This window comes from Vigna unguiculata, chromosome 5, assembly GCF_037176805.1.
Source record: "Vigna unguiculata cultivar grain cowpea cultivar isolate G323 ecotype 2 chromosome 5, ASM3717680v1, whole genome shotgun sequence".
In the NCBI taxonomy this organism is placed as follows: Eukaryota; Viridiplantae; Streptophyta; class Magnoliopsida; order Fabales; family Fabaceae; genus Vigna; species Vigna unguiculata.
This window is the reverse complement of record NC_140796.1, coordinates 21,717,633-21,778,670: the sequence shown is the minus strand read 5'-3', so window position 1 is coordinate 21,778,670 and position 61,038 is coordinate 21,717,633. Positions and strand designations below refer to the sequence as shown.

Sequence of the window (61,038 nt, the reverse complement as noted above, 5' to 3'; positions counted from 1 at the left end):
TACTTTGTTTGTTTAAGGTACATTCCATCAGCATCTCTGTGTACTTCAATTCCCAAGAAGTAGTGTAGAAGGCCAAGGTCTTTGAGAGAGAAAGCAATGTTTAATTGAGTAATGAAAGTCTTTAAAGGCTCATTGTTGCTCCCTGTAATTATTATGTCATCAACATATATGAGGAGTATGATATGATCATTTTCTCTAAGAACAAACAATGACGAATCACTCTTGGTGTTTTAAAAGCTCCATCTCAATAAAGTGTCTTTCAACTTATCATACCAAGCCCTTAGGGCTTGCTTTAGTCCGTAAATTGCCTTGTTTAATTTGCATATGTGGCCAGGCTTGATTGAATCTGTATATCCTTCAGGTTGATGCACGAACACATTTTCTTTAAGATTGCCATTCAAGAATGACTTATTTATGTCTAATTGCCAAACCTCCCAATTCAAAATGTATTGTAATAGAAATGACAATTCTTATCGTGTTGGACTTGACCATATAGTCGAGCCCCGCAGTTTTTTGAAAATCTTTGGCAACCAATCTTGTTTTCCTTTGCTCAATTGAGCCATCTGCCTTGTATTTAGTTTTAAAGACCCACTTGGAGTCTATGATGTTATTCTACCCCTAAAATGGTACCAAAGTCCAAGTATGATTAGCTGCTAGAGCTTTAAATTATGCATCCATGGTTGCTTTCCATTTTGGACTGAGTAGAGCTTTATTAACATTTTTTATTTCTTTGTCTTTTGTGTTTGTTTGTGACAACCCTATATAAGGCAGTTTTGGATTGTAGATCCTTGTCTTGCTTCTGGTTTGCATCCAGTACATGTTGTCCTCTTGAATCTGTTGGTTATTTTCTTTTAGTGTGTCATTTACCTGTGAGGTTGCCTCATCTGCATGAATAGAGATATCATTGAATGTTGGTTGATCATCATTGACAGCTAAGTCATCGAGAGTTGGTTATTCTTCATTGGAAACTAAGTCACCTTCTTAATGATTCACCTCCCTGTGAGTTGATTCAACTGTATGGCTTGCAGTGGTACCTGCAGGACAAGAAGGAAGAACAATATGGATTATTCTAGTTAGTGTTTTTAATGAATTTCTTGTGTCAAGAAAGCCATCATGAAAAGGAAAATGATTCTCATTAAAGACCACATGTCTTGAGATGAAAATTTTGCCATGAGAGTTGAGGCACTTATAACCCTTGTGAGATTTGTTGTATCCCAAGAGTACACATTGTGTAGTGTGGAATTGAAGTTTGTGTTGATTGTATGGTTTAAGGCAAGGATAGCAGGCACAACCAAATGGCTTTAGAGGATCATAGTCAGGTTTCTTTCCAAATAACAATGAAAATGGACTTTCATTTGGGTTAACTGACGAAGGAAATCTATTGATGAGATAAACTAAAGTAGAGAAAGCTTCCCACCAGTGGTGTAAAGGTATTTTAGCATGTGCCAAAAGTGTGAGCCCTAGTTCAGTCACATGTTTGTCTTTTCTTTCAACTCTACCATTTTGTTGAAAGGTATACGAGCAAGACATTCAAAATTGAATTCCCGATTCAATGACTATTTTCTGGACAGGTTTAAACTCTCATCCACCGTCACATTGAAAAGCTTTTATCTTCTTGTTAAATTGGTTTTCCACCAGGCTTTTGGATTCACTGAATGCATATATTGTAACATCCATATTTTAATAAACTGTATTATTTATTTAAAAAAAACAACTTAGAAAATATTTTATTTTTACTAATTTTTCGTATTTTATTATAATGTAGTTTAAACATTAAAAATATATTTCATCATGATGTAGTTTTTACTTATTGAAAATAACAATAAGAAGAAAACAAAACTAATAAAATATGTATATATATTAAAAAAATATTAGGTAAAAATATATTATTTAAAATATTATTAAATAGGTGCCTGTAATAAAAAAAATTTCTAAAGAGATAAGAAGATAAGGAGAGAAGATAAGAAGAAGAAAAAAAAGAAAAGAAAATGAAAAAAAAAGGAGAAGATAAGATGAAAAGATAAACATTATCTCTTCATTAATGTAAGTAATGATGATTTAAAAAAAAGCACATGCTTAGTGTAAGGCCCACTTATATTATATGCCTTATTTTAAAGGGGTTGCCCTAAATCAGTTGGGCTAGGACTGGTCCATAGGGAACCAAAGACCCTAATATGCCCTAACGCACTCATTCTTCTCACTTTCAAAAAAATAGTCTCCCATTTTCCTTAGAGTTGTAGTCGTTTCTTTGCTAGGGTTAGGTACCACCTTGGTCAAGCAAGCTCAACCTCATTTTCTTGCTCCACGTAAGTTACTCTTCAGCTCATGCTTCTCCCCTCTAAGCATGTTTTCGTATTTTTAGTAGGGTTTCGTAGTAAGCTCATTTTTTTTAAATTTGTTCCACTATTCTTCCAGTTTCTAAGCCTGTTCCTCAAGCTGTTGCGCTCAACAGTTGGTGTCAAAGTCCTTGCTAGCTTATTTCTAGGTAAGGGAAGCTAGGGTTCAGTATTTTATTTGACTTCTCTGGTGTTTTCATTCTGTTTCTTGGTTTGAGATAATTGGTTGTTGTTATCGTTGCTTGAGAATGGTTAAAAATGATAATTTGGTGGAGATGGCTATCTGTGCATGCGAGAACAGTGGATAACTCTAATAATCTCGCCTAGGCGAGCCAGTCTCGCCCAAGCGAGAGTATCAAAGGCTGCTCCCTAAAATTTGTGCAAACTGTCGCTCAGGCGACGTGCCCCTATTCTAAACAAGAGTCCATCTCACTCAGGCGAGGAGGTCTCGCCTAAGCGAGAGGACACGAAGGCCACTGTTCCCTCTTTTCGAGCTCTCGCCTAGGCGAAGGGAGCTCCCCTGAGCGAGGAAACCTCTCGCTTGGGCGAGACTCTTCATCCTAAGCGATAACTAGGCGAGAATGTGTGTTTGTTCTGTTTCTTCTCTGAACTTGGGTGTTTGGCACATGCTTGATTGAATTTGTATGTTATAGTATGATATCGGTGAATATGCATGAGTAAAGAAGGTTTATGGGTGGTAAATGGTGAGTTTGGCATGATCTTGATATGGGATATACATGAATGGTTAGATATATATATATATATATATATATATATATATATATATATATATATGTGTGTGTGTGTGTGTGTGTGTTTGTGCGTGTGTGTGTGTGTGGTCATAAATTTGGTATGATCAATAATGTACATTGATGGTTGGGATCATGGTTTTGTTTTGGTTAGGACGTAATTCCACGATAGTTTCGTAGTGGTGCCTCATTGGTTAGGGTGTAATTCCATAAGCCTCTAGGTGAGATCTCATGGTAGTGCCTCAGTTGGTTGAGACGTAATTACATGACCCATGTTAGTGGGAGTTCATGGTGGTGCCCCATCTATATAATTTAGTAAGGATTCAAGGTAAGGATTGCATCCTGACGCTCTAAAGAGTCAGTTAGTCTCACGTAGAGCGTACTGACTCGACTGGTGAGAGTAACAGGAGGCCTGGAACTCATTAAGGGTTAACCTTGTGTGTGAAAGTTGAGACATTAGAACAATTAGCTCGGTAGAGCAGTATAAGCCATCACAAGTGCAAGCATCGGCTGAATCCAACTAATTATATGTATCCAGATGAGTCGTGTTTGAGTCTTAGTGTATTATGTGCAAGTCATAACATGATTAGTTGATATATATATATATACACACACACACACACACATTTGTTATATGAAAGTGTAGGACTCCTTTATGTTGGTATCGAAGTCCTTTCTAGCTTATTTCCAGGTAAGGGAAGCTAGAGTTCAGTGTTTTATTCGACTTCTCAGGTGTTTTGATTCTGTTTCTTAGTTTGAGAAAATTGGTTGTTGTTATCGTTGCTTGAGAATGGTTAAAAATGCTAATTTGGTGGAGATGGCTATCTGTGCACGCGAGAACAGTGGAGAACTCTAATAATCTCGCCTAGGCGAGCCAGTCTCGCCAAGCGAGAGTACCAAAGGCTGCTCCTTAAAATCTGTGCAAACTATCGCTCAGGCGACGTGCCCCTATTCTGAACGAAAGTCCATCTTGCTCAGGCGAGGAGGTCTCGCCTAAGCGAAAGGACACGAAGGCCATTGTTCCCTCTTTTCGAGCTCTCGCCTAGGCGAAGGGAGCTCGTCTGAGCGAGGGAAACCTCTCGCTTGAGCGAGATTCTTCAGCCTAAGCGAGAATTGGGCGAGAATGTGCATTTGATATATAGTTGGATATGGAGATATGTTATTGGTTGTATCCTCCCAAGGAAAATCTTATTGTAAAAAAAAAAGTAATTCCATGTTTTCATCAAATAATAATTATTCAATATAGTAGTTGAGGCATCACATATATTGTTTCTGATTTTTGTTTTTAAGAAAAAATCCAAGTGAACCTATTGTAATCATCAATGAAAAGAACATAATATTTAAAATTAGAGGAGATAAAATTGGGGCAGGTCCACATACATCACTCTGAATCAATTCTAAAGGTTCCATACCATGAGTGGAAGAGGATTTAAATGGTAACAAGTGAAGTATTACAGATTGACAAGCTTCACAAAATGAAAATTTATCACGCGATGATGTCTTGACTTTGTAATTCTTCAGCACCTTTTCTAACACTTTATTGTTGGGTTGTCTAAGCTTTCTATGCCAATTCTCCTTTAGCGACATGTAGACAAATGGATCTTTATTGACTTGAGAGTTGACACTTGAAGTTGGTATAATCCATCTCTAAGTTTCCCTCTTAGTAGTATTTTCCCTGTCAATTTGTCCCACATAACAGTAGTTTGCATCAAATTCAACAAGGGAATTATTATCAGCAGTTAGCTTAGATACACTAAACAATTTTTTTGTTATTTCTGGAAAACATATAGAACATTATGCAAGTTGAGGTTATTCAATTTAGTTGTGCCCGAGGCCAATATTTTCAATCTTTCACCATTTCTAACTGTAACATCCCTAATGAATATTACTTGATTTATATTAAATAAATATATAAGGAAAACAAGCGTCTCAAACTTATTAAAACTCATACTCGGAAACTACATAAGTTTAAGATTAAATGCGAAATTTTTTTAAAAGTAATTAAAATCCCAAGTCTTTACAAGTTCCAATAACACTTTGGAAGTACTAATAAAATCCTAGCTCTATCCCAACTAGCCCTCATTCCGTCGCATGTGCACCCTCGGCATCACCTGTAACATCATCTGCTCCCGTGTAACGAATTACACGATCATCGCCATACACAAACAGAAAGGGTGAGCTCAAAAGAATATAAAACATATATTACATACATAATATAAAACATAAACACCCAATTATATACTCAGCATTTCACCCTATTCACATCCTTAGTGCCCCACAACTCTTAAACCTTCAATTTACTCAACAAAGTTAGCCATTGACTCATGATTCATGATGCTCACACGAACCTGCCCGCTCGTGGTCCTACCTCTACGAACCTCTCCACTCGTAGTCCTACTCCATCGACCTGCCCGCCCGTAGTCCAACACATGTGATCCACCAGCTACGTACCTCCCGCACGCAACATCTCTCAACTATGAGCACGGAACATACGAACCTACCTCGTTCATATCCCCACAAGAGAGTAATTGAGTATGAACCTCCCCGCTCATACCATCACATGTTAAACACCATCCATGAACCTACCCGCTCATGGCGAGTTAAGCGATAACCTCTCGCCTAGGCGAGATACTTTATCGCCCAAAACCTTGATCCCCTCGCCTGTGCGAGACATCCCAAACATAGTCTCACCTCTTCGTTTTCTCGCTTAGGCGAGAAAGTCTCGCCTGAGCGAAATAACAGGTCGCCCAAAACCCTGGCATTCCGCCTAAGCGAGTAGCTCGTGCAGAACACAATCCTGACTCTGTAACTCTCGCCTAGGCGAGCCTGGCTCGCCTGAGCGAGACTATCAGTTTGCCTCACTGTTTCACGCACCCAAAAAACGCACACCATGCCAAAACTCCATACAAACATGGTAACCACTCCCTTTCATCATTCCAATATTACAAAACCTATTTCAGACCCCAACATTTGGCTCCCAAACAATGCAATTACCCATAAAAATCATACAGTACCAAAAACTCCAATATTCTCATATATTGACACAAAGGTTTAGTCACATACCACAAACAATCACACATCACAATTCACAGCATATTAGCACGAAAATATAGTGGTAAAGTTACATAATTCATCGCCAATTACAGATTACACTAGAATCTCTAACAATTCATGAAAGGTATGCAAAAGAGCTCTCCTAGTGGTCGCCTCCTTTTATCTGTGTATGATTTTTGTCTGCTCTGAGTAGCCCTCATTCTCTCTTGAATTGTCTTAACTTTCTCAAAAGTCTGTTATAGAAATTCTGGACCCAATACCAGGGATTCACCATCCTGGTTCCAACATAGTGATGTCCTGCATCGTCGCCCATACAAGGCCTCATATGGTGCCATACCTATACTGGAGTGGTAGCTGTTATTGTGTGTGAACTCTACCAACGAAAGCACTTCACTCCAGCCCCCCATATGATCCAGCACACAAGCTCTCAATAAATCCTCCAACGACTGGATCGTCCGCTCTGACTGTCCACCAGTCTGTGGATGGTATGTAGAACTCATCCTCAATTGGGTCCCCAACGCTGCCTGCAAAGATTGCCAAAAGCGAGATGTGAATCTCGGATCTCTGTCTGAAACCATGTTAGCTGGCACACCATGCAACCGGACCACTTCTCGAACATACAACTCTGTCAGCTTATCCAAGGACCACTTCTGATTAATGGCGAGGAAATGGGCACACTTCGTCAACCTGTCTATTATTACCCAGATTGAGTCATACCCTTTCGCAGATCTCGGTAAATGAGTCACGAAATCCATGGCAATATTGTCTCACTTCCACTGCGGAATATCTAACGGTTCTAGTGTACCCCCCAGTCGCTGGTGTTCAATCTTGGGTTTCTGACATACCATACATGATGCCACGAAATCGACCACATCGATTTTCATCCCATTCCACCAAAAGGATTGCTTCAAGTCCTGATACATCTTAGTCATACCTGGGTGTATGCTAAGACGGCTTTTATGTCCTTCTTCCATAATTTGTTTCCTCAGCCTCCATTTTCCAGGTACATAAATTCTGTCACGAAATCTCAGGATACCATTTGATCCCATCCTGTATTCCTTCCCTTTCTCAGTCCCTATCCAACTCACGAACTGTTGCAGCTCGACATCATTCTTTTGTTGTTCGCGTATAGTCTCCAATACATCACTGGTTAGTGTCAGAACACTGCACCTGATGGAATCTTCACTCAACTGCATACCCAGGTTCATATCCCTGAGCTTCTCAATCAATTCTAGCTCTTTCACCATCATTGTCAAGATATGCCTCCTTTTCCGACTCAAGGCGTCCACAACCACATTTGCTTTATCAGGGTGATAAAGCAACTCAAAATCGTAGTCCTTGAGGTACTCCATCCATCGTCGTTGCCTCATATTCAGCTCCTTCTGATCTTACATGTATTTCACGCTTTTATGATCACTAAAAACCTGGAACTAGGAGCCATACAAGTAGTGTCTCCATGTCTTAAGAGCAAACACTACAGCGGCCAACTCCAAATTGTGGGTAAGATAGTTCTTCTCATGCACCTTTAATTGCCTAGAGGCATAGGCCACTGACCTCTTATCTTTCATCAATACACAACCCAGACCCCGATAAGATGCATCGCAGTATACTTCAAACTTTTTATTGGTATCTGGTATGGCAAGTACTAGGGCTGTGGTCAACCTCCTTTTCATCTCTTTGAAGCACTCTTCGCATTTATCAGTCCAAGAAAAGGGTTGGTCTTTTCTAGTGAGCTGAGTTAATGGACTCACCATCTTAGAAAACCCCTCCAAAAATCTCCTGTAATACCCAGCCAGCCCCAAGAAGCTTCTGACTTCTGTTGTGGTCTGAGGTCTCTCCCACTTCAACACAGCCTCAATCTTGCTCAGGTGTACTACAATACCCTGTGAAGAGATAATGTGCCCCAAAAACTGTACCTCTTCTAACCAGAATTCACATTTGGACAGTTTGTCATAGAGTTGATGACCTCTCAGCACTTCTAGTACAATTCTCAAGTGACCTGCATGCTCCTCCTTGGTCTGAGAGTAGATGAGGATGTCATCTATAAACACAACCACAAATTTATCCAGATAGGGGCGAAAAATTTGATTCATATAATCCATAAAGATAGCTAGGGCATTAGTCACTCCGAAGGGCATCACAACATATTCATAATGCCCATACCTCAACCGAAAAGCTATCTTCTGAACATCTTGTAGCTTGACCAAAATCTGATGATATCCAGACCTTATGTCGATCTTAGAGAACACACCTGCCCCTCTCAGCTGATCGAGCAAGTCATCGATCCTCTGCAATAGATACTTGTTCTTTATTGTTAGTTTGTTCAACTGTCGGTAATCCACACAAAGCCGAGAACTTTCATCCTTCTTCTTCACTACTGGAGCTCCCCATGGTGATGCACTTGGTCGAATGAATTTCTTCTCTAGCAAATCCTCGATTTGCTTTTTCAACTCTACTAATTCTGCCGGTGTCATTCTGTATGGAGCTGCTGACACTGGACCCGCTCCAGGGATTAGATCAATTGAGAAGTTTATATCCCTACTGGGTGGCAACTCAGGTATCTCGTCTGGAAATACGTTGGCATATTCATCTACCACTAGTATTCGACTAATCTGCTTTTTAGTGCTTATCTTCTTCTCTTGGGCCACTAACACAAAACAAGTAGATCCTTGCTTCATCTCTTTTTCGGCCTCGTGTGAGGTCACCAATTCTAACCCCTCAGTTTCTGGAAATACAATTATGTGCCGTCCACAGTCAATCACCACGTGGTTATTAGATAGTCAGTCCATTCCCAGTATAACTTCTAATCCCTTCAAGGGCAAGCAAACGAGGTTCACCTTGAAGCGTCTATCCTCTACCTCCATCAAACATCCAACATAGGCTGAATTAGTTGAAACTTGTCCAAACGTTGGTGTCAAAACTATCAACTCGCATCCCAGATCACGAGTAGACAGTCCCAGTCTCTTCACACAATCATGAGATATAAAGGAGTGCGAAGCAAATGAATCAAAAAGCACCAAAACACTGTTATCAAATAACAACCAGTAGTCCAAGATAAGATTACCTGACCGGGAGGCCTTAGTGGTGGTCATGGCAGAAACCCGACCTACTGCTCTCGGCCTATCAGACGAAGGTGGCTGAGACTGTGCTCCTGGTGTGGTCTTCTTATTAGGACATTTGTTGGAAAAATGTCTTGGATGGTCACAAGCATAGCACTTGCGAGTGCTCATGCTACTGCCCCCACTACTAGCTGGTCTAGTGCAGTCTCTCCTAAGGTGCTCTCTTCCACATTTATAACACCTTAGTTTCTGTGAGGATGTTGCTGGTCTACTGTAGGGCTTCTTCTGTTGTCTGCCCTCAGTGTTGCTCATTTGTGTGCGGCTGACGCGATTGGGCCCCATCTTTAGTTGTTCCATACTTTTGGCCTACTCGACCAAAACCGGAAACTCACATACCCTCAGTGGTACAATAAAACGCCTCAGTTCATGTTTGAGACCACCTTCAAACTTCCTGCAGTGCCATTCTTCAGTCACTGCCTGTGAGTAGAACCTTGAGAGATACTCAAACCCCTCTACATAGGCCTGCACCGATAAGTCCCCCTGCTGTAAGGTGAGGAACTCGGCCTCGCGCTCATGTTTGGCGCTATCTGGGAAGTATTTCTCCAGGAATCTCATCTTAAAGTTGGTCCAAGTCACCTCCTCCTCCCTGTTCAGCATCTGTTGTTGCATCCCTATCCACCAATACTCCGCCTCAATCACCAACATAAAGGTGGCGAAGGTGAGCTTTTGTGCCTCCGTACACTCTATCACCCGGAAGATCTTCTCACACTCCCGTAACCACGCGTCCGCCTCATCTGGGGTGGCTTTCCCAGTGAATTTCGCCGAACTTGTGACGCATGAAGTTCTCCATAGTCACAAGTCTAACCAGTGGAACCATCGCCCTAGGCTGAGCTGCTACTGGTTGCATTGCGTCCACCATCCTATGGATCACATTAGCTATCTCATCAGTCCCTGCGGTATTCCTACGTCTCCAGTTTGCCATTGCTTGTGCACGCCACATTGTTCAGCTGTTAACATTAAATAGCTAGAAAAATTCAATTACAAGTAATAAATTGCTAAAATAATTCAATACATACAATCAAATTCACAAACAAGAAGTGGTCAACTCACTCCCCATTTTCCCCCAGACAAATCAAAACGTTGCTCTGACACCAAATGTAACATCCCTAATGAATATTACTTGATTTATATTAAATAAATATATAAGGAAAACAAGCGTCTCAAACTTATTAAAACACATACTCGGAAACTACATAAGTTTAAGATTAAATGCGAAAAAATTTTAAAAGTAATTAAAATCCCAAGTCTTTACAAGTTCCAATAACACTTTGGAAGCACTAATAAAATCCTAGCTCTATCCCAGCTAGCCCTCACTCCGTCGCATGTGCACCCTCGGCATCACTTGTAACATCATATGCTCTCGTGTAACGAATTACAAAATCATCGCCATACACAAACAGAAAGGGTGAGCTCAAAAGAATATAAAACATATATTACATACATAATATAAAACATAAACACCCAATTATATACTCAACATTTAACCCTATTCAAATCCTTAGTGCCCCACAACTCTTAAACCTCCAATTTACTCAGCAAAGTTAGCCATGGACTCAGGATTCATGATGCTCACACGAACCTGCCCGCTCGTGGTCCTGCCTCCACGAACCTCCTCGCTCGTAGTCCTACTCTACGGACCTGCCCGCCCGTAGTCCAACACATATGATCCACCGACTACGTACCTCCCCGCACACAACATCTCTTAACTATGAGCACGTAACATACGAACCTACCTCGCTCGTATCCCCATAGGAGAGGAATTGAGTATGAACCTCTCCGCTCATACCATCACATGTTAAACACCATCCATGAACCTACCCACTCATGTAACAACATCTCTTGATCCACGTTTCAGTAGTGAGTACAAACAACACACCCAAACTGCACTAAACACACTTGGGCTAGGAGCCTTAACTTAAGCGACAAGGCTTGTCTCGCTTAGGCTAAGCTTCCTCGCCTAAGCGAGCTAAACTGGTTTACCTGCGAGGGCTCGCTTAAGCGAGTCTCTCCTCGCCTGGGCGAGCTCACACTTCGCCCAACCCTCAAACTCTCGCCCAGGCGGCGAGTTAAGCAAGACGCAAAATTTCACGAGAGGTCTCGCTTAAGCGATAACCTATCGCCTAGGCGAGCTACTTTGTCGCTCAAAACCTTGATCCCCTCACCTGTGCGAGACATCCCAAACACAGTCTCACCTCTTCGTTTTCTCGTTGAGGCGAGAAAGTCTCGCCTGAGCGAAACAACAGGTCGTCCAAAACCTTGGCATTTCGCCTAAGCGAGTAGCTCGTGCAAAAACACAATCCTGACTCTACAACTCACGCCTAGGCGAGCCTGGCTCGCTTGAGCGAGTCTATCAGATTATCTCACTGTTTCACGCACCCAAAACACGCACATCATGCCAAAACTCCATACAAACATGGTAACAACTCCCTTTCATCATTCCAATATTACAAACCTATTTCAGACCTTAACATTTGGCTCCCAAACAATGCAATTACCCATAAAAATCATACAGTACCAAAAACTCCAGTATTCTCATATATTCATACAAAGGTTTAGTCACATACCACAAACAATCACACATCACAATTCACAGCATATTAGCACGAAAATAGTGTGGTAAAGTTACATAATTCATTGCCAATTACAAATTACACTAGAATCTCTAACAATTCATCAAAGGTATGCAAAAGAGCTCCCCTAACCCTTCCTCCCCTTTTGCTGTCTCTTCTACTAGGTTTCCTCCACCCTTCCACATTCATACCATAATCCACTATTTAGTAGCAAAAAGAGAGTTGAAGTTAGGTTACTGGGATTCGAACCCATACCCTCACAATACAAGGTCAAACCACAACCAACAAACCAATTAACACTTTGTGATAACGAACACAAATATAGTATTACATTATCACCTACCTGGCCCTCACATATTATATATAAAAAAATAATAAAGCAAACATCACATAATTGGCATAGATAGGACTCGAATCCAAGTCCTCTAACACAATCAAAGTACTCGCAACCATTTGAGCTAGTACTTTTTCACATTAAAGCACTCCACATTAAATGCCTTAAAGGCATCCATTACCCGTATTTATTAAATAATTATTTAATTAATTATCTAATTTTCTCGGGTCTTACACTAACTAAGAGAGAAGAAGTCCTACCACTACAAAAAAATTATCATTTAGTGAAGGTTTATTTGTGGAGGTTATAAAAACCATCTCCGAATTAATATTATTTAAGATAGTTCCTTTGAATCGTCTAAACACTAAAATGATCAAGACTTTTAACTGTTTTCATAAGAGGTTTATAACCTCCGTAATTTGAATATTATTTTGAATATGCAGGTTTAGATCCCTTTGGTGGTCTACGGTCAAATGGTATCCAAGAGCTGGTTGTCTTCTTATGGTATTTTAAATCCCTTTGGTGTAGCATTCTTCAAAATGAACCCAAAGTGACTGACCCTTGTTTAAACTTATACGTTGTTTGGAAATTGTTATGATGTTATCTATCTTACTAGTTTATGAACACACATTACTAATTGAGTTTATTTGAACAATGCATCGTGAAGGACGTTCAAGGCCCAACTCAAGCCAGATCCAGGAAACGTTGCTTTATACCTGGGTAAGTACAACCTTCTTTATATTCCAGTGCGTTTTATATGAGTGGAATTGAGGCAAATTGAAAGAGTTTGCTATGATTATGAGTGGAAAATAAACTTGTCTTTTGGAAGTGGCATGCATATATTAAAATAGTTTATTAACTTGTAATAGGATTGATGCAAGTTTGATAAAATAGTTTATTAACTTTATATATAGGAATATACACATGAAAAGTACACACGCGAGCACTGCCTATATGATTAGACATTGTTCTTCATGGCATTATTATTAGTATTGTTGATTTTGGTGGCTGAGTGCTTTATTTATACTTTGAACGGTATGTATTATTTCCAACAGACTATTTAATTACTCTTAGCGCCATTGGGAAATCAGCCATCAATTTTATTAACACATGAATAATAATCTCTATCTTTAACTTGTGTATTATGTTTTAATCTTATGTTTAACCATTCTTCTATCTAATTATATAATATTGTTATCAATAAGACTTTTTTTTCGGCTTTAAGTTTTGTAGCTTCTACATTATAAGGTATTACAAGGGGAGAATTTCATTGACAAGTCCTCTTCATTTCATTGACACACCGAATAACCTTGACCATATAATTGTCTACTTCCGCAATTGTTCTCAGCATGCAAACTTTGAGATTTTGGCTGTCTAGAAGGTATTCTTAAATCCTATTCATTCACTAATATTTTTTTCTCTCTCTTTGTTACCATAATACTAATTATATCTATTTGCAACAACCTTTTCTCTTCTTTTAATATCTTTTATCAGTGGAGATTTTATGAGATTATGCAAGACTCATTGTGCAATTCTTTTCATGACTACATTTGAATGATTATGCTGGAAGTGAGGGAATTCCATACATTTATGCCATCACCACAAAGACTTGCATCATTTGCTGCTTGCTAGGTACAATGCATATGTATTTGATTATTTTTGAAGAGGAAAGTGTAATCTCCTTGTTCTTGTAGACAAGGAAATTTAAGCAGCTGTTGGAGAGCAGTCTAGGGTGGGAGTTTCAACTTGGCAGTGCTGTTGATGGGATATATTTTGAGGAAAATGATGAGGTCATTATATGAATCTATCTCAGTTACTTTGCTTTGTGTTGTGTATGATGCTTTTTTCTGTGTAATGTTTATTTGTTCATGGATCTTACTGGTTCACTTTGCAGTATGCTCCTGTAGTTGAGATGTTGGATGATGAAGCTCTAGTAGGTTAAAAATATGGATTATGTCATCACTTGGCTATAACATTATGTACAATATTTCAAATTTGAATTGAGTTAAAAATCAAATGTTGGATCTAAAGTAGAAATTCAGTAACTTTTCTCTTTGGTGTGGTAGAATTTCAGTAACTTGATGGAGGTTGATGTTTATTATTCACAAAGCTACTGAAATTTGGTATTTTTCTAGCTTTCATAGATTAGGGCATGCATAGGAAATTTGTGACTTTTTTAGGAGCTGGTAAGTGGAGTATTGGCCTTTGAAATTGGGACAATGAGATAATCAGAAGCAGATAAATTATACTCCATATATGACTTGAAAAGAAGAAAGAACCACTATTTTATATTGAATTCTTTGTTCTTTTCTAGTTTTTTTTCTATCTCTCTTCTTTCTTATCCATACACTCCAAACATTTGGTATATTTTTATTTCATTATTTTTGCTGAACTGTATTAAAAGGTTATATAGTGGACATTTGCGTCATTTATTATTTATTTAGCATGAGGCAAACTTTAAATTATTAATAATTAACTTGATGACAAAATTGCTTTTAAGAGAATAAAAAAGGGCTTTTGTTCTCATTTTTAACATCTACATGACAACTAAGGGTGCCAACTTGTTATGTTTTAATGTTTTTGATTAAATATAAGAAGACTAGCACATTTTAGAGAGAAATGGATCAAGAAGTAGTGAGAAGTTGGCAATATATGAGATGGAACGCATTCAAAGACTGGCACATTTTAGAGAGTTCGATGATTATAATAAGATTTGTCTCTTAAATATTCTTTTTCAACATTATGTATTTTTTATATTTATATTGTAATTTTCAATGAATGTACTTTATCTTAAATGATAATGAAATTAATTTTGGTTAATTTTTGTGTAATTTATAAATTTTTTTATTTTTATTTATTTTTTATTATAAAAAATAATTAAATTAAGAAATTATAAATGCAAGTGGATAATTATAAAATAGTTGCAAATAAAGGAGGTTTCAAACCTCCACAAAATAATAGTCACCAATAGAAGAGGTTAAAACCCTCCACAAAACAACTTCTGCAATATAACTTGGATACCAAGGGTTAACAAAAACCTCCACAAATAGGTTGTGGCAACTCTAACTGTAGAGGTTTAGAAAACCCCCACAAATTGATTTGCGGAGGGTAAAAGTCCTCGCAAATTGAAATAAAAACCTCCACTAATTATCAATTTTTTTGTAGTGTACCATTGTTTTCATTGAGATCTTTAAGTTTCTCATTTTGATGGGTCACATGATTGTTAGCTCCACTATCAAGGTACCATTCATAGGGGGAAGCTATGAAAGCACTATGATTTTCTCTCTTGTTATTTTCAGCATTATGATTTGAACCTGTGTATGACTTATCATAGCGATAAAAACAATTCACTGCTATGTGTTCGATCTTGTTACATACATGACATATTGGTTTAGATTTACCTCTTCCTTTACCTCCTTTAAAGTTAAAGCCCCTCCAATTACCTTGTGTCCCAGATTGTTTGCTTTTGAAATTAGTTTTGGTTGCAAGGTTTGCTGCAGTATTCATTAAAAGATTATTGAAATTGTTCAACTGTTTTATTCTGCTTTCAAAAGCCAATAGTTGGGCTTGTAGATCAACCCAACTAAGTTTGATTTGATCAGATAATTTGACCACCACCGGATTGTAATCAACATCCAGTCCATTCAGCGTTTGAATCATCAAATCTAAGATGAAGATTGGTGATCCTGCCAGCTTTAATGTATCAGCAAATTTCTTCATTTTGAGAAGATATTGATCCATCTTCATTTCTCCTTTGTGAGTGTTGTGAAATTCTGATTTGAGGTAGATTGTGCTTGATTTTGTGTGTGCACCTGCTAGGCTTTGGGCTTCATCCCAAAGTTCCTTAGAGGTTTCACAATGCAGCAACTATGTTACAATATCAATGGCCATTGAATTTCTTAGCCACCCTAGGAGACCTTGATCTTGTGCAATCCACTCTTCATGGTTATGATTGGTTTTTTTAGTTTTGTCCCTTGCAATGACAAACGGTTTTGGACATTCTTTTATTTCTAGTATGTAGCCATCTAGTTTGCAACCTCTTATCAATGGAAGAACTAGGGACTTCCATAAGAGATAATTATCTTTGTCCAACTTGACAGAAACAGTTATAGGTAGGTCATTTTTGTGATTTGTGTTGGCTGCGAAAGACATGATTGGATCGAGAGCCTTCAAGTTTAAGAGTTCTGATACCAAGAAAGATAAAATGGAGAAATGTTGTAGTTGTTGTGTTTATATAAACACAATATAGTACAATCATAATCTTTATAATAAAGCCATCATTGAATACAATAAATAGGAAATAATTGATAATGATGACTGCACACATGAGAAATAATACACAGGTATAATATCAGGGATATTGGGATAATATTATTGACATAATATCTCTGGTATTGATTCTAATAATTAAGAATCGTAACTTTCTCTAACTATTATCGCTTAAGTTAGAAATTATCGCTTAAGTTAAAACTTGAACAGAGAGGAAAATGGAATTTTGTTATTCTTGCTAAAGATAGATTTTTCTCGTTTGGGCGAGACTTATCTCTCTTAAGCTAGAAATTCCCGCTTAAGCTAGAATAACAGATTTTTACATACTCTCAACATGCAACACCAAAAATCCCCAAACTAAGAACAACCAAACCACTTCAATTCAATACACCTATAGAGCCAACACATTATGATGCAATCAAATACGAGAATAAACAATTTATTTCGAAATCTAAAAAAAAAGGACATAGCTTCTTACCTCGAATTGATACTAAACTAGATGAGGAGAAAGTCCTAAGTGGAAGGAGCACCACAACCTAAGAAACAGAAACATAAGAGCACTAGGAGAGGTAATGAGACTCTACTCACACCCAAAATGAAACCCAGACCCCGAAACTGGAAACAAAAGAAAGGAGACGAGGGTTTGGAGTTTTTCGACTTACACATAGTGGGAAGACGTTCGATCAATTCTGAGGAGGACTCTACAACAACTTTAAACCCAACCTCTAATTCAAGAAGAGAGAAACAATAAGTTGTTATGGGATGAGAAAAACAGATAGAAAGGGTAGAATAATGGCTGAGAAGTAGAGAAAAATTGAGAGGAAAAGGATGGTAAGGAAGTTGAAGGGTTTGGGAGAAGGTGCTGGCTTTTGCCCTTTTCTTTTAACTAAGCACACATATAGTAAAAGAAATAGGTTTTACAAGTATTATTTTTTTATGATAGTAAAAAATAGTAAAATTAATAATAATAATATTTTATTATTATAATTATAAAATTAATAGTCATTATAATTATTATTGTACGTAACTTTTTAAGTAAAAAATTATTAAGTTTTAAAAAATGGTCTAATTGAGAAAATCTATTAAATTAAAAAAAAAGTAAGGGTAAAATTGATAAAATAATGATTTTAATTTAGAAAACTTTTATTTAAAAGGTAAAACTGGAAAGAAAACGTGGATACCAAAAGAGATATCCTTTTATATACAGGTATATAAAGAATATAGTGAATATCGTGGCAGTAATATTTTTCAAAAATTGTTTTGCACATAAAGAATATAGTGAATATCGTGGCAGTAATATTTTTCAAAAATTGTTTTGCACATTCTTTATTTTACTAATATCAAATAATTATGCATGTTTAAAAAGTTAGATATAGTAGGTCTTGTATTACTCAAAAGAAGTTTAGTTTGATGTTACTACACGAAATTGTGATTCTAAAATGATTTGAATAATCAATTGAACAATCTTCCATTCAAGGATGTGTTCGTTCCATATTGTTACACTTATCTTTGAGCGGAAGTATTCTCAACAACAAGTACTCTTTTCGTACCATTGCTTATCTTAACATGTTTACCTGGACCCTTTGTCAGACTTTTGATATACAAGGACCATATTGTACTCATATATGTCAGACACAAAGAATTATCATCGACTTTGATACCACTAATGTGTTTTTCGAGATGGCTACTTGTTGGGAATTCAAGTGTGAGTGTAAATCCCACATTGTGTAAAAATGAGAAAGTTGAGCATCGTATAAGGATGAAGACCCATAAACTCATTCTCTTAAGGTTTTGAGTTGGAAGTGGTGTTAATCCTTTATATTGGTTGGACTCAGGTTTCATTGGTATTGTCTCCCCCAATGAATTCTCCCATCGCAATAGACCCATTAGTGGCATTAAAGCTTTTTGGTTTGAAGCTATATTTACTTGCTTAAGAGATTGAGGCAAATACAAAAATGGTTTCTTTGAAATGTATAAATTATTATTTATGGAATGGCATTACGAAAGACTCTTTATTTTTTAAGAAATTGCATCTTCCCGTCTTTGCTATACAAAAGTTGTATTTTATGTTTAAAGAAGAATGGGAATTCGAACACCAATAGGTATGTGGTTTTATTCAATAATATGTAGGAGACAATGTTTATAATCACATTGTTAATGAAACACATGTTAGAACTCTGTGGGAGAAGATTGAGTTTTTGTATGCTTCTAAGTTAGGCAATAATAAATTATATTTGTTGAATTGTTTGATGAATTTGAGGTACAAGGAGAGTTTTTTCCATTTTAGACCCTTTAAATAAATTTCAAGAGCTCTTAGATCAACTATTAGGAATGGATATCAATTTTGATGATGAAGTTTTGGAACTATGGTTACTGAATACTCTAATAGAGTATTGGAAGATATTTCAAATTTCAATTAAAAAATCAACCCATAATGACATTGTTTCTTTCTAGATGGTAAAGAGCGATGCTCTTAATGAAGAGATGAGAAATAAGACACATGGTTGTTCATCTCAGTGTGAGGTGCTTGTCACAAAAAGTAAAGGAGTCAGAAAAAGGAACTAAAGGGTAGTAGAGAGAAAAGTAGGAGAAAGTCTAAGTTAAGATATAAGAATGTGGAGTTTCATTATTGTAATAAAATAGGTCACAATAAAAAAAATATTGTTTAAAAGGGAAAAGGTGAACAAAGACAAAAAAGGTAAACAAAAAAAGAATGATGATGATGATTGTGTTACTACTAATGTTAGATGAGGTACTATTGTTCTTTTTGTGACTATGAATCTAATGAGAGCATGTAGATTATTGATGATGATTTTACATTATACGTTACACCGAAGAATGAGTTCTTCACACCTTACATTTATGGTAATTTTAGAACACTAAAGATGAGTAATAATGGTTTGTTAAAGGTTAGGTTATTAATGTAGGTGATTTTTGCTTAAAAAATAATTGATCTAATTGATCTAAATCTAATTGATCTAGTTAAAATAGATTTAAATTATTAATTCAATCTATTTTATTAAATCGGGATTGGATTGGATTTTAAAAAGTACAATCCATAGCCACCCTTATTAGTAAAATATATAGAGATCGATATCTAGTTTATTTTGAGTTGCAAAATTTTATAGTACTAAAATTAAAACCCTAAATTGTCCCACCATTATTTATTTGGTACTTCCTAGAACTGTATATCTAATTTTTGTATGCTTTTTTTTTTTTTCAAAAGTATATGCTATATTAGAATTGGTAAAAAGAAAATTAACAAAAAAAAATTATAAATGCTACTGGACCTATGAGTAAATGGGTTTCTAATCATAACCAACAATTGTAAATCCAATTCTTTACATAATACAAATAAAATGTAGTAGAAGCAAAAATAAAAAGTATCCAACCAAATACATAATAATTTAATGAGTCCCGGTACTTGGAAGGAACATTCCAACAAAATGTATACCATCTTACTAACAAATAATAGAATAGAAGTCCGTAGTCAATTTATTTTGAGAGGAGCAAAATTTCATAATACTAAAATTAAAACCTTAAATTGTGCCACCATTATTTGGTTCTTCCCAGAATTATATATCTAATTTTTTATGAATATTTTTAAAAAAACATATACTACTTTACAGTGAAAACATTTTCCTAACCCAATTCGTACAAAAAATTCTTTAAATAACAATTGATTTTAGAAAAAAAATAATTAATCATTATAATCACTAATTTATATATTAATTTATAAATTAAATATTACTAATTTATGAATAAAATATTATAATTAATGTTAAAGTAAATTTTAAATTAGTTATTAACATTCAGATTTTTTATTATCAGAAAAATTAGTGTTTAAACATTAGTAACTAATTTTACTAATTAAAATCTAATTCACAAATTAATTATAATTTTTAATTCATAATAATAATTATTCTATGAAACCTGAAATTTATAAATTATTATTTAGATTAGTTACTATATAATTTATCCTTTGTCTTCAAAATTTGATGCTATTTAAGGATATTTTTATCTTTAAAATTTATTGTTATTTAAAAATTTTATTGTAACGAACTTATCCGAATTAAAAATCAAAGTTGGTTAATTGTATAAATAAATCATTAAAGATATTTGAAACGCGAAAAAAATTACATGACAAATTTAATTTAATGAATTTTGTTTGAATCGGGTTAATGGGCAGGGTTAATTAAATACATGTTTCATCTCTAATAATGATTACATGTATTTATTAAAACAAATTAATGTATTTATTAATTGTTAAATGTCCTTATTACAGGAAAAAAATTAATGTTAATATTCAATTATTCTTCAAGTAACCCCTGCAAATCTTAAGTTTACAAAACAAAAAGTCAAGACTAAGAGACTTTTGTATTAATTTTATGATGTTTTTATTATATTATAAAAAAAATAGTAATATTTATTATACTGACTATTTACTAATACAAATGTATTGTAAATACTAAAATATGTTATGGGAAAAGTAGTACTCATATTAAATGTTTCTAACTAAAATTTTCGTATCATTTCTACTAATGTATATAAGCCTTTCCATAATATAAAATCTAAAACAAATTTGTATTTTTATATCAAATTCTTACAAAAAACTTATATGTCAGGACAAATAATTTTCAAGAATTTATTTATATAAAAATATTAATTAGTCATTTTAAATCGGTTAACACATTCATTTTCCATATTTACTTTTTTTTTTTAAATATACGTACCGAACAAGTCATTTTAAATTTGAAGATTAAAAATAAATTTATCTCGAATTTATAAAATTAAAAATACTTGAATAAGTTTTAATGAATATATTTTTAATGAATATATTTACTTCTTTCCGTTTTTTTTATAATCATATCTATTTTAAATATTTTTATCTTTTGTTCAGAAACTTACATAGACACGTCACAAACGGCGTGAGTGCTTATATTACGACAATACCCTCGTAAACTTCCCCATATTACGCTACAACCATTTTGGTTGAAGAAAAATACAAATCATTTCTCTTCCCCTCCTTGGCTTTCAATCCAGAGAAAGAGCGAAAACAGCTATGCACAAAGCTGTAAGAGGGAGAGAGCACAACACTTACATATTCAAACTCTAGGTTTTGTTCCTCTCGATAGGGTCTCGAAGTAGATAGATAGCACGGAGAAAAACTTTTTATTTTTTATTTATTTTTTCTTTTGTTTTTTCATGTTCACTAGGTGGGGTTTGAATTAGGGTTTTGAGGGATTGATTATTCTCAAATTGAAGTTAGTGATTTTGTTTAGGGGTCAGTGGGACACCTTGTGGATTATGTTTTTGTGACAAATGAATTTGAAATTTTGTGATGTGAGTGAAGTGGGTGGTTTCTAGGGTTTGTGTCTCTGGTTTCAATGGGGAGTATGAGTGACTCAGACCGAAAACGACGTCACTTTAGCTCCTTGTCCCCAACACCTGCAGCTGCTACTGCCAAGAAACTACCCTTCTTGCCCGTTTCTGAAGATAAAAAGGTGCCACTTTTTTTTTTTTTTTCCGGTGATTTATTTATTTTTTCCTTAATATCGGAAGCTTGTGTTTCAAATATACAATTTCTCATCCGAAACATGTCATTGGTTTTGAGTGGATAGGATTTTGTTCCTTTTTATTAACTCAAATAGTGTTTAGTCTACTCTCATGCTTTGGTTGAAAGTACATGACATGCATATGTTTGTACCGGAAGTGAAGGCTTGCTTTGAACTAGTCTAAACCTTGATTTAATGGAAAACAATGCTTTCTTTTGATCTATTTAGCTTACCCACCTAGTGAGGCACGGCTTAGTTGCCGTCGTTGTTGATCTGAACCTGGACATTTAAGCAAATGCCCTGTGTAATTTCTGCATTACTCTTATATTATATCAATATATTTTACTAATTTGTGTAATTTATGTAATCGATGATATTGTTGTGTTGTTAGAGTAATGGTTATAACTTTATGCAATGCGTTTTTAACTTTTATTTTGCTAAATTGTTTTTTTGTTTTATAATATATCAGGCTTTGAACACCTGCAAATGTATTGTTCTGACAAGTTTCAATATATGTTTCTGGCTTTGGATTCTTTGGATATAATTAATATGTTTTTATGGTTGCATTTTGCTTTGCTCATAACAATCCCTTTTCAAACTTTGAACTGGGGGGATGAAAATTATGTTGTTGTGTGGGAGGTGATGATTTATCCTGTTACTCTTTATTTGGGAGGTAATACGTATACTGGTTTAACGCTGCAAGTTCTTTTACTAAATTGGTTTGATTCTTTAATTAGCCATGCACAGGCAGGCAATTAAGGAAGATAATTTTATGCCTATGCTGGAAAATGGTGATTTAGTTTCATTTCTTAAAAAATTAATGCTTATACAATGACCGTAGATTCCATATACTCATTGGACATTGTTACCCTATTTCACCATATGGGACTTTAGTTTAATGGCGGTATAAGTCATGTATCTAGTACATAATATGCATTTTGTTTACTGATAATACACCAGAAAAACTGAGCTAATAAACTGTATCACGTTTATTCTCTTATGTTTCAGCTTGACATTGTTGTACTTCAGTATCAAAATCAAAAGCTTACACAAAAATTAGAAACTCAGAAGTTAGAGTATGTAGCTCTTGACAATAGGTTTGCTCAACTGAAGGAGAGGCAAAAGTCATATGATCCCACTTTATCACTGGTCAAGAAATCTTGGGAGCAGGTAATTGGCTCCCATTTCTTTTAGCTCATAATGTTACTCTTATATTACATGATTACTTAATTATTTATCTTCTGTAGATGGTCAATGATTTGGAGTTGTGTTCTGAACATGTGAGAGAGTCAAGTGGCAAATCAAATTATAGATTTGTATCAATCATGGAAGGTGAGATCATTTGCCCATGGCTATTACTTTTTGTGTCTTGTTGGAAGACTGATTTAACTCTTTGTTTAATTGCATGTACTGACAGTAATATAATTCGTTTTGTTCAAATAACATCTGATCCATAATTTTCTTCTTGGCGGAAAGGATTGGAAACTTACTCCCAAAGTTTCAGTTTATATAATTTAAGGAAGATTTATTGCTATCTAGTTCTTCCTATGTATATTCTATACATGTTAAATGAACTGTTAATGAAAGACCAGATCATTCTACAGAAACCAATACTTTCTCTGTGGGGTATATATACAAACTTTTAATGTAATCTTTTTTGTGATTTTTACTTTTGGTCTTTCATAAGTGTGCTATAAAAATAATACTTTCCTTGCCACATTGATATAAATTTATGGCAGAAGGCTTAAAAAAGTTAATTTTTTTGGAGTTTTTCTTTGTTCAAATGGGCAATGTGCATCTCATGCGTTGTCGCACAACAGAGTATATATAAAGGGGAATTGAATGGTTTGTGTTATGTAATTTGTGATTGTGAAACGGTATTTATAGTCTTTGTTAGAGTTCTAGATCTAACAAACTGACAGCTGTTTTGCAACAAATTCAACATCTGTCATTACACTAACGAGTAGCTCTTAGCCACTCAGGTGTATTCTATTTACAACAGAACGTATATGTCATATACACTTTCATGTATTCATTGCTTTTCAGTTAAACATAGAAATCTACTAGAGTGATCAATTGTAGGCTTACCTTCCCAAAAAACCAAGTAAATTATCACTAGGTGTCTCCATGGTTTCTTTCCTTGATGTACTTGAATTAGAGCTCTGGACCTAACAAACTGACAGCTGTTGCAACAAACATAACAGGTGTTGCAACAAACATAACAGCTATAGTAACACTAACTAAGGAGTTGCTTAGAGCTACTCAGAGGTCTATTCTACTTACAATAGAGCCTGTACATCATATACACTAGCATGTATGCATTACTTTTGTGTTAAAGATAGAAATCAACTAGAGTGATCATTTATAGGCTAACCAACTGTTTAAATTGTCACTGGTTGTGTCTGTAGTCCGCGGTCCTTTATTATGGTACTGTACCTCTATCAGAATTCATGTACCTTTTTTCTTCTAATGTTTTAATTGCATTTCTTTTTGAGTTCATTCTATTTTTTAGATTATTTAAACACAATTAAAATAAATAAAATTTGAAAATTACAGAATGAATTTTTAATCTTGCATTCGTTACAGATTTTTCAAGATTAGACTAATGTGATGGAAAACTGGAAAAATATCTTTTCAGATCTGATGATAAAAGTAGAAGCAAAAAAATATTAATTTATGTGAAGAAAGCTTTCTTCAGTTTTATATGATTTTTGACATTGTTAATAATTTCTAATGTTTAAACTTTTTAGTGCTAATATTTTTGATAAAATAAAATAAAAGGTATTATTAAAATGTGATTTTATTTCAGATTAGGTGAAAAATTGAATAAGATGTTGTCATTTTAGATTTTGTTATAAGGATAGGTAAATGTTACATTACAGTTTCTTTTACCATGTTGTAGAAATTTGTTAATTAAAAAATGGTATAAATATATGTTGATTTGAAGGATCATAAGAGGATCGGAAGGAGGGATAAAAGATCATAACTTGAGGATTGTAACTTGACTAGTAAGAGTTATGCTTATAGGAAAATCGATATTTAGGCGTGTACTTAAGTTAGAAATTACATAGACAAGAAATATAATTAATAATAAATCATAAATCATAAATATTGAGAAGGAATATATTTTACTATGAGAGGGAATAATATATTGTTTTATTTTACTATAATAATAAAATAAGAAGTATCTATGAGAGGGAAATCTTTGAGTGGCCAAAGCAAAACGAAGACAGATTGATGCATCCACCTACAAGGTCCATCACAGATGCACCCCCAATAGTTGGTCACTGTCTGTGAGATAGATTGACAATAGTGAAGGAAGGCGGTGTTAGCAATGGGGATGCAAGAGTTGGAGATGGTTGCAGAAAGTATGTTGATGGTGATGCAAGTGGTGACAACAACAATAAAAGTGTTGTGATAATGGGTTAGTTGTGATGGACAACAGCAATGGTGGGCAATGATGATGATGATGATGATGGGAATGTTGATGATGAATGCAGTCAATCAAAAATAGTCATGGGGGATGTTGTTTGGTTCTTACCAACCCTAGGGTAAAACGGTCCTTATAAACCTGATTTAAAAGGCCCAACTACATGAGTTGGGTAATTTGAATTAGGTAAGCCTGCACAAATGATTTCAGAATTGATGCAATGTACACTTCTCTTATTTCAAGAGCAAAAATTACAATCCCGAACTCTGCCACCTGTTTTTTCTCGCTTGGGTTTCCTGTACTTGCAAGATTGTGTGAGTTTGCAAGCATACTCATGATTTTGATGACATTGTCTGAAACTATGAATATTGAGACAGAATTTGTCTTCATATGTCTTTTTGGTTTCCATGAAAAATATTAAAATTATTTATATGGAGTCTTCGTCTTGGTTTGATACTAAATTACTATTTGTCAGATGTAATGACTGAAAGAAAAAAATTTAGCAGTATTAATTAGTAAATCATTTTCTGAGCCAAAAATATATTTTACTCCCAGATTTAATATTTTATATTCAATAATGGTGTACATTTATCAAATGACTAATTTTGTTAAAACATTCCCAAAAGTGAAATAATTAAAATTTAATATCTAAACCTTTTAGGACAATATCCATTATAACAATCTTCTATAAATATTTTTATAGACATGTCATAAATTTAAGTAGTTTTTACAACTTTATAAATTTAGATGGGCATGCTTAGTAATATAATGGAATATCAATTCTTTTGGGAGGAATGCTGTGGGGGTCCTTTGGTTGCAGTATTAAATCGTAAAATAACATTCCATTTCTTCTGGCCAAACAAAGACTTAGTATGATGTGCTTCCATATATATCTGTTTATGTCAATAGATTTTTACCATTTGTTGGCGTTTCCTGTCTTTGAAACCAACTATGTTCTTGGTGATCCTGACTAACAGAAGAAGGGTGGGAGCCCGGGGTAAGTGAGGGTTGCAAACCAACTGCCAGGTTGAAAAGAAAGTTGTGTTCTTTATTTAAAGTACACTGCGTTGTTTATACAGCCTATTCTTTCCATTGTGTTGACTTTTCTATTAAATGTTAAGAATGACTTGTTATTCGTTGTGTATGATGTCCTTCTTTCTAGCTTATATTCTTTCTAGGTTTGGGAAATTAGTGTGTTTGTGTGTATAATTGTTTGCCATTGACATACTACCAACTTTTAGTGTTGAAATTAGAGACAAAATTCTGTATTCTATAATGCACTACAGATTAGATACTTGAGTGGGATAAGGGTCTTGTTGCTATTGTATTTGAAATTTTAATATGCTGCATATTTTTTAATATATGGAGTACTTGGAACTATTGGTCTGGAATGATATTTGGTTATCCTTCTTCTGGTTTTTATATTTTTGTCTTTTAACTGTGCAATAATATGTCTATTTTTCTTCAAGACTACCTTGAAGTTTGAATTATTTTCAATGTATGGTGTTGGTGCTACCCCTGTTTCTGGGGATTGGATAACCTATCTTTAAATTGCTTTATTTTTTTTTTTTGATATTATGTCAAACTTTATTAGTCTGAACTTTGGGAAAGTGTGTTTACTAATGAGGATCCTTTGATATGTTTGCCAGATGGTGGTCCATCTACTGTTCAGGATGTGTTTCTTAGCCGTCTAATGCAAACTGGTGCAACTGAATGTGCAACTGCATATAACTTTGCAAACCAGACTGAAGAACATCAAGAAATTATTACTGAAAAAGCTAAAAGTATTTTAAAAAATATGGCAACAGCTGTTAATAATGTTTGGGTTCTGACGGATGGATTGCATACTGCATTACTGAAAAAGCTTCCTGTGGATGGTAAGATGCGAGTGCTTGTTGTATATGATTGTTTGATTTTAGGGTTATTCTTCCAGAGCAGTCTCTGTCTTTTTGGTTACACTGCTTGTTTATAGTTTTTTGTAGGCAGAAATCATCCTCTGATCTAAATGTGAAAGTTAAAAACTTGAGATTGGAATTCAGCGAACTTCATTCAAAGCACAAGTCTTTATCAAGTGAATTCCAAATTCAGCGAGATATTGATGCAAAAAATAAAGCTGAACTTGAAAGATTGAAAGGTAAATTGTCTTTACTGTGTTTTTTTGCATTGTGTCCCCACTGAACTATGGAGTCTTGAAGTGGTTTGTATAACTGCGAAAATTATGTTGAAATCATATAAATTTCGGTGCTTTTAAAGTATAGAGAAGCCCATGTTTTTCTTTTCCCCTGTTATTTAATTAACAGAAAATTGAGTACGGATGAGATATTATTTAAATTAAAAAAAAATTTAAAAATAATAGAAATGGAATAGAGCTTTAAACTCTGAATAACATGTCTGACTGCCTCTCTTTAACATCGGAAAATCAGTGTTATCTAGATCATAAAGTCAGAAATTGCACTATGTTATGCCTTTTAGAAAACTGCCTGTGCTGGATCACAACTGGAATCTCGATTTTTTGGGATAAAATGTGTGCCAAGTAAGACTTCTGGGTCATGGGATCTGTGTATTTGTCCAGTCCTGCTCTGGTCATTTACGTGGTTCACAGGTTGTGTTCTGGTTGTTTCAGTATTCATAGCATTTTTAGTTGTCTAGTTGCGCCATTTCTCGCCTTCTAATCAAAATGGGATAAGAGAGTCATTGCAATTCTTTTGTCAGTGTTAAGTTTTTATTTTTCCTGATCAGAATGATTGTTGGGTAATACTTGAGTTATTATTTTGTCTCAATTTCAGGGCTGGGTATGTTGTCCTCTAGTTTAATGAAGAAAACTAGAAAGAAATCTATCAGAAATGTAATGTCTGTATCAATTGTTGAGTGGTTTTTTTTTTTGTCACTTCTGTTTCTTGCTTTTCCAAGAAATAATATTCCCTCCAATTAAGAAAAAAATCTGATTGTGGAACTTCGAACATCTCAATATCTAGATATTTGGGTCCTTCCTTTATCTTCATGTAGTAGTTTTTATCTTGGAGTCTTTTTGATGTATCTGAACGACAACATTCCAGTTATCACTGTGAGGAGCTTGTCTAAATTGACTAACCACACCAATTGCAAAAGTTAGAGCTGGACGAGTAATAGTGAAATAAATAAGTTTTTCCACAAGTCTCCTATCTCTCTTTGTATATGAGAAGAGCTCACTTTATTCTGCCATTCATTTTTGATTTAGATTCATAGGATTATCCATAGCTCTACAATCAATCATTCCTATTTATTTCAACATATCTAATGCATATTTCCTGTCCAAAATCACAATACCTTCTTTTTGATTGAGCCACTTCAATGCCTAGGAAGTACTTGAGACACCCATGATCTTTGGTTTGAAAGTGTTTGCACAAATGTTGCTTTAGCTAAGCAATTTTTTGTAGCATTGTTCCTTGTAGTAACTATATCATCAACAAGCACAATTGGGTAAACACATTTTCCAAGGGTTGCATGACAATAAAAGACTGAATGGTATGCTTGACTACGTTTCCTCACAAAAGTTTGAACAACGATTAAACATTCCAAACTGAGCATGTGGATATTGCTTGAGACCATAGAAAGCTTGTCTCAATTTACAAACCAACAGAGACTCCTTTTGAGCAACAAAACCAAGAGGTTGTTGAATGTAGATGTCCTTCGAATCACCATTATGGTAAACACTCTTAATTTCCAATTAAGGAAGTGGCCAATGGTGAAGAGGTGCCATAACAAGGCGATCAACCTCACAATTTGGCGATACTTTAATGGTTTACTTCCATCTACAATCAACTATCTTCTGCTTGGGTGGTAGAGGACCCAAGTCCCGTTTGTAATTATGTTTGGCTGCACTATAACAAACATGGCTTGTCACCATCCAAGATGATCAAGTGCTTTAGTTGTATCTTTTGTAATGGTAATAGAATACAACAAAGGAAATAAATGAGAAGTAGGAATGGGATAATGGTGATAACTTTGAAAAGTGTAAATAGGATGAGGATTATAGGTAGAACGGGTACTTTTCAAAGAGTAATGGGCCAACTGGAACCTTTATTATTAGTAGTCATGAGCAAGGAAAAGTAATTGTTAAACCAGGTGAATGGTTTAGACTTCATGAGCAGAGTCGATTCTTGAAGACAGGGGAAGAAAGATGTTTTTTCAAAAAAAGGTGATGCTTGTAGATGCATAATACCTTTTTGTATTAGGATAATAGGAACAATACCCTTTTGAGGCTAAAATGTTCTAGGAAGACACATGTGATGGTTCGTGCCCAGAGTTTGTCTACAGTTGGAGACATGTCATGTACAAAACACAACCAAAAGACATAGGGAGTAACATGAAATAGAGGTTCATTTGAAGATATGGCAGAATGAGGAAATTTGTTATAAAAGGACGAAGAAGGTGTTCTATTATTAAGAAAACAAGCTGTGAAACTAACATCACCTTAGGGATGATCGGTATACTAAGGCCAAGTAGTAAGGTGCATGCATTATCACACATTTATCTATTTTGTTTTTGTACTATACCGTTCTGCCGAGGTGTATGAGCACAAGTGAATTGGTGTAAAATTCCATGTGAGCTCAAAATAGCAGAAAAAGTTAGAACAAAAATAATTCTTCGGTATTATCACTTTTGAAGATTTTCATAACTTGTCCAAATTATTTTTGATTTCATTCAAGAAAGATGTAAAGATAGACAAAAGTTTTGAACAATCTTTTTCTCTACTATACAATTGTGTTGAAGTGTACGAGGACAAGTGACTTTGTTGTAAAATTCCATTGAGCTCAAAATAGCGTAAAAATTCAAACGAAAAATATTCTTTGGCATTATCACTTTTTAAAATATTCATCACTTGTCCAAATTGAGTTTTGATTTCATTAAAAGAAGATGTAAAGATAGACAAGTTTTGAACAATCATTTATTATATAAACATTAGTGATGAAGGTAAAAACATCTCTAAACCCTAAAGATGTAACACTACTTGTCCCCAAATATCAAAGTGAATGATAGAAGAAACAAATTTACATCTTGATTCATTTGTTTTTTACTCACTTTAGGACTTAAGTTTACTAAGTTGGAGAATCATTTTTTTTAATTTTGACAAATGTGTATGACCGAGATGATCATGCAAAAGCATAGGAGAAGGAGAGGCTAGGTAAGACACAAATGGCTTGGCTTGATCCCAAAATAGTACAACCCTCTGCATTCATGTCCTATGCCAATTAGTTGACCGATACCATACTTGTATATAACAACTAACTTGGCATCAAAAGTTATAAAACAATTTAGTGAGTTAGTTATTTGACATAAAGAGATAAAGGTTAAAGGGGCATGCAAGAACAAATTGAGCAAATTTGAAGTTTAATGAAGGAGAAAGGGTAACTTAACTTGCTCTTTGAGAAGCAACTTTGGATTTGTTGACTAATGTTAGGACGTAAGGAAATTTAGGAGAATAATTGGAAGAGGACAAAGAGGTTTTACCAAAAATATGATTAGAAGCACTTGAGTCAATTATCCATAGACTTTGACTTCATGTGGATTGTGAGATGCATGATCAAGCAAACTAGATCTTGGAAGATTGTAGTTGACTATTGGATTTTAACATTAAATATTTATAGTATTATATACTTTGGATTCAATTGTTTTGGATTTGGAGATGTTTGCTGTATTGTTAGAAAAGCCATTCAAAGAGTAACAATTTTCTTGAGTGTGACCCATTGGTATCAAGGATGTCCTCAACCACTACAACGTCCTCTATTGCCATGACCACCTCTTCCACAAGTAGATACCATGACACAGGCTTTAATAAATTCATGAAGATTTGTACCTGTAAGAGTTTAAACACAATGGAGTAATGCTATTGGACCTTGTCACAGGTGCCATGAATGAAGAGCAAAAGAAGAATAATTCGACTGGTTATGTGCCAGGGGAAACTGTTATGCAAGTGGTACACATGGCTAATGGGAAGGAAAACAGAGTGGTTCACAAAAGTGAGAGAAAAAGGCAACGATGTCAACACTCAACATATATGTGGGGGAATTTAAGTAATTATAAATAGGAAAATCATATCAGGGAGTGGGTCTGGAATTTGTGCGTGGTTTTCTTCTCCCTCAGGCCCATCTAAGACTTTTTCTGTTCTTCCTGGTAATTTTTTTCCAGCTTTTCTTGTTTTTGTTTCCACTATTGCTTCTTTGTGGTCTTCCTCATTCTAAGTAGATTCAGTAACATAATACGATACGTGAATTTCTTCATTCATCGAAGGTTGTTTTCATTTATGTTTGAAAATCTGGTAACATTACATTGGATCTTTCATTTGCACCGTGTCCAAGAACACCTGTGTAAAAGAGTTTGATACTAATGTTAATGAAATCATGGAGCTACTGGATAGACATGATTAGGAATATTCCACTCGATTTGAGTTAAAGATATGACCAATTCTCACTCAGTTGGTGGACAAAACTCAACTATGACTATGAACAAATCTCAATGTGTTCCATTTCGTGTACAAAACATCAAGCTAAATTTCCCCAAATTTGATGGTACAAATGTTCTTTGAGGAATATGTAAGGGATAAAGAATTCTGAGTATTTTTGTACCCTCGATGTTCAATGGTTAACAATTGTAGTAGTTCATATGGAAAAGGATGGCTATTAGATTGTTTTATCAGTGGGTTGTAAACAAATATTTTTGGTGTGATATTATGGCTCAGACTCCCAATACTCTTCTTAAGGCTTTGTCATTGGTAAAGGTATATGCGAAAAAATATAATAGCACCAAGCATTACTCCACCTATTCCAAAAGCCTTTCGAAACCTCAAACACAATCTAAAAAACCACTTCCACTATGCCTACCCCAAACCAAAAACCATGTACTAAACCTTTCAAACCAAACAATGTCAAAACAATCAACGTTGCTGAAATGGAATTACATCAATAGAAGATGATATAAACCATTCTAACATGAACATTGTTTAAGATAGAAATTAGAAGGACATTTCATTCCTTACAAAATTGAATATGTGGATTTTTTCTTTTTATGGAATTTGGAACTAAATAAAAATTTATGGTATAAATTTTATAAAATTAAATATGTTGGTGATAGAATTGAATTGCTATATGTAGAAATGATAGAGATTTGTTTCACTGAAGTGCTGCAACCCTAACCTAGATCCAAGAAGAAACCCATTTGGCCATGCGTGATTATCATTGGTGCAAATTGACCCCCCTTTTCAGCTGCAAACCCCTTGTTATAAGCTCTTCCAGGCCTTTTGAGCATTATCATCATGGAGTCATAAAAGGTTATCAGTATGTGATGTATGTTATGGTTAAATGTGAAGCCCAAAGACCACGTAGCAGTTCAGGTGGGGTTGAGTTGGATAACAACTGATTTAAGTTATAAGTTGTTTAACTAGACATTATTCACTTTACTATTTTATTACAACTAATGGTATAAAAAAATCATGATTTGAGTTGTGCATACTGTTAAATTATGTTGTTCTCTATATATTTCAGGTGTTTTGTACTTATTGTCATGTAAAGTTATATTTGATGTTGGCTCTACACAATTAATATAATGTATTGTTTTGATATGTGCACTCATGTACTTTAATTTAACCATATCTCTAGTTGTTGTAAGATCTATGCACCCAAGGGGATGTCAAGGACTAGTCATCTTGAGTGTAGGACTATATATTTGTTGGGAACCTATTAGTCGGTAACATGATAGGTTCAACAAACCTTGTTAGGATATGTTTTGATAATCTTATGAATTTGTGTGTAACTTAACCTTACAAAAATAGTTTGGAAGATGGGATTTGTATTCTCTTATGTACTATTATATAATCATAACTTTAGTTGATGTGAGATCTCCAATGTTTGCAACTGATGGAGATGTATATAATTTTGCTGTATTGAACAGGACTTGAACTCTTAACATTTATATTCTATTGTTTTGTCTTGAAAAGATTGAGGAAAAGAGAAAACAAATCTGCTTCTACTAGTCACCTATTTTATGCTTTGAAGGAAAGCGATATAAAATTTATTTCTTCTACTGTTATTGATTTACTCAGGGGAACTAGCTAGCGCTGTTGCAGAGTTAGAAGAAAGCAATCACAAACTTGCAACGCTTAAGGCTGAGAGAGATGCTGCAAAAGGGGCAGTTCTCCCAGTCTTAAATGTTGGAAGTACACACATTCCTAGTGATAAGATCAGAGATAAGCAAAAGGATTTGCAAGATATGGAATCTACTTTGAAGGAGCTATTGGTATAGTTCTTAAATTCTTTGATTTAGTTTCTGAATTTGTAGGATATTGTACCTTAATTGTTGAGTTTCTCAGGACCGAAGTTCTACTCGATTAATTGAACTGAAAAGTCTTCATGAGGAAAGAATAAGAATATTACAGCAGTTGTGTGATCTACAGGTTTGTTTCCCTTCGTGTGCTCCGTACTCCAGTATTTTAACTAGTATTTGTATCATAAAATGTGTGTATGTGCATTTTCTTTTTCTTTTTACTGGTATAACTTTTGGTGCTGAATGTTTGGATCAGAACACTTTGAAGAATTTCAAGTGTATTACTTCATCCCATGCTTACCAATTGGTTAGAGATCAGATAGAAAAGTCAAAATCAGATGTTCTGGAGTATCAGGCCTTATATGAGAAACTACAGGTTGTAACTGGTCGGTAGTTTCAGTTGTGCATTTTGATTCTTGCCCTTTTTGCTAGAATAAAATACTGATTATGAGGCTCTCCTTCCAAACCAATTTTTTGTTATTTTTTTGTAGGTTGAGAAGGATAATCTTACTTGGAGGGAGCGGGAGTGGTACATTAAAAATGATTTAGCAGATATTTTTCAAAGATCTGTTGCAGTTTCAGATTTTAGAGTTGCTCATCTACACTCTGAGATACAGAAAAAGATAGAGGAAGGAAATATGATTGAAAATAAGCTGAAAGAACAAGCAAGAGAACCAGGTTTGGATCCACCTTCCCTTTGTTGTTTAAGGTGTGCTATCTTGTTACTCTTTGGTTTTATAATTTGTGATGCCTTTGGTTTGACTTCAGGAAGGAAACAGATTATTGCTGAATTCAAATCTCTGGTTTCTTCATTTCCTGAGGAAATGGGGTCTATGCAAAGCCAACTAAGAAAATATAAAGAATCAGCTTCAGATATCCATTCATTGCGTGCAGATGTGCAGTCTGTTTCTAGTATTCTTGACAGGAAGGTTAGTATTTGTTTACTCGCACTGCACATTTTGGTAGGCACAAATTCATGGGTGCTGAACATTTGTTTTTAAATGACAGGTAAAAGAATGTGATGCATTTTCTGTTAGGGCTGCCAGTCAACTTGCTGAGATAAAGAGGCTGCATGGTGTGGTATGTTGTATTTGACTCAAAAAAAGTCATGCTGCATCAGTGTGCTTATTTGTGGTTGACGCTATATGTTGTATCAAAAACATTATTTGGTATTCTCTTTGTATTATTGAGATTTGATTTACAGGATAATATATAAGGATTATTAATTTAATTAATTTGTAAGATGTATTTCAATTGTCACTTCTGACTTAAGAAGAATGCATTTAATGAAATTGTTGCATGCCAAGTCTTATAAATGTTATGCAGGGAGATAGAGTTGATTTCCTAATTCTCCATTTTCTTTTATTTTAGAAACTTTGCTTTGCTTTTTGATGCAGTTTCAAGCTTTGAGAGAAAGCGAACAGGATTTGAAGTTGATGTTAGAAATGTTTAGACGCGAGTCCATTGATTCAAGGTTCAAGTTTCAATCAGGATTTTGAATTCATTTGATGTTCTGGTTTACATATTTTTCTTTCTGAAAAGGTTTTTACATTTGAAGGAACTTTCTGGACAAATGTTTATGAACAAATGAATTGTGGAAGCAAGTTACAATTTCTTTTTATTGTACATTGGAAAAAAATGTTAGCAGTATAGGTCTTAACAGTCCTGAATAGCAGTGCGGACTTGATGCTCATGAAACTGCTCCATTATTGTGAAATTTAGGAACAAAAGAATTGTGGAAAAAGATGAAATTTCTTTTTATTGGACTCTAGAAGAAAAGTTAGTGGCATAGTTTTATCAACGCCTGGTAGCAGAATAGGACATGATGACCATGAAACTGCTATAGTGGAATGACCATCATTCTGAAATTTTTAATACACATGTTAAAACTATGGTAGAGAGAATTTAGTCAGTGAAATAATGAGAGAATATGAATGTTCTATGTATTCATTTGAGCTGACACAAGATGTATTTTATAAGGAAAGTGGATAACTGATCCATGTTACAGTTGCACCAAACTAATGAATTTTAATTGTCACTACCAACTACTGCTATCACTGCAAGCTTAGTGTAACGACGCCCCTTTACATTCTAAGTAGTACAGACAATTTATATACACTAACATCCCCCCGTCAAGCTCAGGAATCAGAAAGAAACCTGATTTCCGGAAATAATTTTTGGTCCATCAGGAGGACACCAGGCTCTATAGATACCATGTTGAAATAAATGGTAGATGTCAAATGATGGAATCCTTGTGTGACAAGCACAAAATGGAACATACTATAAATAGAATGTAACTTGCTTTACATAGAGATGGGCATAGGCCCATATAATTATATCTAACAACCACTAACTCAATGCCTGTTGCTTTAAACATATATAGTGTTCCTTCACGTTCCTTGTGTCCATCCCTTTTATGAACGTAGAAATTTGTTGATAACTTAATAGTTAACCAAATTTATGTTCAAATCCCTACAACTTTGTGATTTCTTACGAAATACATTGTTCAGCTGAACTCCAAAGGATGTGGGAGGTATCCACCTTCAACATTAATTTCTTAAGACGCCTTAGAGCAATGAAGACAAAACCACCAATTAATCCCCTCAACTTCATGGTCTCTGGTTGTGCCAGTGGACAGGAGAGCGACAAGTTTGTTAGGAATGACCAGAGGTCAGAGATGACTGGAAACTATTTGAGCAGAGGCTGTAGAGACGGGGATGACTAAAATCTCAATGTTACCATCCAATTGCAATTTGTAGGACTTGAGTCCCACATTAGAAATGTGGGATTCTAGTATGTGATATACAAGGCCTTGAGCTCCCCAATTACGATGGCTAGCTTTTGTGGCATGGTCCTCCCAAGGTTGTTATCCATTGGTTTCACCAAGTCTCTTAGCAAGGGGTGGTAATTTTGAAATTGTAATGTTAGCTCAAAATTATCAAAGGGTTCAAATTGCTACAACCTAATTTTCATTTTTGATATGGGAAAATAGTCAACAAGCTTTTCTTACTTCAAGTCACTTCATAACCTAGGAACTTCCTGCTGATACTTTTACTAAGCCACCTAGTGAGAGCACAGTTAAGCATGTCTGCATGAAGTAGGGCACAATTGTTGCGATTCAAGCTCCAACTTTAGTGAGATTGTTAAGTGTTATATGTTAGTCTCTATTTTATTTGTTATATGTTTACAACATGTATTGTTATGTAACATCTTGTTTTATATAAGAGTCGTGAACCCAATTGATACTTAATTTTCAAAACTTTTATTTCTTTCTATTGAAATTCTTCTATCAGATTTTAATATAACAAATTTTAAAAAATAAAGGACAAACTTTTAACATGGTTGGCATTTTGGTTTAGTAATGACATTTTGCCGTGCTAGGTTCCCCAACACATGAAACAAAAATTGTGGAATACTAACAGAGATCCGTGTCTGCAGGGATGTCATGGATGCACGGGAAACAGAATATAGAGCATGGGCACATGTTCAAAGTTTGAAATCATCACTTGATGAGCACAACTTGGAGCTTCGAGTTAAGAAAGCCAATGAAGCAGAGGCCAGATCACAGCAAAAGCTGGCTGCTGGTGAAGCTGAGATTGCGGACATGAGACAGAAATTAGAATATTCTAAAAGGTTGGTCTATGCTTCTCACATTACTTACTGTAGGATGTATTATCGCAGAGAAAACATTACAGGGATAAAATGAACTGTGAAGTTATGATAAAAGTGACAGTGCAAATAATTATATAGCTAATAAGCTGTATGACTCACTTCTGAGTGGGCAACTACACACTAGCTAACAAACTCTAACAGAAGAAATGCAAGTGAAATTGCAAAAACATAAATGTTCACATCATCTTATCTCAATATTGCAATTTGTATCTGATTGCATTAAGGCTTCATGAATGGTAAGATGTTCTTTTGGTCTTCTTTCGTTTTGGTTGCTTGGTTTTGTTTATAAAAAATAAAGGTGACATTTTCTTACTTATGTTTTTTTTTATTTTTGTTGGAGATCCTGCATTAATTGGAGATATGGCCAATATATAATAAATGATTGTAAACCTCTCGTTACCAAGCCACATCTGTAGGATTGAGTTAGATTTAATATTCAGTTCTTAGCATGTGAGATTATGTTAGAGATCTTACATCGACTGGAGATATGACCAAATTATATCATATAAGTGGGTACAAACCTTACCTAATTATAGAATTGAGTTAGACTTAAAGTTTAGTATTTAAGATATTATTAGAGCTGATCATAGCGATGTTTGTTAGACTTATCGTACAACCATTTTTCAGGTCTTTCCCAATTTCAATGTTTGATATGTCCAGTTCATGCTTGTGAGGGGCTGTGTTGAATCTCACATCTACTACAAATATGACTAAATTATAATATATGGTGGAAGTCTCATCTTACCAAATTGATTTTGTAGGATTGAGTTAGGTTTAAAGTTCACTTTCTCAGAATTTAAAATAGAAATAAGAGTATTGGTTTGCAAATTTTGTTGTCATGATTGTTTTATTATGAAATTACTTGATGAAATGGGGGGATAACCAAAAAATCTCATTGTTTGTCTTGGATTTTCCTATTATTTGGGTTTTTGTTTCAATAAACAATAACTTGTTTTTTCTTAATCCTTTTCGATAACTTATAAAAGCTTTTCTGTTTATTTCTCCTAGCTTCCATTTATTGAAGCGAAGTTTCTGTCATTATATTCTTATAGTTCTTCTATCAAATTTGCTTTGGGTAACCCTCCTGATTTTTTACTACGAGACAAATATAGATTGTACCTGTTGATGTTTGTACCTTTTGAATTTGGAATTCTGCTTTTTATTTTCTCAGTTATTTGATGAATTGTTTGTGCTTTTTCAATAGACTGTAAGTTTATCTATATTTATGTGAAAACAGCTGAAGGTTTTTGTCTTTCATCTGTGTGCAACTGTATTCCCTTAATTTTGCTGTATTATTTAATTGATGGTTAACTCTATTTGTCCATATTGTTTACTATTTCAGGAAAATGTGTGATCTGTCTGATATCTTGAAGTCTAAGAACAAACAAAATGAGAACTACTTATCTGAAATAGAGGTATCTTAATGGGTTGGAATTATTTGATGCATAATGACATAGTTGAGTAATTAGTCTCTTTTGTAATTGCTTCTAGCTCTGAATATGTTTTTGATCTGTTGCTGTTGGCATTATTATCCTACAGAGTATTGGACAAGCATATGATGACATGCAAACTCAAAACCAACATCTGCTGCAGCAAATTACTGAAAGAGATGATTACAATATTAAGGTAGTTTGTCTTGAAATCACTTGCATCTTCATAATGTTGTATTCTGGCTGTTCTGCATCTGTCATTTGCTTTAACTTTTGATTCTCACTTGTTATACACAGTTGTTGTTTTCTAGAGCTTTCCCTGAAATTAATTCCCCCTCAGTTAATGTCTGTAGCCTGCTGTCATCAATAGACACAGTCTGTTCTTTCTTTTCTCAGTATACTCATTGTCCTTTGTGTATGTGTATGTATGAATGTGTTATGTGTGTATGTAATACAGCTTTAGTGCCGGACAAGACTTTTCTTTTTAAGCTGTCAAGTGCATTCATTTTATTTATATTTTAGATATGACCCTTTGTTCTGTCTGAATGGAGTGCTGTCTAATGTTATACTATCTTTGCACAATTTTGCTTATTTCCTATATAATAACGAGTTTGGTGAATGTTTTAGTATCAAAATATTATTTAAATTGTATATATCTTCGATTAAATGACTTAAATGCATGTGGTATATTTTCACACACTACGTTTTCGAAACATTATGTTTTCATCTTAATAAAAAATATATCTTCTCACATGTATACTGTACTTTTTAGTATTTATGATATCATATATCAACTTCCGCTCTCAAAGTATTGCTTGTAATGTAGCTATTAACATGTTAAGAGTTGGAAAGAAAAGGGTGAAGATAATTTCTAAGAGAAAAAGATGATTTCATTAACTATTTTGAATGTTACATCAGAGAACTTGTTGCTACTCTCAGTTTGCTGAGCAAGCTACTGAAACCAAGATTGTCAAACTATAGAGTAGAAGCATTATAAACTTGTGAGATTTTACTTCGAATAAAAATGTAGTAAAATACTTATATACTTATAAGTAACATGATAATCAATATTATATGATGTTATGAATAACATTTTATATTTTTACTGTAATATTATTATTAGTTGAGCGTATTATATACTTTTTTTAAATATTTTTTAATATTTGTCATTATATTATATATTATGCTTTACAAAGAAAAGTTGTTGGACTTAAACCGAGTCCCAACAGTACAAAGTAGCAGGAGAGGAGTAAAAGAAAACTAGAACCCTAATATGACCCAACCCACTAATTTGTAGCTTGCACCACCAGCCTTGTCTATGAAATGGAGAAGCAAAAGGAACCTGATTACTAGTTAAAATTTGATCACGATTATGATCAAAATCAGGATTCTTACCTGGGAATCACATTAATATGGAACTTTTCCAGTTTCTTTTTATTTTCCGGTGAGTGAGCTTCCCAAATCATCTTCAGTTCTTGTACGGTAGATTGGGCTAGGGCAACAAAAGAAATCGGATTATAATCGTTTAAGAGAGAAGCCAACTTCTGGTTAGAATCATATAAACATTGAATATCATTGGCAAAAATACTTTGCACCTTTAGGGTTCCCTCGTATGTTTGGTTCCACTTATTGGCATAGCAAGGCACAAAATTAGAAATAAACATTCTTCACTTTTTGTGATTATCAGATGGCACTTCACCATTATCTATCTCCCAGTGATTATAGTATACCTGACCAACAAACCATAGTTCTACTGAAGTGACCCGAACTACATCATTTTTCCTTTCAAATTTGTCTTAAGTAATATATAGTTGTTCTAACCTGGTTAGGATTGCAACCTGCTTACTGTTGCAATAGCATTCTCTCTTTTGAGGGAAGGAGAAGCAAAAGATAAAACAAGATGAATGTTGACCTACTCCTCAAACGTGGTAAAACAGCAGGTCAGTCTTAAAAAGGCTTGGGGACAGCTGGCAAACCTCCTGGAGGTACTGTGACATCACTCCATAGTGGAAGGTGATGTGTGGATTGAATGCCCTTAGGGAAGGGTATAAAAGAATAGGAATTTGTGAAGAGGTTTTAGTCTCCAAAACTGGTTGGGTTTTCTGTTGTTCAAGGAGATGCACCAGATGCAGTGGTCACTGATGATAACAACAGGGTTGGGCGGCAACAGACTGCAGCAGTCAATCACCAATGATGCTGGGATAGGTGGTAGAGACAAATAGTACCAAAATGATGATTGGAGGATAAAACTGAATGGGATATCATAGAAGTGAGTTTTAAGCCTAACTCAACCCCACAAAACCGGCTTGTAAGGTGAGGATTGCTCCCACTTATATATTGTGAACTAGTCTTATCTCTAGTCGATATGGGACTTCCAACACACTCCCTCACGTCGAGGTATATTCATCTCGTGCGTGGGACAAGAAATTAGTGGGTGGTCCGTTAGCGGCCCGATATCGGGTGGAACAAAATGTCCAAGAAAGTTCGCTAGGATAGACTTTAACCTGGCTCTGATACCATGTTAGAAATGAGTTTTAAGCCTAACTCAACCCTACAAAACTGACTTGTAAGGTGAGGATTGCTCTCACTTATATATTGTGAATTAGTCTTATCTCTAGTCGATGTGGGACTTCCAACAGGATCAAACATAGTTATTATCAAATTAAGACCAAAGTGTTTGATATTTCGATTAGCTTGCTTTAGTTAGTTGTATTTAGTACCAGAACACATAATATTACAAAAAAATTGTACAAGAGGAGGAAAAAGGACATTTTCAATCTTAGGAGAACCTGCTCCTACATAGGCTTTTTAAAAAGACAATCAATAACTTGCTTTTCTGTACCCTATATATGACTTTTCCTTACAGCAGATAAAACTAGATTTTCTAACACAATATTGTCAAAATATGTTACAAATACCTTTCTTTGAAAGGGTTTTTGTATTAGTTGAAGATAAGGTCAAATTATAATATATACACACACACACACACACAAAATATCTAATTTTCATTGAGCATTTTCTAATATTCCTGAAGATCAACCGTATGGTAATATAATAATGTTTTCACTTGGATTTTTTTTATTGATTTGTCTCATTGGTGCAGCTTGTTTTGGAGGGTGTAAGGGCAAGGCAGAAGCAGGATTCTTTGCTCATGGAGAAGCGAGTAATTGAACAAGATATCCAGCAAGCAAACACATCCCTGAATTTATATGATATTAAAGCTTCAAGAATTGAAGACCAGGTAGCTGGGTCTTGATTTTATTCTTAAATTACATTTCAGATTTGACTTTGGAATCTTACTTATCCTTACTTGGTATGCAGTTGAAGTTTTGTTCGGATCAGCTTCAAAGACTGGCAGAGGATAAGCTTCAATGTTCCGTCACTTCAGAAAATACACAAAGAAGGCTGTCTGATATTAGAAGACAAACTCAACAGATTAGGGATACAGTGGTCGAATTGCAATCAAAAATTGGTAGTAATAGGGTGACGCGTATGGAGTTACAAGTAGAACTTGAGAAAGAAAGGTATTTAGTCTGTCATGTATACGATTTTTGTCAAATGTTTTTTTCACACTTCTGTTGTAACCTTGTATCTTTTTTACTAAGGTTTGCCAAGAAAAGAACAGAGGAGGATCTGGAGGTTGCTAGGAGAAAGTTTTCACGCCTTAAAGAACAGAATGAGGGCTCTTCAATAACCGAAAAGCTTCAACAGGAACTTGAAGAGTACAGGGAAATTATCAAGTGCAGTATCTGTCATGATAGGGCAAAAGAGGTATTTTTTAAGGAGATATGTCATATATACAACATTCTGTGTCTGTCTGTCTTTCTTTTTGCGCATTTATTACTTACTATAATAATGGAGAGAGATAAACACGAAAGTATCTTCTCTATAAATTGTGTATTGTATGGCATCGGTCTAAAACTCATTAGCAGCACCTTGTGGTTATGATGGTCAAGCTGATTATTGAGTTTTGCGGAAGGAGGGGTGGGGGGTGTTGTAGCTTCATATCTAATGGGTTAAAGGCTGCATTTAAGCTTTTAGAAGCAGTGATTTTAAGATTGTATAAAAAAGTGATTTTAATTTATGGATTTTCTGAAAAGCATAGGTTGTATTTTGTTTTGTTACATTAAATATTTTGTTTTGAATGTTAGTTAGGATTTCAGCCTTTTCTCTCTGCTACTCAAAATAACCAGATGTTTGATGTATTTTTTTGGTTTCCACATTTCTAATCTTTTTAAAAAAATTTAAGATAAAAAATTTAAAAGTGATATTTTTCTGAAATATAAATGTTTTGAATGTTTGTTATGATTTCAGCCTTTTCTGTATGCTACTCAAAATAACCATAAGTTTGATGTATTTTTTTAGTTTCCGCATTTCTAATCTTTTAAAAAAAAATTTAAAAGATAAAATTTTTAAAAGTGATCTTTTTCTGAAATATAAATGATTTTTACTTTAAAATGATGAAACTATTCCAAAGGTGTGTGGCTATGCTTGGTCTTGCTAAAGAAGAAATAATGCTGAAGGTGATCCTTTCCTAATATAGCTGGGGAAGAATAGTGATGTTTCTGAATTAAATTTTGGAGCTAGATGAGTTTGTGTTGGATTTCTTACTGTTGTTTCTGACCTGACCTTAAAACAATACTAGTAGCCTTAGTTTTTATTGAAGACGAACCATAAAGCCACGTCCCACTTGGTGAGATATTATTCAAGAACAACGTTTTGATGATGTTATTTACTGTGAAATCCATCTTGACCACTTTCTCCCGTGTCCTTGTCCTCTTGGCCCTCTTTGTATGTATCTACCATAATTGATTTTGTACTATCCTTTTTCAGTTGGTAGTACACCGAATTCTTTTATGTAAACAATCATTTCAAATCCCATGTTTTGTTGTATGGCTACATATCCGTGTTGGTAGAGTCATTTCTACTTCTATGAAATTTTGTTTTTCTTTGAAATCCCACATTAACGATCCTAGAAAATGCTTGCATGCTATATTGGTGATTTTTAAGTTGGGTGTTGAATGACTAACACAACTCCTTTGTCTGGGCTTGGGACTAGGTATGAGACCGTAGGTGGAGTTGTAATTTTTTTAGTAAATAAATATATCCACCCTTATGATGCCTTTGTTGTGGCCTCTTTTGAGGGCTTGTTTCACATTGACTTAGCTATAAATATAACCTATAGAAATTTGAGCAGTCCTCACCTTACAAATCAGTTTTAAAGGATCGATTTAGATCCTAATCCAAATTTCTAAGAATAGGAAAGAAAAGTAGAAATTTTAAGTAGGATGTGGATGACTTAACACATAAAGCCGAAATGATCATATCTCACTGGGAAAGTAAAGAAAATAATGCAGTGGACGACTTCTCATTCTTTATGTTGGTGGCAAGTGCTCCTTGTATATAGCAACAAGCGAGCATTAAGGGAGGCCGTGGGTATTGTTCTATCTAATAAGAGTTTAGGGGGGAAACTGACACATAGATGCAAGTATGCATTCTGCTTCAACCAAATACAGTTGAAATTCCACTTGCTCCCAAAATTTTAGCAACCTTGATTTTATATGATACTTCATGTTAAGCCTGCAGAAGCTTCTCTGCAATAAAACAATATACACAATGCTCACTAAGAACTCCACAACTAATTTCACAAACGCATAAGCTTTAGGAGTTTAGGTGGGATATTTTCTTCAAAAACAATTTTCCTCCACAATCGAATACATCAAATAGAAACTTGTCTTTACCCTACTTATAAACAAATAGTAAGTGGTTTAGTGGTTTAGTGATTTAGGGTTTGAGATAAAGAAAAGTAGACTATATTTGAGTGAGTTTGAACACTCCTCTCATGTGTTCTCATATTTATATTGGTAAAATTCTGATACAATGAGTATATCAACCAAGATTCCTAGGTACAAAGATAGGTACACCTCAGGTACAACATATAGCAGTTTGCCAATACAACTACTTCCTACCTATATTTAATACAATTCTAACAAATTTTGACCCATTTGTAATTAATTTCAAATTTTATTCAATGCATTTGCTTGCACCCTAGAGCATAAGCTAATATCTTTGATTTTCTCCATATCTATATGACCATTAGCTTAATTCATTACTGTTGGATATAGGCCCTGTTTGGTTAAATTTCTCTAAATAGGAAAAGTAAATTAGAAGGTAAATTAAAAATTTCTAATAAGCTAAAACTAGTTTTAGCTGAAATCAGCTTTTGGAGAAATTAAATAAAATAAATTTCATCAATAGGCTAAATTAGGAGGTTATATATAAGTTAAAAAAAAAAGGCTTATGGGAGAAGTTTCTCATTTTCTTGCACCGGTTATATATGCTCTATTGGTTGTTAGTCTGTTTACAAATTAAGATCTAAAGAAAACCAAATCTGACTTGATGGGGTGAGAAGCTTATTTTTGTCTTTTTTTATTGTCAGGTGGTAATTACAAAATGCTACCACTTGTTCTGCTACTCATGTATCCAGAAAGTTGGTGGGAGTAGGCATCGGAAGTGTCCACTGTGTGGTACAAGCTTTGGGGCTAATGATGTGAAGTCTGTTTATTTGTAACGAGAAACATGAGGCCGGTGTTGTTTTGGTGTATGGATACCTAGGAGCTTCAATTGTATACTTATTCCCAATTGTCGAGATAAGGAACATTGGTAGCGATCAATGAGTGCCTGTCTCCATTTGGACCAAAAGTGATTATTTTTTGCTGGTACTTGATCTTACTAGTACCGCCCGTGCGCTTTTCTTTTGATGAATATGGGATTGTGTTTAGTTTAACATTTTTAATAGATAGAACTTGGAGCCATAGGAGACGTAATATTTGTTCTTTGCAGATTTATCATTATACATCTTCCAATGCCATTTGGAGAGCTCATGAAGGTTGGTATTTATACCGTGCACTTATTAATTCAAATCATGCCAAATTTCCTTTGAAGTTCACTGCAAAGCTGCCACCGACATGTCTTGCATCTCTAGTTCTTTTAGGACAAATTTTGGTTTCTGGGATCTGTACATATGTTAGATTTTAGAAGTGTCGTTCAATTTTGTTTATAACAGCCTGTAATTTGTGTAATCGTGGATGTGCCAAAATATAGTTGTAATTGATGTTGTCGAAAGTTATGAAAGCTCCATTTATTCTATATTTACTCTTTTTGATGTTGCCAAAATATTTTTAAACCGTTGCCTCGTTTTGATACATCCATTATGTTTGGATAAACGCATTCTGTACACTCTATGATTTTAGTGGGTGATTTAGATCGATATAAACTTGTTTTCACTGAAACTAAGCTATTTTAAAGTGCATTGATCACGTAAGAAGTACATTAGTTTTCAAAACCTTAGTATGTAGTTGTAATTTAGCACATGAAATGCATTAAACTAGAAATCTTTTCACCCGTTGTCTTTTTGTTTTCACTATTAGGAAGCAAGTTTTGCTTCATAGTGTTGGTATGCGCTACATTTTTTTAAGTAGGGTTGAAGTTCTTAAAGATAAAGATGTACTTTGTGGTAATTGTAGCAATGATACTCTTGTACATTTTAGGACCTATTAAGTAGAAGGACAACACTCAGGTGTTTGAAAACAGTTTCTAAAATTTGTTTGGTTGGTCGATAATGTTTAAAATGTTTACATATGTTTCTTGGATATTGTAGCTTTTGTGTCATATTAAATGATATGGCGTAATGTAAAGTCTTTTATAACAATTTCCATACACTGTCATATGTATTGCACTGTTTTACAATTTTCATGCACTATTATAATTGATTACGACAAATTTTATAAGTTGATCTATATCAAGTTCACAAGTGAAATATCTAGGTTTTGATGAATCTTGTTGTTGTATTTTAATTGTAATATATGATTGTTTTGTTTTGTTGGTTGTTGTACTTTAACTATAATATATGCTTTTGTTTTGTTCAATTTAGTTTAAATTTTTGTTAATATAAATCAATTTGACTCCTCTTCAAATTGATACCAAATTTATTTTTTATATTAAAATTTACTTTTTTTATTAAATATTTTTATATAATATATTAAAATTCACATCATTATAATTTTGATATAAAAATTAAATTTGGTCATATCTTCGATAGGGACAAAATTAGTCAATTTTAAACAAAATTATGATTAAATTGAACAAAAATAATAAATATAGTGACCAAATTGAATATAGAACATTGACTTTGACATGTGGCGTGGTATTGGATTGACACGTGGACATTTAAAAAAAAGTTAAAATTTTTTTAAAAACAATTAAAATATAAATAAAAATAAATAACAAAATCCGAAAAAATCATGAAGTGACACATGACCTCACTGTTCATGGCCGTTAATGACTTAAATGGTGTTAGCAAAAAAAGACCCAATTGAACAAAATTGACGAAAATTAGAACCTATTTGAACACGAAATCAAAATTAAGACTTATTTAACAAAACTTGACGAAAATTAGGATTGAAAAGGTATTTTAACCTTTTCTATATAAGGGTTAAAGTACCCTTAGTATTCAATTATATATAAATATATTCATTGCTGATAAAAAGAAAAATCATATGTATTGTAGATGTCTCCAATTAATTTTGGAGTATTTTGTTACTTTACATGTATTACACATTATTTTGTCTTAATATAGTAGTTTGTTTTATTACAAGACTTTTTCTTCCTACACCTCCATAATATTTAAAATGACCATTGCATATTTTATGCTTTATTTCAATGATGTCTCCTCATTCTTCACTTTTATTAATTGCGAGTGTTTTTCTTTCTCTGGAAGTTTCTATTTCATTGCTAAAAGGTTAACCTTGTATTTGGATAAAACATTTCAACAATTCTAAAAATTGAAATGCATTGCATTTGAAACTATTGCAATTGAATTCCTTTCATTTTCTAAATAATCTATTTGGGTAGAGTAATTGGAATACCTTACATTTAAATTTCTTGTTTGGATAAAATAATTGAATTTCTCTTATGAGATAAAATAATTGGTCAGTCTCGTTTGGGTCGTCGGGCCGGTCGAACTCATTATGGTTATCGACCTAACCCGACCTGTCTGGGTCGTCGGCCCTCCAACCCCTTTGGGTTATTGGGCCCACTTGACGACCCATCTTGGTTGTCGGGTTCATCTGATCCGTGTAAGTCTTCAAGCCTGCCCGACCTGTCTGGGTCGTCGGGCCCGTTTGAGGCATCTGGCCTTCTTGGCCGTTTGGGTCGTTAGGTTTGTTTTGGTAGTCGGGTCTGCCTGGTCCTTCTATGTCGTCGAGCCTGCCTGGTCTATTTGGATCGTCAGGCTCGACCCGTGTATGTCGTTGGGTCGGCCCGATCCGTCTAGGTCATCTAGGAAAAATTGACACCTCTAATATTGAATAACGTGGAATTCCACAAATTGTCGAATTTCAACTTCTTCCTTTCTGAGTGAATTTTAAATTCTATTATTTTAGTAATTTGAAATACCTTCTTAAAATTCTTTAATTTCAATTTTCTTTTGATTTCCTCATCCAAACAAGTCATTTTATTTAAAAGAAATTCAAATTCTTCAAATAAATGAATTACTCTCTTCAATTGTTTCATCCAAACACACTCTAACTTTGTGTTTGGATGATGCATTTCAACAATTCTAAGAAATTGAAATGCATTGTATTTGAAATTCTTGCAATTGAATTCCCTTCATTTTTTAAATAATATGTTTGGATAGAGTAATTGAAATACCTTACATTTTAATTTCTTGTTTGGATAAAATAATTGAATTTCTCTTGTGAGATAAAATTTCATTTCAATAATATATATTTTAATATATAATTTTGAAATTAAATTTCACAAGTATAATTGTCAACTTAAAATATTTAAATTCGGCCAAATTTCGATCGAGCTTACTCGACCAAATTCGGCCAAATTTTGGCCGGCGTAAACTCAATCCAATTTGGACAAATTTAGGTCAGATCCAACTCGGTTACATTCGGCCAAATTTTGGCCGGTGCAGACTCGACCAAATTTTTCCAAATTTCGATCAACGTCAACTTGGCCAAATTTGGACAAATTTAAGATTGTGCCGTCTTAACACGACCCGTCGGCAGGCCGGTGAAACCCGTCAAAGGTCGTTGGCTTGGTCGGGCTCGACTGGGTCGTCGAGCCGGCTAGACCTGTCTCGACGCATATGAGTTTTCAGGCCGGCCTAGCTCGTGTAGGTCGTCAACCTAACTTGGCTCGTCTAGGTTGTCGAGCTCGTCGAGCTCGTTTAGTTCGTCAGGTCAGCCCGACCCGTTAAGGTCGATAGGCCCGTTTGGATCGTCAGTCTGGTCGGGCCCATTAAGGTTGTCGAGTCGATCAGACTCGTTAAGGTTGTCGACCCCACTCAACCTGTCTGGATTGTCGGGCCCCCAGCTAGTCTGGGTCATTGGGCCCGCCTGACCCGTCTTGGTTATCGGACCCACTTGACCCATTTGGGTTGTTGGGCCCATGTTTGTCTTTAAGCCCACCCGACCCTTCTGGGTCATCTAGCTCGCTTGACTGGTCTTTGTCGTCGGGCCTGCCTGGTTTGTTTGGATTGTCAGGCTGACCCAACCCATGTATGTCGTCGAGTTGGCCTGACCCGTCTAGGTCATCTGGGTCGTCTGAACCAAATTGACATCTCTAATCTTGAATAACGAGGAATTCCACAAATTGTGGAATTTCATTTCCTTCCTTTTTGAGTGAATTTCAAATTTTGCTATTTTAGTGATTTGAAATACTTTTTTTAAATCTCTCAATTTCAATTTTCTTCTAATTTTTTCATCCAAACAAGTCATTTTAATTAAAAGAAATTCAAATTCTTTAAATAAATGAATTACTCTCTTAAATTGGATCATCCAAACACACCATAAAGATTCTCTATAAGGATTATGCAAACTTTAGTGGTGATTTAAAGTTGGTTAGCTTTCGGTAGGTGTAAAAGATATGGATGAGTAACCGAGTTTTCTATTTTAATAGTTATCGTATAGAAATGATCTCGATGGAAAAAATAATCGGCAAGGTATTTATAAAAAAAAGCAATCATTCATATTATTCAATCTTCAACGTGAATTATTATTTTTTTAATAGAACATTCCAAAATGTTGAGATCAGTGCTTCATATCAACTATTATGAAAACCTTCCAGATCAAAATTTTCGTAACATATATCCTACATTATTCCAGAATACGCATTCCGATTGTCCAATCCTATGTCAAATATGTACTTTGGAAAGTGTATTCCGAAACACATTAAGCATTTTACAAAACATATATGAATTTCATAGTCCGGATTAAGTGTTTTGAAATGTTTTTTTTTTCATGATTTCATTTGTAAGAAGCTTGTATATTAGTTTTGGGTTAAATATGTTTTTGTCCCTCAAGTTTCAACGAAATTTGGAATTAGACCCTCGTCAAAACTTTTGACCAATTTAGTCGTTCATCTTTAAAAATGTGTGAATTTAGTCATTTTAACCAAATTTTGTTAAGTTTATCTGACATTTCAAGTGCATTTCATGATAGTATTTGACTTATTTACACTATTTGATACATTTTTGCTTCAATTTTAACTCAAATATTATCATAAAATGCATTTAAAATATCAAATAAATTTAATAAAATTTGGTAAGAAGGACTAAATCCACGCATTTCTAAAGATGAAGACTAAATTGGTATAAAGTTTCGAAGAGGGACTAATTCCAAAATTCACTGAAACTTGAGGGACAAAAACATATTTAACTCATTAGTTTTTGATACTTTAAACTTTATTTTGTCAGATTTACTATGAAATAAAGACTTTTACAAAAGGATATCAATTGACATATTTCAGGTATAGATGACTTTGACATGGATTATGTTCTCTCTTCATATGCGACCTATAATGAATTTATGTCACACATTAAAAGAAAATGACTAATACGTAAATAAAAATTATTAGTTATTAAAGTAAATAATTTATATACTAATTTATAAAATAAAAAATTATAGTTACTAAAATAATAATAAAAAATTATAATTAGTTTCTAAAATTTAATCATCAATGTTTTAGCTATCAAAGAAAATTAGTCATTAAACATTAGTTATCAAAGAATTTTATTTCTAAATTAATCTCTAATTAATTTCTGACCAATTTAGTGACCAATTATAATTTTTTTATTTATAATAGTGACTATTTTAGTAATCAATAATTTTTTATTTTGTAAATTAATATCAAAATTGGTTACTATAGTAACTAACAATTTTTAATCACTAAAATTGATAGTTAATAAGACATTGTCTATTGTCTTGTATTTAGGTAAGACATTGTCTATTGTCTTGTATTTAGGTGATTGTAGTGATGCATTCACAATTAGAGCTGTCAAAATGGGTTGTAACTCGCTGAGCCAACCCAGCTCATCACGGGTTCGGATCGGGTTGGGTCGAAAAAAAATTATAAATATCAGTACAGGTTAAAATTGAACCCAACCCATTAAGAACTAGGCTCATTAGGATTGAACCAGTAATGAGCCTGGTTGGCTCACCAAACCTACCAATAAATTTTAAATAATAAAATAATATATATATATATATATATATATATATAAATATGTTATATAATATATTATATATGTATATATTATATATATATATATATTATATATTATATATATATATGCATAGATTATATATTATATATATTATATTATATATATATATATTATATTATATTATATTATATAATATATGTATGTATTATATATATTATATATATTATATATATATATATATATATATTATATTATATATATTAATATATTAATATATTATATATATATATATATATATTATATTATATATTATATATTATATATTAATATATTATATATATATATATTATATTATATATTATATATTATATATTATATATTATATTTTATATATATATATATATATATATTATATTATATATTATATAATATATTATATATATATATACATATTATGTATTATATATAATATATTATATTATATATTATATATTATATATTATATATATATATATATATACATATTATATATATATATATATATATATATATATATATATATTATATGTATATATATTATATATATATATATATATATATATTATATATATTATATATAATAGAAAAATAAAACTTAAACATTCTCTTTAATTCATTATTGCATTTTTTAGTTTGTTGTTATTGTTTTGAATCCGTTGTTTCTGGATTTCATATTATTTGATTGTTCATCATTTTCATGGTTCTAATTTCTATCTCTTATTTATTTTCTTTACTTTCACTTCATATTTTATTTTGTTTTAAAGTTATTCTACTTGACATTTTTGATTGTTTGTTTATATAGTTAATGTTTGTAGTGATTACAGAACAAAATGAATTTTGAAATAGTAGATGATCAACGTGTTAATGATAATTTGAATGATTCTTTGCCACCAACCGTAGAAGAGGTTGATAATGAGGGTACAAATTTTGGTAGAGAAAGTAAGAGATCTAGGGGAACTACTTCTAAGGTTTGGGATCATTTTACATTGCATTTTAATTAAGTGAGCCAGTGAGCCAACCTGTTTAACCCGCCAACCTGTTTAAATAAGAAATTATGTTAAAATTGTATTAATAATAGTATGTAAAAATTATGTCCCAAAAATACTGTTGCGGTGTGGTCATTCCAAAAATACTCTTTCAGACTGTCCAATCTAGAACAAGTTTTCTGAATACTTATTCTAAACATGTTTTTTAATTGGTCATTTCTATGCATCTTTTTGGATTGTCTAATCTAAAATGTGTTTCTAGATCACAAATTCTGAAAACATGTTTTGGATTAGGTAATCATAAAAGTGTTTTTAGAATGATAAATCCAAAACACTGCATAAACAACCACCTTCCCTTTGCATAATTTGAAAACATTGCAAATTGAGCAATCTAGAAGTTTTTCCAAATTACACTATCTGGAAGGTAAAAAAATAATCACTTGGAACAGTGCAATGGTTTCGAAGAAAGCAGAAAAAAATGTTTGAGAAAAGTTAATGAGGTGTAATTAGCAGCAACAATGAGGTGTAGCAGTGGCATTGGTCTAATGGAGGGGTGTAATTAGCATCAGAGGTAAGTTACTCATGAGAGGTATTTTGATGTAGCAAGCGATAGTGTTATTTGGTTGTTCTTAAAATTATCTCATTGTTTTTAAAGTTCTTAACTAAGTTTATTTATTTATTTTTAAAAAGAACATATCAACGTGATCCTTTATTATTTCGTTGTTCTCAAATTTATCTCATTATTTTTAAAGTTCTTAACTATGTTTACTTTTTTTAAAGAACATATCAATGCGATCCTTTTTTTAATCAAGCATAATGCAATTAGTCGCAAACGGAAGAATGTAAGTGGAATGCATACACAAAGGTCTTTGAGGATGTTCATAGCTCTAGTAGAGAATTCAAGATTGACTTAGCCAATACCAGATGGTCGAGTGATAAGGTTGTATCTTGTTTGTGAGAATATAACATTAAAAATGAGCAATATTCATTATAAGACTATAAGGAAATGAAACACAAATATTAGTAGATGCAAACATCATAAGTTTCAAAAAGTTAGGTTGATTGTTCATTCAAAAAGATATTATATTTTTCTTTATAATATATATGAATTATTAAAGTCAAATCTTGGCTCATTGAAAGACAAATTGGAGGGAATAAAAGACAATGACGAAACTAGATCCTAAGAAATGCATAATATTTAGCTTTGTTATTCTATTTAGCTTTTGGTGATTCTGTTTTTAGCATGTGTCATTCTGTTACGTTTACAACTGTATTGTTTAGTAATTAGTTTTTTCTTTCACACATGCTTAAGTCCATCTATATAATGGGCTGATACTGAAACTTTTATGAGTGTGAATATTACAATTTTCATTTATGTTATATTCTCTTCCTTTTTATTCTTTTCACATGGTATCATCGAGCCATTTTTGGTTCCAGTGATTTTTCGTCTCTTTGTCGCTTCCTCCATGTCAACCCATCATATTACTCTTCTTAATTCTTCCAATCCCTACCTTATTGGCGATAACCTTGGAATCCTCTTGTTCCAATAAAACTGGATGGCTTCAATTATCATTCTTGGTCCCGTGATGTTTTCACTGCTCTGCGTTCGAAGAATAAACTTCAGTTCATCAATGGCACTCTTCCTCCCCCACCCCTAATTCTGAATTATTTGGCCTATGAGATCGCTGCAATTCCATTGTTATATCGTGGCTGGTTAATTCTTTGATACCCGTATTGCTCCAAGCATTCGTTGGATTGACACTACTACTAAGATTTGACATATTTTACGCAAACACTATTATTAGGGTGATGTTTTTCGTATTTCTGATCTTCAAGAAGAGATTTATGCCCTTTGTCAAGGTTCCTTTAGTATCATTGCTTATTTCAATCAATTACAAAATTTATGGCAAGAATTGGATTAATTTAGTCCTCTACCCTTGTGTTCTTGTGACATCAAATGTTCTTGTAATCTTGTTCCTACCACACGCTCTTATTAAGACAAAGAACTGTGTTATTTGCTTTTTAAAAGGACTCAACGATTAATACTCTACGGTTTGATCTCAAATCATGATGATTGATGAGTCACTATTTTCCTCCATTCCACTAGCCTTTGTGTACCCATTTGATAGTTGTTCAGTGCTTAATTGTTGTTCTTAGTGTATTTTCGTCTGTTGGGCTTTATTGGGTCACTATTCCGAATTTGGGTTAATTTCACCTTATTTGGCCTAATTTTCGTTTTTAATTATTTTTAGGTATTTGGGTGGAGCAAATTTTGGAGCTTGGACATTTATCTTAAGGTCAAGAGATAGTGACCACATGATTTCCACATCATTGCCACATTTGCGCCATGTCAGTCAGCCCGTCCACGTCATTTGGCCAGTATTTTCAGCCCATAGTGGCCTTTTTGTAATTCTGAGTGGCAGAATTGATGTGACCATGTTTTTAGGTCATTTTTGTTCAGGGCAGCGAGTTCTTCTTCTCCTTGGCAGCCTCCATTTTCGTTTTGGGTTTTCTCCACTTCGTTTTTTTCTTTTACATATTGGTGATTATACAAATTTTGTTTTTCATCTATTCTCAATTCAGATTTCATTGGTTTGTTTCCTTTCATCTACTTTTTCACTTTCAATGCATTTTCGTTTTTGTTTGAGATATTTTTCAAATACTATGACCATGTAAACTCGATTGCATTGATTCCTTGACGAAATGGAAATGAAACCATGAGATTGTTGGTCATTTCTGGGTTGTGTCCGGATTTGACTTTGTTTCAGGTTGCGTTTTCATGATAAAATGAATTTTTGATGCATGCTTAATCTCAAATTCGTGTTTTGTGCACATTAATGGCTTGTATTCTTGATTAATGTTTATGGGTTCTGTCATAGCTTGCTTAAATCTGTGGGTGTTAATTAACTGCCTGAAATTTGTTGTGCTTAATAACATAATGAATCCATGGTAATTTTCGCTTTGTTGATTACTTAGGGTTCATGAGAGCAAAATCAAATAGAACAAGTAATTTGGTAATTTGTGATTGATGGACTTTCAATTGAATCAAGGAATCATTGTGTTTTTATATAACTGTTAAATTTCTCTGCATTGCGAATTAAATTTTGTGCGAAGCTATCAAAACCCCCTTTTGGACGAAAATATTGGTCATTGGGAGACGACTTGGTTCAACTTTCACATACTGTATTTAATCTGTTCTATTTGATTATGTTTTCTGGTTACTCATCCAATATGAGCGTAAATTTGGAGTCCCTATTGATGATCCCTACACATTTGCTTCTTTTTCCTCTTCACACAGACGTGGCAATTCTGGTATTCTGTCTTCTCCTTCGTCCGATAGAGGTCACAGTCATGGTAAGAACCCCAAAGTTTGTTCCTATTGTAATCACCCTGGTCACACGATTGAAACCTGGTATAGGAAACATGGCTTCCCTCCTCATATGCAAATTTTTATTCTGCGTATAATGTACAAATCCTCGAAGAAGTTTACGAGGGTGATGATACAACTACTATTCTTTCTGCAACAAGAGTGTCTTCTACTCTAACTATGACTCTGACTACTGAGCAACATCAAGCCTTAATGACTCTTGCAACAATCAAATTTGAATGGTACCACGGTTAATCAAATTTCTACTCCTCTTCTTAATAAACCCTCAGGTATCGTTTCCACTTTTTCCAGTTTATTTCCTCCAGATACTTGGATCCTTGATACTAGTGTCTCCATTCATGTTTGTAACAATCTGTCTTTGTTTCAACACCATAAACAAATTTTCCCTATTCATGTTAAACTTCCCAATAGTGCCAATATTGAAGCCAACATTTCTAGCATAGTTTTCTTTTCCATTTTTTTCTCACAAATGTGCCGTATATTCCCAATTTTACTTTGAATCTTATTTATGTTTCTCAACTTATTCGTTCATTAACTTGTCAATTTTTCTTCTCCCTTCATGATTGTCAGATTCTGGATTCACAATCCAAGAGGATGATTAGTGTAGCTGAAGTCCAACATGGTCCTTACACAATGACATTTCAAGCTAAACCCATCTTACACAATGTACACCATTTTTTTTCTTACAGGAATAATGTTTGGCATCTTAGGTTTGGTCAACTTTCCCATGAAAAACTTTGTAGCTTGAAACAATTGTACCCCTTAATTGAATGCAATAAAACTGATTTTCCCTGTGATTTTTGTCATTTCTCTAAATAGAAGTATTATCTTTTCTTGATAGTGACCATGTTTATGAAATTTTTGATCTTGTACACTTTGACATTTGGGGTCTTATTGCTACACCGTCTTTACATGGTCACAAATATTTTCTCACTATTATTGAACATACTAGGAGATTTACTTGGCTATATCCTATGAAGTTAAAATTTGAAAATGGGTTTTTAGTTAAATCTTTTGTTGCTCTCATTCAAACCAAATTTCATAAAACCATTAAATGTATTCAAACTGACAATGGTCCTAAGTTTAATCTTACTCAACTTTTTACTAAAAAGGGGACTATTCACCAAAAAAGTTGTGTGGAAACACCACACCAAAATGGCCTAGTTGAACATAAACATTATCATATTTTAAATATCATTAGGTCATTATTGTTTCACTCTGGTTTACCACACTGTTTTTGAAACTACGTCGCTACATTAGTTGTCCAATTAATTTAATCGAGTTCCATCTTCGTTATTGGACAATATTATCTGTTGTAGAATAAACTCCCTGATATTTCACATTCACGTGTGTTTGGTTGTCTTGCTTTTGCATCCACTAATACATCTCAACGCAAGAAATTATATTCTAAAGCACAAAAATGTATTTTTCTAGGATATAAAAGATGTATTAAATGTTTTCTTCTATATGATCTACACAATACGGAGATCTTTCTGTCAAGGCATGTACTGTAACACCCTAGGTGGATATTACTTGATAAATCAATTAAATATAAATTATGGAATTAAATAATACATAGAAAGTTCCCAAGTGCGGGAAAAATGTAAAACTTATATCGTTGAAGTTTAAATACGTTGAATCATTCTTATTACAAGTCCATTATAGAGAAAAGCATCATAAAAAATTATTATAAAATGTTTGTAAATAAAACTTAGAGTAAATTCCCCAAAGTTTACCCCGCTCCGTATCTATGCATCAACGTCCTCACTTGTATTCACTTCTGCTCCTGCATGATAAGTCACACGATCATCGCCAATCACAAACAAAATGGATGAGCTAAGAAAGAAAATAACGTTATTATTAAATAATGAAAGTTAATCCCCACCCAATCTATCTTAACTAATTCTTAGTTCATCAACTCCTTTTTAACGTTCCACCCCAATCTCATAACCTATATTAGAAAGATCCATTCACAAATTTGGTCCTTAGGGATTATCATGCTTCCACGAACCTACCCGCTTGTGGTCCAACTCTACGGACCTCCCTACCCATAGTCCAACTTTACAAAACTGCCTACTCGTAGTCCAACTCTACAAAACTGCCTACTCGTAGTCCAACATGCACGAATACCTACTATGAACCTCCCTGCTCATAGCAGCCTCAAATGTAAGCATGGAACATACGAACCTCCCCGTTCGTATCCCCACACAAGAGTACAACCAATACGAACCTCCCTACCCGCATCAATCACGCATCTCTAATCTCCATTATGAACCTCCCTACTCGTAACTAATCCAGCATATCCCTAACCAACACATTAGGATCATCCATGCAAAATAATCTGTAACGGACCCCTGCCCCTGCATTATTGCGTGACGGTGCCTAAGCGTCGCTAGGCAAAATTGTGCTCTAGACCGCTTGGCGGTGTTCCCCTACCACCAGGTGCCTCGCACCCACTGACTCCTTTGTTTGTGACTTATTGCTTGAGGGAACATCCCTGCCGCCAATAAATCAGATTTCTACTAGTTTAGGCACAACAACACGTTTTTCTAGCACATCCAAACATTGCAATCATACAACCATAATACCAATTTCATATGATTACAGTTCTCATGTCACAGAATTCATCATAACAATTTGTTAAGTACAAATCAAACATAAAACTCAAGCATTCCATCTTGAAAGTAGTGCATCACTTTAAGGTAACTAGAAATATACATCAAATGGGTGAATCTTGATACCAACAGTCCAAGCATACATTAAATTACACAAAATCCACAATACTATGATACCCCTTTCATTTTACTGCATCATCACATACTAAATTTAGGAATTATCAAGCTAAATTATAACTAATCCATCCATGAGTGCTCTTAATGTTTATTTGACATTAACAAGAAACCATGCATGTAGTTGAAATGCCCCAAATGGCAATCTCTAGAATTTGTAAATCATGGAAGTGATTTAGTGTGTAAACATAACCTATTTTAGCTCATTTTCTTCCCATATCTCCAATCACTTCAAGTTTCATATGATTCCCTAACTCTAACTCATGCATCAACAACCCAATTGAATACCTTTACATCATACAATCACACCCATTTTCATACCAAAAACTATCTCTAGTAACCACAATCTTATTTTTCCACTAAACATGCCAAAACAAGCTGTTGGCCACTCTTCATCGCCTGGCAGCACACAGTTACTACCAGGCGGCGCATCAAGATTCTGGAATTTCCAATTTCCCTGAACTTGTTGGAAGGCGTAATATACTCAATCCCTAACCAACATTCCAATTGCAATTCAATCACAACAATCACATATCTAGCATGCATTCAAAATTCTATTAATCCAACCAAATCTTCCAACAATCAATTTCCAATTTCTGCACATTATAATTCGCAATCAAACCTAAATGCATATTGATCCCTTATATGCATACAACCCCAATTCATCAAATTACCGTAAAAAAACATATACTATCAATCGATTTTGCCAAGAAAACATATTAACAACTTCCTATAACTACAAAACATCTAACACCTCACGAAAACACCTAAAACGTATAAAAACACGCGATTCTAATGCACATCGCCTAACGGTTCTTCATTGCGACCAGGTGGTTCATCACAAAACCCAGAAAATGATGAGTAAAATGGTTGTGTCGCCTGACAAGCTTTCATAGTCGCTAGGCGGTTTTTGGGCAGAGACCTAGAATTCACGAAAATTAGTGCAAATTGAAAAAGGATTCAAGCATTCAGACCAATTATCACCCAGTACAAAATTAAACAAAAATAAAACATGTATGGATAGCTGCCCTTACCTGGTTGCCTTGCTCCGAGTGTAATCCTAATGATTCTTCCTTGTCTCCAAGGCTTCAACCCTTGCCTCCACTCCACTTCTTTCCAGCACCTGACTATCCTCCCAAAATCACGATTTCTCAGTCCCCCTCAACCTCATTTCTGATGGCTCACTATGACTCACTATTTTCTCACTCACTCTCTTCTCCCTCATAATTTCCAGCCCAAAAATAAATAAAACAAATTAATAAATCGAAATTAAGGAAAAATAAATGGTTAGTGGCCATTACCCCAACTTCCCCCCTTCCACCCCTTTATTTTCCTAAAGAATTTCTAAAGTTTCTAGGTTATTTCACCACCTAGCAAAAATATTAAAAACATAAAAAAATCTACTCATGCTACCTAAGATTCAAACTCACCACCACAATATTACAATTCAAGTGCACAACCAATTCAACCAATTTTGTTTCACACCAATTCACGCACACATATAATGCTAACCATACTCTTGAATTCACAATATATATATAAAAATAAAACACAATTAAAATATCACACAATTGGCATACACATGAACCCAAGCCTTCTCACATTGCTAAGCATTCTCAACCACTTAAGCTAGTACTATTCCTTACTTATGACTTGCCAAGAAATTCTCTTAGGGTTACTTCCAACCCACCATTATTTGAAATTTATTAATTATTATTTATATAAATTTCCCGGGTCATACATGTACATTTTTATGAAATCATTTTTCCTTACAAACAATCATAAGGCTCTTCACCACCTTCTACCTTTACTGATTTGCATTCTATTCCTCATCTTCCATATGAAGGCCTATTTCCTTTACCTATACCTTTATCTGAGCCTCCACCTCTACCTACTAACCCGTTGCCATCTCAGACTACATAACCTGCTGAACCTTTGCTCAATTCCCCTAACCCTACCATTCCATAAAGAAAATCTCAAAGAACCATCAAACCTCCTACTTACCTCAAAGATTATCATTGTGCCTTGGTTGAGACTTCTTCTACATCATTCTCCTCTCAGGTCAGGTATCCCCTCTTTGACTCTCTTTCTTGTGATTTTCTCTTCTCTTCTTACAAACAGTTTTGTTTAAGAGGCTGTTCAGTTTGATTGGTGGAAAGAGGCAATTCAAAATGAACTGATTGGTTTGGACATGAATCATACTTGCATATTGACACACTTGCCTAAAGGAAAGAAGATCACAGACTGTAAATGGGTTTTCAAAATTAAGCATAAAGCAGATGACTCAATTGAACGGTATAAGGCCCGTTTGGTTGTAAATGGTTTTGCTCAAACGGAAGGAATTGATTTCGTTAACACTTTTAGCCCTGTTGTTAAAATCACCACCATCTAAAGGCTTCTCTTCATTGTTGTAGTTCAATGTTGGTACTTAGAACAACTTGATGTGAATACAACTTTTTTACACTATGATGTAGATGATGAGGTTTACATGACACCACCAACTGGT

The 61,038-nt window shown here is 34.1% G+C and overlaps 2 protein-coding genes and 1 pseudogene across 6 annotated transcripts; 1 reads left to right on the top strand and 2 right to left on the bottom strand.

Moving 5' to 3' along the window:
- Window positions 1–8,919: 8,919 nt before the first annotated feature.
- Window positions 8,920–9,540, bottom strand: LOC114184481 (uncharacterized). Its single transcript, XM_028071788.1, has one exon. The coding sequence runs from the start codon at window positions 9,538–9,540 to the stop codon at window positions 8,920–8,922; it is 621 nt and encodes a 206-aa protein (XP_027927589.1).
- A 24-nt stretch (window positions 9,541–9,564) lies between these two features.
- Window positions 9,565–16,314, bottom strand: LOC146886230 (uncharacterized; annotated as a pseudogene).
- Window positions 16,315–21,445: 5,131 nt separating this feature from the next.
- HUB1 (histone mono-ubiquitination 1) lies at window positions 21,446–45,965 on the top strand. 5 transcript variants are annotated; one of them, XM_085673194.1, is made up of 19 exons: window positions 21,447–21,935; window positions 22,995–23,156; window positions 23,234–23,318; window positions 27,066–27,293; window positions 27,389–27,550; window positions 33,494–33,687; window positions 33,761–33,844; window positions 33,971–34,090; window positions 34,206–34,392; window positions 34,483–34,643; window positions 34,723–34,794; window positions 35,112–35,188; window positions 37,153–37,347; window positions 38,729–38,801; window positions 38,926–39,012; window positions 41,920–42,057; window positions 42,138–42,340; window positions 42,422–42,587; window positions 45,660–45,965. In XM_085673194.1, exons 1-19 carry the CDS (start codon window positions 21,819–21,821, stop codon window positions 45,852–45,854), a joined length of 2,706 nt encoding a protein of 901 aa, XP_085529320.1. In that variant the 5' UTR covers window positions 21,447–21,818; the 3' UTR covers window positions 45,855–45,965. The 5 variants fall into 5 exon arrangements, 4 of the variants coding, with proteins under 4 accessions (XP_085529319.1, XP_085529320.1, XP_027928218.1 ...); XR_003604705.2 differs by adding an exon at window positions 45,256–45,535 and having other exon boundaries at window positions 21,448–21,935; window positions 33,761–34,090; XM_028072419.2 differs by having other exon boundaries at window positions 21,449–21,935; window positions 45,256–45,965.
- The last annotated feature ends 15,073 nt before the right edge of the window (window positions 45,966–61,038 follow it).

What these genes read in the sequence shown, in the direction of transcription:
- HUB1 (XM_085673193.1), top strand. Translation starts at nt 21,819, where the DNA reads ATGGGGAGTATGAGTGACTCAGACCGAAAACGACGTCACTTTAGCTCC. An exon ending in CCTTATATGAGAAACTACAG is followed by an intron (nt 34,091 to 34,205) that starts GTTGTAACTGGT and finishes ATTTTTTTGTAG; the next exon opens with GTTGAGAAGGATAATCTTAC. An exon ending in CTAGTATTCTTGACAGGAAG is followed by an intron (nt 34,644 to 34,722) that starts GTTAGTATTTGT and finishes TTTAAATGACAG; the next exon opens with GTAAAAGAATGTGATGCATT.
- LOC114184481 (XM_028071788.1), bottom strand. Translation starts at nt 9,540, where the DNA reads ATGGGGCCCAATCGCGTCAGCCGCACACAAATGAGCAACACTGAGGGC.